Source organism: Balaenoptera borealis (assembly GCF_965194805.1).
Source record: "Balaenoptera borealis genome assembly, chromosome: X".
Lineage (NCBI taxonomy): Eukaryota > Metazoa > Chordata > Mammalia > Artiodactyla > Balaenopteridae > Balaenoptera > Balaenoptera borealis.
In genome coordinates, this window is record NC_138881.1 from 1,090,225 (window position 1) to 1,153,172 (window position 62,948).

The 62,948-nt window shown below is 48.6% G+C and overlaps 1 protein-coding gene and 1 long non-coding RNA gene across 2 annotated transcripts; one reads left to right on the forward strand and one right to left on the reverse strand.

The window, feature by feature from the left end:
* Nucleotides 1-21,635: 21,635 nt before the first annotated feature.
* Nucleotides 21,636-46,256, reverse strand: CRLF2 (cytokine receptor like factor 2). The gene is made up of 8 exons (XM_082375819.1): nucleotides 44,205-46,256; nucleotides 37,405-37,507; nucleotides 34,798-34,961; nucleotides 33,733-33,866; nucleotides 31,663-31,825; nucleotides 30,789-30,894; nucleotides 28,379-28,463; nucleotides 21,636-26,256 (listed from the first exon to the last, which is right to left on the reverse strand). The coding sequence occupies exons 1-8, from the start codon at nucleotides 44,284-44,286 to the stop codon at nucleotides 25,990-25,992; spliced, it is 1,104 nt and encodes a 367-aa protein (XP_082231945.1). The 5' UTR covers nucleotides 44,287-46,256; the 3' UTR covers nucleotides 21,636-25,989.
* LOC309620014 lies at nucleotides 34,886-37,156 on the forward strand. Its single transcript, XR_014239373.1, has 2 exons — nucleotides 34,886-36,962; nucleotides 37,094-37,156. It is a non-coding gene; the product is annotated as an uncharacterized lncRNA (long non-coding RNA).
* Nucleotides 46,257-62,948: the final 16,692 nt, after the last annotated feature.

The window sequence follows — 62,948 nt, forward strand, 5'->3', positions numbered from 1 at the left end:
CACAACTACTGAGCCCGCGAGCCACAACTACTGAGCCCGTGCGCCACAACTACTGAGCCCGCGTGCCACAACTACTGAAGCCCGTGAGCCTAGAGCCCGTGCTCTGCAACAAGAGAAGCCACCGCAATGAGAAGCCCGAGCACCGCAACGAAGAACAGCCCCCGCTCGCCGCAACTAGAGAAAGCCCGTGAGCAGCAACAAAGACCCAACGCAGCCAAAAATAAATAAATAAATAAACAAATTTTTTTTTTTTAAAAAACTCATTTGATTCTTTTATTTTTCATTGACTTTCATTGTATATCCTTGGCTATAAAATGAACAAACACTTAAATACGTGTTGCCCTCAGGATGTAATAAAATCCCACTTAAGAATAATATAAACCATCCTTTTTCCTGTGAGAATTTGGCCTTGTGAAGAATTTAGGCTGGAGTCGTCAACTCAAGCATTGTTTAGATTGAAAACCTTGACGTCTGTAGCTAACCTTTAGGAATTCAGCTTGTTCTGTTTTGAGTTTTCACAAAGCCCTATTATCTAGAGGAAAAAAAAGTCCTGACTCCAACCCTGGCATCACCCCGACCCGAGCACTCACCCAGATCCTGCCACGGCATCTCACCTGCTCCTCACATCCCCTCTGTATGTCCTGGCAATGTCTGGGCTGGCTCAGATGCTGCTTCTTCCTATGCTAAGAAAACAGGACATTTTCAGAAACAAACAGGCTAAAAGGGAGACTTGTAGATATTAGAAATGTAATCACATCATTTTCACCAGACCCATCAACTCAAAAATACCAGGAGAAAATCTGCAGCATTTTAACTGGAAATAGTTTGGGCATTAAGAAGTTATATAATCATAAATCCCACCTATAGAGTTTGACCATTAATGAGTTTCACCTGCATTGGGTAAATCACACCAGACCCTGAATTTCAGAACTTGGGCAATGAAATCTAAAACTCACCCTTGACGGTTGGGTTACATGACACGTAATTGTGCATTGCGTTTTTTGAAACAGAAAAAAAAAAAAAAATCGAGAAGACTTTGAATTATTTAAGTATACAGAAAAATGACATTTCATTTTACGTGGTTTTTAATAATATTTTTTATGAGGCTTAATCCAATTGCAAATGTTCTCCTTCTTGGAAAATTCTTCACAAGGACCATTTTGCTTGGATTATCGAAAGCCCAAAAGTGCAGAGCCAGCATAGGGACAGACGCTGCTTGAGTGACTCACATGTGGCCTCCTACAGGCTCCGGATCCAGTGTGTAAGGACAACCGTCAATTCTGGGTTTTGCTTCAGCCTGGAAGAAAAACATCGGGGATGGCCCCTGAGGGTCAGGGATCTGGACAAACACCCTGGTGAAGGTTCTGGAATCTTGGTGGCTTTTTTCGCCCCTGAGCTGACTGTGGTCCCAAACAAAGGTGCCCAGTTTGAATCAAGCTAACAAAACCATTTACACCCTAATGCATGCCTGGGGCCAGCTGGACACACTGACCTGTAAAATCAAACCTCTCCTAATCGCAGCGCCCACCTGCCCATCAGAGGTGGTGGTGCCTTTGCCCCAGAAGCTCTCCTGGCCAAGGGCACTTGGAGGGGAGGGGGGAGAGGTCACCAGGGCACAGGTCAGAATTAGACAGTGTCCATCTGCCCAGGTGCACATGGCTGTCCTCCACGCTCTGGAGCTCTCTGCAGATTTGGGATCCTTCCACACGCTGGGGCTGTCTGCTGGATAGGGGCCCCTCCATGCCCTGGGTCTGTCTGTAAGATTGGGGGACCCTCCATGCCCTGGGTCTGTCTGCAGGATTGGGGACCCTCCAGACCCTGGGTCTGTCTACAGGACTGGGGACCCTACATGTCCTAGGGCTGTCTGCAGGATTGGGGGCCCTACATGTCCTGGGGCTGTCTACAGGATTGGGGACCCTACATGTCCTGGGGCTGTCTGTAGGATTGGGGACCCTGCATGCTCTGGGGCTGTCGGCAAGATGGGTGGACCCTCCAGGCCCTCGGTCTGTCTGCAGGATGGGGGACCCTCCATGCTCCGGGGCTGCCTGGGGCTCGGGGGACAAAATAACACGCCTCCACCTCTTAAAACTCCATCTTCCTGAAAACAGGCTGACCCCAGTGCTGTGCCCGTTGAGACCTGGATAATCCATCACCCGAGCAAACCCGGGGGGGTGAACAGCAAACGCTCTCCCAACTGTGAAGGGTCCCCAACCCCCGTCCCTTTTTCTTCTCCAGGTGCAGCCCCTCCTTAACCCCACATTGATTTCTGAACTACTTATTTAAACAGAAACAGGAAGGTCCCTGGCTCTCTGCTTCTCTTCAATCCCACTTTTAACCTGACGCTGCGGTGTTCCAAGTGCGCCAGGACATCTTTTGAGCCGATTGCCAAATGCCAGCTACCTGAGAGCCACGGACAAACCACCATTTTCCCTTCGATGACATTGAGCTGAACCAGGAACGCCCAATTTGGACATCTTTGCCCCGGTCCGCTGTCCCTGGGCTGTCGACTGCTACAATGGTCCCATCCTAACGGGGTCGATTTTGAGAAAGAGATTGGGTTCGTTTGGGATGACTTGATTACCCATGGTGGGGGGGAGGGTCCATCTTTCACACCCGCCTTGGAGTTTGGGGGCGTGAGATGTGTACAGTGGGCTCTCAGCAGACCTTGCCCTTTTCTTAGATCTTTTTACCCACATAAGGCTGGTTTGAGAAGCCGCGGACATCTGCTGCCCCCCAGTGGCACTTGGGGAGTGTGGTCCAAGGATTCGGTCTGAGAAGAAACACCTCCCACCTCCATCTTGCCTGTGGAGTCGACCCTGAAACTCAAGGAAAAACGGGAGGTATTTCTAGAGGGGTCCAGGTGGGTATTCCAGACAAATGCAAGGAAACTCCCAGAGTTTCTGCATTTTTGCATATTCTCCCCGTGTCTTGGCCTCTGGCAGAGGGCTGAGCATCTTTTGTAGACCCTTAGTTTGGAGCTTTCTCTGTCAGAGACGAAAAGGAAATGATTCATTCATCTCCCCAGCCCAGCTTTCGGGGATAAAGAGGCTCAGCAATAGGAAGTTGAATTTCCCTGACATCCTGAGGAAGAGTTGCTCGTCTGCAGGGACAGACCTGTGTTGATGGTCACCCATGAGTGTCCCTCTTCGTGAGAAGGCCAAAGGGGGCTTCGTGCCCCTCAGAGGGGATGCTTATAAATACTGGTCCCCAGTGACCCGTCCCCCGTGGGCTCATCACCACCTTCGGAGACGCAGCCGACTCAACCCTCATCCTCATAACTTGGATCAAATCTGTAAGCAGCCCTCACCTGCCCAGACAGTGGAGTGGTAAATGCACCAGGACGCATTCATGTCTGTGATAAGGACATGTGGGAAACTGAGGCCACAAGCGCTGGATTTCTTTTTTCTTTTCTTTTTTTTTTTTTTTTTACATATACATGTATCTAAGTGTTTTCCATGTATTAACTTACTTTTTTAAATTTTTATTTTATATTGGAGTATAGTTGATTTACAATGTTGTGTTACTTTCAGGTGTACAGCAAAGTGATTCAGTTATACATATACATGTATCTATTCTTTTTCAAATTCTTTTCCCATTTAGGTTGTTACAGAATATTGAGTAGAGTTCCCTGTGCTCCACAGTAGGTCCTTGTTGGTTATCCATTTTAAATATAACAGTGTGTACCTGTCAATCCCAAACTCCTAATTTATCCCTCCCACCCACCTCCCCCCCCCACCCCATAACCATAAGTTCAAGTTCTCTAAGTCTGTGAGTCTGTTTCTGTTTTGTAAATAAGTTCATTTGTATCAGTTTTTTTTTTAGATTCCACATATAAGTGATATCACACGATGTTTGTCTTTCTCTGTCTGATTTACTTCACTCAGTATGATCATCTCTAGGTCCATCCATGTTGCTGCAAATGGCATTATTTCCTTCTTTTTCATGGCTGAGTAATATTCCATTGTATATATGGACCACATCCCCTTTATCCATTCATCTGTCCTTGGACACTTAGGTGGCTTCCATGTCTTGGCTGTTGTGAATACTGCTGCCATGAACATAGGGATATATGTGTCCCTCTCATTCTTTAGATTCCACGTAGAAGTGATATCATACGCTGTGTGTCTCTCTCTGTCTGACTCGCTTCACTTAGTATGATCATCTCCAGGTCCTGGAAAAAACCAGACTCTCTCTTAGCATCCCTCCCTTTCCAGGAAGGAGGTGGGGAAATGCATTATCCTGTAAAGGTAGCCAGCACCTAGCTCTGCCTCCGCCACGAGCAGGGACTCCTTCCAAGGCTGCCGGCGAGGGTGGGAAATGATGGGTACCGAGCGCGTGGAAGCAACTCAGGAACGGTTTCCGTTTTTCACCGGATCTTGAGTTTGACACCACCACCTGAGTACTCTGCATTTCACCCATCGCTGGGTCACCACACCCCAGTTTAAAGGATCCTTCAAACTAAGCCTCTGAAGCTGTATCCACGGTTCCACGGACGTGACCCATGGTTAAAACCTCATACAAATGATTGTCCTGAGTTTATGAATCTTGGCAGGGGTGTTTTGTAAGACCTGCAATGGCCGGGCAGGGGCATGAGAAGGCACACAGTTCTTTTCATTTTTTTTTTCGTGCAGTTCTTCTTAGGACGCTTCGTTAATCCCGCACCAGCATATGTATGCGTGCTGCCCTGTGGCGAATGGTCCCAGGGAACCAGAAAACGGTCCCCTCTAGTAGAAGACTTGCTTTTGTTCTGCAACCAGACCCAGGGTGATTTAGGGCCAGATGCGGCCATTGGCCCCCTGTCGCTTCCCAAAGAGCAGGCAGGTGGCGGCAGGAATGTCTCACACGCCCCCAGACTTAAAAGACCCTCACAAATGCCACTGTAGTCCTTCAGGGTTGCCCTGGAATAGGCATCATTTCTCCAAGCCTGGGGGGGATGCCAAGTCCCAATGCATTCAACCTGTTTACTGTTTAGATGAATTTAATTACCAGTCGGGACCCTGCGCGCGCAGGTCTGGAAACACCACCTGATGGCGCCGAATCTTGAGTCCTTATGAGACCTCTTCCAGGCTTCCTTGTCATTTCCTTTGTCCCTGTTTCTCCAGAAACGAGGGAATCCTGCCATCTGGCTCTGTTCTTGGAGCTGCACGTTCCTTAAGGCCGGTGAGAGTTCAGCTTGCTTACGCAGGGCTGGGCACAGAATTATGGGTCACGCTGCCGTGATCAGTGGAACTTCCCACACCTGCCGTTTCCCAGAAGCAGAAAAGTGCTTTTTTTTTTTAAGAAAAATTTATTTTAAAGACAGAGGGGACAGCTGGAATCATATCCATAAAACACTAGCAAAAAAAAATATTAGCCATAAAAAAGAATGAAATAATGCCATTTGCAGCAACATGAATGGACCTAGAGATGGTCATACTAAGTGAAATAAGTCAGACAGAGAAAGACAAATACCGTATGATATCACTTATATGTGGAATCTAAAAAAAATGATACAAATGAACTTATTTACAAAATAGAAACAGACTCACAGACTTAGAGAACGAACTTATGGTTACCAAAGGGGAAAAGTTGGTGGGGGGGATACACTGGGAGTTTGGGATTAGCAGATACACACTGCCATATATATAATAGATAAGGACCTACTGTAGAGCACAAGGAACCCTACTCAATATTCTGTGATAACCTATATGGGAAAGGAATCTGAAAAAGAATAGATCTATGTGTATATAGAACTGAATCACTTTGCTGTACACCTGAAACAAACACAACATTGTAAATCAACTGTACTTCAATTAAAAAAAAAAAAATCAGTGCATGTCTGTTCTAGGAAGGGCCATAATATTTGTGAATGGGTTGGGTTTGTTTTGATTTTGCATGGGGTGAAGCAGCAAATATGGTATTATTCTCGGTAGCAAAGACTGTGTCATCGGAAGGTAATGTTTTTCTATTTCGGGGGCCAGTTTACCTGCTGGAAGCTGCTTTAGGAGAGCACATGCATTTCTTTGGAAGGCGGGTCTCATTAGACATAGAATTAAGTGCGTGGGTGAACTCAGGACCTAGTGTAGGATCACAGAGCGGGGTTCTGCAGAGAAAGGGCTCACACTCTCCCAAGTGTGGGTCTGCAGACAGAGGGGAAGGCGGGGACCAGTGCCCCCTTCACTATGTGATCGGAGCTCAGCCGCCCAAACTGAGCTTGTGAGCGTCTGTGCCTCAGGCATCGCTCTGCCACCTCAAGGCCCACGACATCAGCAAGACACATTGGTACCAACAAGGCCTACTTCCGGGGGCTGTGCTAGCCGGGTAGAAGTGACCTGATGACAATTTTGCATCAGACACTTCACAGCAGCCTTTTGCAGGATTATGGACATAACTGTAGAAATAGAAAGTAGAATAGGCTGTATGGAACCTTATGCATTTAGGCAGAAATAAATAGCAGAATAAACAACATCAAATTGTATGCATTTAGGCAGAAATAGATGGTAGAATAAACTATATCTAATCTTATGCATTTGGGCAGAAATAAATAGAATAAACTGTATGGAAATGTATGCATTTAGGCAGAAATAAATAGCAGAATAAATAATATCTAATTTTATGCATTTAGGCAGAAATGGATAGTAGAATAAACTAACTTATGCATTTAGGTAGAAACAGATAGTAGAATAAACTCTATGTAACCTTATGCATCTAGACAGAAATAGTGTAATAAACTATATCTAATCTTGTGTATTTAGGCAAAAAATGAATTGTAGAATTAAAACTATCTAATTCTATGAATTCAGGTAGCAATGAAGCGTGGACAAAATATATCTAATCTTATGGGTTTTGGGGGGGTTTTTTTGCCTAAATAAGTACCGGGTGAATGGCCCAGCTCCCAAGAGGAGGCTTTTTGTGTAAACGAATGATAATCAGAAAAACGAAGCTTTTGCGTCACATGTGACACCTTCCTTCTCACCCCCAGAAGCAGGTTCCCTAACAAATGAGGCTATTGGCTCTTTATAAACAGGCATCTCAAACCTCGGCTGCCGTCTTTGGGTGTCCTGTCCACATTTCCCACCTCGGGCATGCTGGGAAATTCAGCATTTGAGATGCTGTGCATGGCACCAGGGTCTGCAGGGGGCGGTGGGGGGGCGTGTGTGTTCAGATCACAAAACACCGGTTTGCAAATTCCCCTTCATCATTTTTGAAAACGGACAGAAAAATAAAAGGGGGGCGGGGTGGCAACTGCTGCCATCAACAGCATATTTTCCATCACGAAGACACGTGATTCTCATCAAGCAGCTCAGAGGAAGCAACACGTCAGGGTGGAACTTGGGGAGGTGCTGACCTTCTTGGGAGATGAGGAGGAAGTGAAGGCAGGTACCTGCCAGGGCGTGAAGAGCCAGGTGCATTCCTTTCAGAAAAGGAATTTATTCACACTATTTACCATGCCCAGGGAACACAAAGCAGGAGCACAGAAGTCAGGGATATTCGCCCCCGGCCCTGGAAGGAACTTTGAAAGCAAAGCAGTACCCAGATGCTGCAAGGAGGGGCTGGATTTGCAGCTACATCCAAAAGCCAGCTTCCGGCGAGGAATCTGGCAGAATGGAGAAAATGAGCATTGGCAACGGTTGGGGACAGAAAAAAAAAAAATGCTTTGCACATGTGGCGACCCGCCCCCGGGGACAGAGGGCTAAGGAAACAAGGGCTGTGCTCCCAGATGCCCACAGGATCAGGGGTCACCGTGGAAGGCTGGTACCCAGAGCCACATCTGGAACCAGGATGGAGAAACGGTCCCTCCCCTCCAAGGGGAGAGGGCTGCAGGTGGGGAGCGGGGCGGGCTCCGGGTCAGGAAGCAAGGAAATGTGACCCCCAGGAGAATAAATTAGAAGAGGTTAGGATGCACTCGGCATGGCTTCACCCAATGGACCATCACCTGTCCAGCTGGGTCACCGGACCTTGGAATCTAACACAGGTGTGATCTCATCTGCAAATTCTGCACAGATTCGGTGCGCATTTGTGGTAACACGAAACGTTCCCTTTTCCCCTTCATCCACAGGGAAGGAGGACGTCTCTCTAACGTGGAGCTGGCTGGTGACCGTACACGCTAGTTCAGTTCTGTGCAGACGCATCTCTTCCTGGAGAGGGCAACCGTGTAGATGAGGGTGAGAATGTCCAAGGTGAGCTGTTAGAACCATCTTTTGAAAGCTGTGGGTTGCAGGTAAAATCGAACAATTGATGTGAATATTCATGCAATGAAAATGTATTGATTACTGCATAGTAGGGATTACTGTGTTGATAGAGAAGGGGTCCAGGATTAGCCACTGTGGCATAAAATTATTTTGAGCTCTGGAAATTCTTTATCTGTCTGAAAGCAGAGCCTCTGCCAAAACCCAATTGTCATAAGCCCACTCTGTGGAAGCAACTGTAATCTTGTTTCCTCGGCAATGAGGTTGGTACCATACCCAGACAGACATTATTACACAAATATTGTATCTCCCGTCTGTTCTCCTAAGGGCACATTTATCTTCCCAAAGAGTCATTTGTTTTTCCATAAGTGCCCTTTCTCTCCCCATTTCCAAGAAGCCATTTGTTCTCCCAGAAACACTCTCTTTTTCTCTTCATTCCCTATTAATATGGTATAGAAAGCCTGAAATTCTAACCACCTCCATGAGTCAGATTTCTCTGTGAACTCCTGTGCATATATGCATCATGTAATGTTTTATTCTCTTGCTAATCTGTCTTTTGTCGGTTTAATTTGCACACCCCAAGGACAGAACGTAAGAGGGTAGAGGAAAAGTTTTTCCTCCCTAACAGTAGTAATAGAGGGAAAGATGATACAGAGTGGCTGGATCCAACATTCCCTCACTTTCTCTCCTCCCCCAAATTCATCTTTGCTCTTTTTTTCTTCATTTTCCCCTCTTCAAATTTCTGCCTCCCCAAATACAAAGGAAAGCTAAGCTTTGAGCTTCCTTGAACTCACTACTCTTGTGACCCTGAAGTTGGCCCACAGTGAAGGGCTCCCCTTTGCATGTGTCTAGGAAAGGATCCCAGGGATGTTGGTGATGGGCAGCCCTACAGGAAGGGACTCCAGGGGTGAGAATCCAGGTGGCCCTAACAGGTAAGTTGAGAAGCCATATCCAGACCCTTGAACAAGGACCTCTCAGATCCTTAAATCTTAGTGCCAAACTTCTCAGATGACTTTGGTTATTGTTCGGGCTTCTCTGTTGCCCAGCGTCTGGAGAGTGAAGACTCTTCCATGCCAGAGGCTGAGCTACTGTCTCTGTAAACCAGTAGATGACCACAAGGGCATCTGCTTCAAGTCTGTGTGAGTTGAGCTAATGTGAGTCGGGCCTTAAGACAACAGGCTGGCTTTGGGAATTCTGGTGAAATCAGATTTCTGAGTCTGTAAGGTTTGAGGGGGCAGTTCCACTACTGGGGTAAATCCAGCTAAGGAAACCCACCCTTTAGGTCCTGGGCTGCCATCCAGAGGACTTTTTTTTTTTTTTTTTTTGGCTGCACCACATGGCATACAGGATCTTAGTTCCCTGAGCAGGGATGGAACCTGTGCCCCCTGCAGTGGAAGCACAGAGTCCTAACCACTGCACCACCAGGGAAGTCCCCTAGAGGACTTTAGTTATAAAGACCTGGCCACCCTGCACAAGGACCTTCCACCCTTTCTGGTCTCCTGAGAAGCCCCATCCAGCCGTTGAGACGTACCCACACTGCAATCAATCAGAACCACCTTTGCCATCTTGAGATCAATGAGAAACCCCGGTGTCCTGTCCTGACCTGCCGTTAAAGCAGGTTTGCCCAGGTCTGCAGCCCTGAGATTGATTTGCAGACCAGGAACTGAGGCTGTTGCCTTCATCTCTATTAAGTTCTCGCTTGTTCTCTGCCACTGGCTTCAGGCTGGCCAGGGGCTGTCCCTGAAGCCTTTAGCTGACGCTCCCTGACCTGGCCACCTACATTCATGACCCACTGCGGCATCCAGGTCATGACCTCCCAGGGCTGAAAACGGGGGACCTTTTGTGCTGGCCATTGTCTTAAGAACTCCCAACACCTTTAGAATGTACATTCTCTTCCAGGACACGGAAGAATGTATGATGATTGACCATGAAGGAGGTTAGGACACATGACCCAAAACTGTGTCGCTTTGGTATATTGATTATTTTGAGTGGACGTCACTAGAAAACCGGCAGATGCCGGGAGGGTCTTTCTCTGAACGTAGCTACTTAATGTTCTTCCAAAAGGAACCCGGTTGTCATCCATCCCCTCCAGGGAGTGTCATCAATCAGGAATATTGACTCTTGTCCCGGGAAAGGAGGTTCAACTTCAGCTCCACATCCAGAGGGACATTGTCACAAATGGTCATACCTGCCATCTGTTCTTTTTTTTAAATTAATTTTTATTAGAGTATAGTTGATTTACAATGTTGTCTTATTTTCTGCTGTACAGCAAAGTGAACCAGTTATATATATATACATATATCCACTCTTTTTTAGATTCTTTCCCCATTTAGGTCACTACAGAGTACTGAGTAGAGTTCCCCGTGCTCTACAGCAGGTTCTTATTAGTTATCTATTTTACATGCAGTAGTGTATATATGTCAATCCCAATCTCCCAATTTATCCCTTCCCCCCCTTATCCCCTGGTAACCATAAGTCTGTTTTCTACATCTGTGAGTCTATCTCTGTTTTGTAAATAGGTTCATTTGCACCCTTTTTTTAGGTTCCACATATAAGCAATATCATATGATATTTGTCTTTCTCTGTCTGACTTACTTCACTCAGTATGATCATCTCTAGGTCCATCCATGTTGCTGCAAATGGCATTATTTCATTCTTTTTTATGGCTGAGTAATATTCCATTGTATATATGTACCACATCTTCTTTATCCATTCATCTGTTGATGGACACTTAGGTTGCTTCCATGTCCTGGCTATTGTAAATAGTGCTGCAATGAACATTGTGGTACATGACTCTTTTTGAATTATGGTTTTCTCAGGGTATATGCCCAGTAGTGGGATTGCTGGGTCGTGTGGTAGTTTTATTTTTAGTTTTTTAAGGAAACTCCATACTGTTCTCCATAGTGGCTGTATCAGTTTACATTCCCACCAACAGTGCAAGAGGGTTCCCTTTTCTCCACACCCTCTCCAGCATTTATTGTTTGTAGATTTTTCGATGATAGCCATTCAGACCGGCTGTTCTTCTAAGGGCTGAGCCATCTTTCCTAAGAACGTTTTAGTCTGCCTGAGAGGCCCACACCCCCTCCCTTCCCCTATTAAGATGGTCTGTAACCTCTCAAATCTCACCACTTTTTTGGGTGTTCACCTCTTCTCCTGTGAGGCCCTCGTGCGTGTAATGTAATGTTAAACTTTAATGGGTTTGTGTACCTTTTCTGCCGCTAGTCTGCCTGTTGTCAGCTTATTTCGTAGGCCCAGCTATCGCACTTAGGAGGGCAGAGGGAAAGGCTTTTTTCTCTGACAATCCATACACCAAGTCATAAAGTGAATCTCAAGAAGGCTTAAAAAAGCTAAAACCAAATAAAGTGTATTCTCTGAAAACAATAAAATTGTACTAGAGACCAATGACAAAAAGATAACACAGGAGTTAGAAGGAAAAAACGCAGTAAAATAAATTCAAAGAAAGTATTAGAAAGGAAATTATAAAGATTTTTAAAATGGGGGGCGAGGGCTTCCCTGGTGGCGCAGTGATTGAGAATCCGCCTGCCAATGCAGAGGCCACGGGTTCGATCCCTGGTTCAGGAAGATCCCAAATGCCGCGGAGCAACTAAGCCCGTGCGCCACAACTACTGAGCCTGCGCTCTAGAGCCCGCGAGCCACAACTACTGAGCTCATGTGCCACAGCTACTGAAGCCCACGCACCTAGAGCCCATGCTCCACAACAAGAGTAGCCCCTGCTCGCCGCAACTAGAGGAAGCCCGTGCGCAGCAACGAAGACCCAACGCAGACAAAAAATAAATAAATAAATAATAAAATAGGGGGGGAATACCACCAAAGCGAAAACATGGTTTTACAACAAAACTGACAAAGTTGATAAACCCCCGGTGAGGCCAACAGAGAGAAAGAATGAACAAACAGCAGATAGCAGAAACATAACCAGGAGAAGAAATAGAAATCGTGGTGTCAGCATTAGAACAGAAGAAATAGGGAATTCCCTGGCTGTCCAGTTGTTAGGACTCTGCGCTTCTACTGCACGGGGCAAGGGTTCAATCCCTGGTTAGGGAAAAAAGATCCCACAAGCTGCAGGAGTGGCCCCCCCCAAAAAAAAAAAAGAAAGAAAGAAAGAACAGAAGAAATAAAATAATTATCTGCAGATAAATAATTATGTACCTAGAAAATTCAAAATAATCTAAAGATGAATGAATGCCTACAAGAGTTTATCTGGCAAGAGCCGAACACAAAATCAATATACAAAAATCACTTGTTGGGGCTTCCCTGGTGGTGCAGTGGTTGAGAATCCGCCTGCCAATGCAGGGGACACGGGTTCGAGCCCTGGTCTGGGAAGATCCCACATGCCGCGGAGCAACTGGGCCCGTGAGCCACAACTACTGAGCCTGCGCGTCTGGAGCCTGTGCTCCGCAACAAGAGAGGCCGCGATAGTGAGAGGCCCACGCACCGCGATGAAGAGTGGTCCCCACTTGTCACAACTAGAGAAAGCCCTTCCACCGAAGCGAAGACCCAACACAGCCAAAAATAAATAAATAAAATTTAAAAAAAAATCACTTGTTTCTACCTAGTAGCAAAAAAAAAAAAAAACATTAAAGAAAAGATGCCATTTAGGAGAGCATAAAATCTAGGAGCTTAGAAAAAAATTCAACCAAAGATGTAAAACACTTTTTTTTTTTTTGTAAAACACTTCTGATCGGAAAAATTTCCAAAACGTTACTGAAATTGGAATCGGGTGATAACACATCGTACTTAGGTTACCAACCGGGGTTCTTGGCCCTCTCAATCAACAGAAATTGATCAGAGGGCAGACAAAAAATTCAGGCCAGGCTTTATTTGGGCCCCTGACGCAGCAGGGTGAGCGCGAGGGCGGCGAGCTGGCTCCTTATACGGGGGGAGGGTAGGGGTGGGTCCAGGGGTCGGGCTGGAGGGGAGGCTTAGGGGGTCTGCCCACCCCTTAGGTGGTGTTGAGTGCAGGGGGCATGCGCAGTGCCCTGCTTTCGCTCCACGGTCTTCAAAAGTGGCAACTGGGTTTTTTGGTCTCTTTGTATCTTTTAGGGCCAGAATTTGTCCCGACTGCGCATGCACGCAGTTATTTTTGGTCCCATAGAGTTTCTTTGTATTTTGTTGTGTCCAGGTGCAAGCATCGCCGCCCCGCAGCAAAGAGTCCCAGGTCCCAGCAGAGGGTCCCAGGTCCCAGCCTGTCTCCCTTACAGGTTAAGATGCTCTGTATTTTCAAGAGACTGATTGTCTGTCCAGCATCATCTGGAGATCCCACCCAAGTCCAATTAGAATTTCAACAAGTTTTTTTTCCGTTGTTATTGACAAGCTGTTTCCAAAGGGTGTGTGGGAATTCAAAAGGGCTCAGATTCGCCAAACAGAGGGGATGGGGCGGGGAGACGGAGAGAAAACCAAGAAACACACAGTGTATCAGCCAGCCAGATGCCACGTTTATTAATAAAGCTGCAAAATTAAGTCAACCGGCCACGGGGCAGGGTCTGGAATGAACCCCGCAGACCCCAAGAGAGTCCAGGACGGGGTCCTGGGTTACAGACCTTATGTGACAGCAGGGGGCGCTGTAGACACGTCAGGACCGGCTGCCTCGGAATAGCTAAAAATGCGTCCTTCACTCCCACCTGACTCAGAACCTCCATCCAAGTGGATTGTAAACCTCGGTGTGAATATTAAACCGTAGAGCGCTCAGAAACTCAGATAGGAGGGCTGATGCACCACCTCGGGGAAGGGGGATTTGTTTATACGAAAGTGTGAAAAGGACAAAATAAGCAGGAAAAGACTCATCAATCGAGTTCTGCGAGCCAGAGGGCTGCAGGCACCCCAGGGAGGTGGGGTGAAAACTCACTTCCTGCTGGGATTTTCCCCAAGGCCCTTCCAGACGTCTCCATTGTGTTTCTAACGTATTTCTTGCTTATGCTGTGAATTGCACCCTCCTAGAATTCTCCAGGTGTGGGCATGTTTATTTTTATTTTCTTGGAGCATCGTTTTATTTTTTTAAATGCTATCCTGTCATTGTAGTATTGGCAGAATTATTTTCACTGTATTTGGGGGATTATTTGGCATGGTGTCAGGACACATGCCCCTTGTGCCTGTCACAGAAATGTGCTGATTTAGAGCTTGATCCTGGCCCACACCCCCACCCCTTGCCCCAGGCGCCATCGGTTAGGCGACCCTGCCTTGCTGCGCAGGAAAAAACAGGGTTCCACAGAAAGGTCCGTTGATTTTCACATCTGTGTGGCCAGACCCATTAAGCATAAAGATAACTAAACACATATTTTGCTTAATCGTTGGCTTGAGTTTCTCGCCTCTTTTTTGTGTCCTTTCACTCCGTGGAGACTCAGAGTTCGCCTGAAAATTAGTTTAAGCCGAAGACATTTGAGATTCAACAGATGCCGGGAAGAAAAAACAACAACTTTCTAGAGCTTCCCTTCTCTGACCCAGAGGGGCAACTGCTAGGAAATAAGACTCCATAAATTCCTCTTCAAGGTGGATCTACTCCCAGAATTCAGAACACCAGAAAACCTCCCCTCCCCCCCAAAAAAACTAAAACTTAAAAACCTCCCCCCAAATCCCTTCTCCAGGGGAGTTTTTGTCCCCAGAAGGAGATGGAAAAATCACTCATACCCATACAAACATCATCACAAACTTTCTTATCTCCTGTTTGTGCTCGGAAAACCCACTTCTCTTTCCAAAAAGTTACTTGTTTTCCCCTCAGTGCTTTTCTGGCCAGCCTCCCTTTCACCTTGAAGCCCCAAAATTCTAACAATCCTTTCCGGTTACTCAGAACACGCCACCCCCAAGTATGCCGCTTTAGCCTGTGGATGATTTGGACCTAAAAGCCACACAGAACCAGTAGACTCCAGATAAGTAAGGAGATTTCCACGTATAAAGGAAATGCTCATTTGTAAAGATGTATGTCTCTCCCATACCTGGAAAAAGAGGCCGCTTAAGAACTCTTATCAATAAAGAAGGCTCCACTTAATCTACATAACAAGCCCTGATAAATACCCTCTTTCACCATAGTTTCCTAGTCAGCTCCCCATAATTTGCCTTCTCCCCCCAGAACCCTCAAATCTGTTTTCCTTTGTTTAGCTTAAAAAAGGTATATATAACCACCCCTTGGAATTACTTGCCTCTGGGTACCCCCAAGTGTAACCGAGATGCTGTGCTAATAAACTTCAATTTTTCTCCTGATAATCTGTCTGTGGCCAATCTCAGTTATAAGGCCCCACCCAGAGAACCTAAAATGAGTACAGGAAAAATTTTTTTTTTCCTCTGTACACTCACCGCTGAATTCTCCTCTAAGTATGCACATTGCATGTATAAATCACCTCTGGTGTTTTGTCCCTTCTTGTTAATATGTCTTTTGTTGGTTTAATTCACAGGCCCCAGGCAATGAACCTAAAAGGGTAGGGGAAAAATGTTTTTCCCCTACAGTTCAAACCTCACTGTGGAACGATCATTATATAAAGATTCCTCTTAAGAACCATTTGGAAGCAGAGAATTCTGCAGTCGTCCAGTCCTTAGACCAGATTCTGGGGTCTTGTTCCCAACACTTCATCTGTTCTATGTGCCCAGTTGACTTGGGGTGTGATTGACATGCTAAGAATGTACCCAGGGCAGCAGGAGGGTCCATAATGGGGACCTTGTTGGAATCAGGACAGGTTATCAAAGCCTATAAATATTCGGAGAGGGGAGCCTGGATTCCAGGGGCCCTGATGTGGCCATATTTTTGTCCCTTTATCACTCACCAGGAGCCAGTGGCTGATGTGGCTGGGTGGGCCTCGTCCAATCAGTTGAAAGCCTGAATAGAATAAAAGCATGAACTCCCCTGAGCCAGAAGGAGGTGCCCAGGAAGAAATTTAACAAACGGCATACAAATCCCTTATTGAGAAAATTACCTGTTTCTACAGAAGATCTACGCAAATGGAAAGATATACCATATCCAAGGATGAGGAAGTTTATAGATTCACTGAATGAGTTTCTAGTTAAGTCCAGGTGGAGTTTCTCAGTGACTTGGAAAGATGACCCTGAAACTCATACAAAAAAAAAAGGATTTTTTTTTTTAATTATTATTTATTTTTGGCTGTTTTGGGTCTTCGTTGCTGTGCACAGGCTTTCTCTAGTTGCAGAGAGCAGGCGCTACTCTTTGTTGTGGTGCGTGGGTTTCTCATTGCAGTGGCTTCTCTTGTTGCAGAGCACGGGCTCGCGGCGCGCGGGCTTCAGTAGTTGTGGCACACGGGCTCTAGAGCACAGGCTCAGTAGTTGTGGCGCACGGGCTTAGTTGCTCCGCGGCATGTGGGATCTTCCCAGACCAGGGCTCGAACCCGTGTCCCCTGCATTGGCAGGCGGATTCTTAACCACTGTGCCACCAGGGAAGCCCAGAAAAAAGGATTAAGACATTTTTAAGAAGAAAAAAATGGGGAGAGATTGAGGAGTACCCTCCTGAATATCAAGATTAGGGTTATGAATAGGGAAATAACTATATTCTTATGTTCTTTACATAAGAACAGAAACACGTTCTTATGTAAACGGAAACTCTGTTTATGGCAGAGACAGCCACATAGTGGGAAAAGGATGGGTGCATCAGTAGAAGGTGGTAGACAATGGGCCATCCATAAAGAAAAATAAAATTAAATCTCTGTGATAGGCGTAATTTTGGCCCCTAGATTCTTCTCGCCCTGATGCCACACCCATGAATATGTTCCATTGCATGTCAGAAATCTTTGCAGAGGTAAATGAGATTCCTACTCAGTTGTGTTTAAGATAAATGACCCTGTGCTATATAATCACAAAAGCCCTTCACAGAAGAAGAGGCAGGTAGAGCGATTCCAAGCATGAGAAGGAATAAATTCTGCCAGGATGCTGAATGACCTTGGAAGTGGATTCTTACCTAGTTGCTTCCAGAGAGAAACGCAGTCCTGCCAACATCTTGATTTCAGCTGTGGAAACAGATCCTAAGCAGAAAACCCAGCTCAGAAATGTGCTTGTGCACACCCAGAAATGTGAGATACGACGTCTATGTTTTGGTGTCCCCATGTTCGTCATAATGTGTCATAATGTGTTATGCAACATAGCTACCTAAAACAATCCCTAACTCAGAATTTACATGCAAACCTATCCAGATGGAATAAACACAGACTTACAAATAGGAAATTATTACAACTTCTGGGGGGAAATAGGAAGCTCTCTTTATGGCATCAGGATAGGAAATGACTGTTTAAACAAGACAGCAATGTGGAGTCTACAAAAATGATGCAGATGAATTTATTTGCAAAGCAGAAATAGAGACACAGATGTAGAGAATGGACGTATGGATACCAGGGGGGGAAATGGGGCTGGGATGAAGTGGGAGATTGGGATTCACACATATAGACTATTATACTACGTATAAAGTAGATAACTAATGAGAACAAACTGTATAGCACGGGGAACTCTACTCAGTGCTCTGGGGTGACCTAAATGGGAAGGAAATCCAAAAAAGAGGGGATATCTATATATATATATGTATAGCTGATTCACTTTGTGGTACAGCAGAAACCAACACAGCATGGTAAAGCAACTATACTACAATAAAAATTAATAAAAAATAAATAGATAAAAATGAACAAGACAGCAGACGTTCACCCTAGAAACCAAAAGTGTTGTAAGCATCCAGGTGAGTGAGTCAGTAAAAATATTCTGTTACACGTGAACCAGCAAAGGGATTTCCACGTAGGTCATCAGTCATCAGCCTTCGGATTTTTATGTTTGAAGGAATCCAGAGAAGTCTGTAACCGGCCAAAATTCCTAAGACCTGGGTGAGCCCGAGATATCTAATGACCGTAGTTGTATGAGAAACACCATCTTCCGAGGGGACGCTTATGACCCTTTTTCTCCAAGGGGTTTCAGATGCAAACTCACGGACGCCAATGATGCACACGTTAAAACATCCCTCACTTCTGCTGAAATGAGCTTCCTGAATCCCACATTTCCAGCAGGATAGGTGGGGACCACCCAGATGTGAGAATCGGGAGTGGGGGAGTGGGAGTGGAAGAAAATCGAAACGTTCACTCTTTACCAAGTTCTGGGGCTTGTTATAAAATTTAACTATTTGCAAGAATGCCTGCGCTATGATCTGGGGGTTTTAGAACGTGAATATGTGAGCATGTGTGTCTTAAATTGATTTTGCATCGACGAACTCGGTAAAAAATGTGATTTTGACTTAACACTGGGAGCCTCTGAATTCATGAAGCTCAACACCTCTTAAATTCATGGGTTTTCTTGGCAGGCGTGCAGAGCCTGCCTGTGGAGCCTTCAAATATGCCTCTTAGGGGATTTTTTTTAATTGAAGAAAATGTGAAAATGTAGTAAGCGGTGATGTTAACAAAACATAGACATTTTTACGATGTATTTTTCCAAAATAACCAGAGGCCCCTTGCTAGTCCTGGCAGATGTCTGGAATTTTTTTTGTTGTTTTTCTATTAAAAACCAAATTGTTTGCCCTGTATCACAGAAGCACCCACAGAGAGCATCTGACACTCCTCGCTTCATGGGTGATAGGATACAAGAGATTCTGCTTCCAAATGCAGACAGAACGTTTCATTAAAATGAGGACTGATTTGTCCTGTGGGATTTCTGAGCGTGTGTTTTCACGGCTAAATTCTGAACACACATAAAACAACGATAATTCAAGCATGGGGTGTGTACTTCGTGAAACTGCTTTCTGTGGATTCTGGGCTTAAGCTAATGAATGGATTTAATGAGGGTGATGGGAATCTTGTTTCTTGCTGTCGGAGAATGGATTTCGCACATGGAGAGATGGGACTCGGAATGAATGCAGGCGTGTTCTCGGTGGGTGAGTCTCCTGGGGCCGCTGTAACCAAGTACCCCAAATGGGGGGCTTCAACCAGGAAGTCCATCCTCCCCCATCCTGGGGACCAGACGTCTGAGGTCAAGGTGTCCCAGGGCCATGCTCCCTCCAGAGGCTCCAGGGAGGGTCCTTCCCGCCTCTTCCAGCTTCTGGGGGCTCCAGGCGTCCCTGGGCTTGTGGCGCATCCCTCCCGTCTCTGCCTCTGTCTTCACGGGGCTTCTCCTCTGTGTCCTCATGTGGTCTTCTGTCCGTGTGTATCTATGTCCTAGTGGAAGATATGGGCCTTCTGCATGGAAAGATGCAGGTAACCATTGTGGACAAAGAATGTCACCTGCCATTTCAGTAAACAAATGACGTTTCGGCCACCAAGCCCTCAGCTACTGCAGCTGCCCCGACGGTGCCCCCTGAGGGGACTCAGGATGGAGGAAAACAGGATCCTGGCCCTAGAGAGTTAAGATACCTATCAGAGGAATGATTTCAATGAGCCCAGACTCCTCCATCTTCCCATACATAGAAAAGCGCTACACTCATTTACTTGAGATGTCTGGTTTCTTTAATTAGGAGTAATCTTTTGATGTTCAGCCACCTGGGGGGTTTTTTGGTTTGCTTTTTTGTAAAACTCCTATATATCCAGGCTCCTCCCTGACCTCTTTGAAACAGTCCCTCAGAGCCATCTGGAAAGCCGTATCCCAGGCTTGAGTCCTCAGGAATAACCCCGACTAAAACATAACTCTCAACTTTTAGGTTGTGTTTTTTTCCCTTGGACAGAATCATTCACAACTTCTTCCCATGAGTTTAGGGATTTGTGTCCCTGAGGCTCGTCATGACCACTGGTGGGCTGGCATCAGCTGGCACCTTTGGGGGAGCTGAGAGGAGGGACGTTTGCCAGGGTTCTTGGCTGTGACCTCAGGGAGCCCACAGTCCTGAGATGCCCGACCCCTCTGTGGGGTGCAGGTGGCCAGTGGGCAGACGGAGGCCAGAGCAGCCTCCACGGTGGCCCAGAAGCACCGGGGAAAGTAGACACGGTCCCTTCATCCCACAGGGGGGCGCAGACCCCAGCCGGGGGATATGGATGCCCAGCGCGTGGTGCAGGGTGGGGCCGCAGCAGCAGTGCCACGCGGCCACGGCCACAGACAGGACTGCCACGCGGCCACAGACAGGTCTGCCCCACGGCCACGGCCACAGACAGGACTGCCCACGGCCACAGACAGGTCTGCACCACGGCCACGGCCACAGACAGGACTGCCCACGGCCACGGCCACAGACAGGACTGCCGCGCGGCCACGGCCACAGACAGGACAGCCACAGGTGTCCCGTGGAAGGGCAGCCACAGCCAGGACCAGGTGCAACTGTGGACAGGCCCACGGATGCCAGTGTGGAAACCCACAGGAGACCACACTCCTCTCTGCCGGACCAGGAGGCCCCGAAACCCCAGCCAGGGAGCTTTGGCACCTGCCCTGTGCAAAGGAGCAAGAAAGGAACACCCGTGGGATCTTCCCCAGTGAACCCCCAAAACTATACTTACTCAGAACTCAATAGGACACACTGTTTTTTTAAATTGAACTATAGTTGATTTACAATGTGTTAGGTTCAGGGGTACAGCATAGTGATTCAGTGACATTGTTTCCACATTCTTTTCCATTATACGTTGTTACAAGATACTGAGTGTATTTCGCTGTGCTATACAGTAGGACCTTGTTGTGTGTCTATTTTATATATAGTAGTATCTATCTGTTATTCCCAAACTCCTAATTTATCCCTTCCCGCCTTCCCCCTTTGGTAAGCCTAAATTTGTTTGCTATGTCTGTGGGTGGGTCTATTTCTGTTCTTTAAAAAAATGATACAAAATGACGCACTATTGTATTTCTGCCCTCCTGGGAAAGGCAATGCATGAGATACATTTGTGCTGCGGAGAAGCAAAGGTCTCACACTTCGCTCAGAGTGTGGGCGGAGGTTTCCCCATCCCCTGGAAGTGGAGGATGGAGGTGTCATTCTCTGAGCCTCCCCCCCCAAGAAAACACTTGTTTCTGTGCTCACAACGCTTCTCACACCAGGGGGGTGTGGCTTCCACACGGCGAGTTTCTCCGATTCATTGTGGACAGCGGGCGGTGTCCCAGCATCCTTGGTGACCCTGAGTTCCCCGGGGTTAGCGCAGACCCCTCAGGGTCAGGGATCAGCCCCGCAAGACCGGCCACACTTCAGCCAAATGTTAGGGACGCACAGGGTAAGTTATGGGGTGAAAGGGCTCCTCTGTCCTCTCCAGGGGCACATCTCCCTCCCAGCACCTCCGTGAGTTCACCAACCGGAAGCTCTCCAAACCCCATCCTTGAGGGTTTTACGGAGGGTCCCCGGTGGATTAAATCACTGAGCAGGGCTGATTAATTCAATCTCCGGCCCCTGTCCCCTCCCCGGAGGTCAGAGGGTGGGGCTGAAATTCCAACCCTCTAACCGCAGGGTTGGTTCCCCTGGCAACCAGCCCCCATCCTGAAGGCATCCAGGGGCCCCTGTTGAGTTGAAAAGGACTTATTATGAATAACAAAAAAGTGCTTCTCCCCCCCCCATCCCCCCCCCGCCCCTCCCCGTCCCTCAGGACATCCCGAGGGTTTTAGGAGCTCTGTGACAGGAACCAGGGCAGAGAACATATATTTCTTTTCTTTTCTTTTTCTTCCAGGCATTTCACACACCTCTCACCCCCTGCCTCTGGCAATCATCAATCTGTTCTCTGTATCTGTGAATTTGTTGGGGTTTTTCTGTTTGTTTTAGGTTACACATGTAAGTGATAACGTGCAGTATTTGTCTTTCTCTGTCTGACTTAATTCACTGAGCCTCATGCTTCCCAAGTCCGTCCATGTTGCTGCAAATGGCATTATTTCATTCTTTTTGTGGTTGAGTAATATTCCATTATATATATAGAGAGAGAGAGATGATAGAGATAGATACAGATGATAAATGATAGGTAGACAGATGTTAGATAGGTAGGTAGATAGATGATAGATATAGATGATAAATGATAGATGATAGGTAGGTAGGTAGATAGATGATAGACGATAGATGATAGGTAGACGATAGTATAGATAGATATAGATGATAAATGATGGATAGGTAGATAGATAAATGATATAGATAGATATAGATAAATAAGTGATAGGTAGACAGATGATAGATAGATAGATAGATAGATAGATATCGCTTTCTCTTTACCCCTTCCTCTGTCGATGGACACTTAGGCTGTTTATGTATCTCGGCTAATGTAAACAGAGCTGCTGTAAACATGGAGATGCAGATGTCTCTTCGAGATCCTGACTATTTATTCTTTACATAAAAGCCCAGAAGAGTGGGATTGCTGGACCGTCCAGTATATTTCATATTTTATCACCACGTAACATCATTTTCTAGATTCTTTCCATCATGACTGCCGAAGCCCCGCTTATCCCGCCTCGACTGTTAAAGCCACACTGTCATCCAGTGGAAACTGGCGTTCTTTCATCCAAATCCAAGGCTGTTTTCCGATCACCAAAATGAAGAGGGGAAAATGTCATTAAGACACGTCGACAGGGATAGCAGGACATTCGAAGGCAAGAGAAAAGAAGTTTTTTCAAAAATACCCACCACCTCGAGTGCACGTATAATACGTTGATTTTGGTACAAGCCATTGCAGCTCCCAAGCCTGTGCTGGAGAATCCCAGGGCCTTTCTGTAAAAGGGATTCCTGACACTTCTGTGCATTTTTTCCTTTGGGTGACTGCACAGATAAGACTTCTTGAAGCTGGAGACAAGAGAAGTGGGGTTTTCTTCTGGTTTTCCAGTGGTTGCAATGAAATCCCACCCAGACCTTGGTGCTGAGCCTATGGTCCCCTCTTAGGAGACCAGGCAGTGTCTAGCCCGGGGGGCCTGGCAGTCTGTCTCTCTCAAGGCTCCACTGCTCGCCCAGAGGGAGGAGTGAAGGACACTGGCCTGAATTCTTGCCGTATCAGGTAGACAGAGAGGGTTTCCTGGGCCAGTGGGGTCAGGCCAAGGATGAGGAGGGGGAGGTGGACCCACAGGCTGACCTTGTTAGATAGTTGCAGCCTGAATTGTGTCTCCCCCCAGATTCCTATGTTGAAGCCCTGACTCCCAGGACCTCAGAATGGGGCTGTATTCAGAGATAAGGTCTTTAAAGAAGTGATGAAGGTACAATGAGGTCACATGGGTGGGTCTTGATCCCATAGGACTGCTGTCCTTATAAGAAGAGGAGATCAGGACCCAGACACACACAGAGGGACGACCCTGTGAGGACACAGGGAGGAGAGGGCCGTCTACACGCCCAGGAGAGAGGCCTCAGGAGGAACCAGCCCTGCTGACCCTTGGATCTCAAGACTCCAGCCTCCGGGACAGGGAGACATAAATGTCTGTTGTTTAAGCCCGACCCCCCTGCCCCCGTCTGGGTTACTTGTTACAGCAGCCCTAGCTGACGAATACAACATCTGTCCACCTCAGTGATGATTCTGGAGCCAACTTGTTTCCTGAATCACAACTAAAATCCACATGCAGGCAACTCTCAGGAAAATCTAATGCTTACCCCATTGATGGGACTAGATTCTGGAAATCTGCACGCACTTCCCCCAGAAAAGCCTGGTCTGAAGCAGAGGGCATTGTGCCCACCTGGGACATACAGGCAAGGGATTCCAGATGACCACACATCTCGGCTCTGTGACCCCAGGGGAGGATCGTCTGCAGCCTCAGGTCCCCGGGAGACGGAGGGCTGCTTCCCTGGTCAGTGCCGGCCCCTTGCTCCCGAGGAGGGGGCTTAAGCGTCCAAGCAGCACAGACTAGCCCTCCTCTGTCTTCCAGGATTCAGTGGGCATTTTGCTGTACGCCCCCCTTCTGAGTGCGGTGCACACACCGGCCATGTCAGCTCCCGTCCAACCACCCCTGGGGGGGCTTGTAGAAACGCAGTTGCTCTGACCCCAGAGGCACCTGCTGAATCAGAACCTCTGGGCAGGGGGACACAAGCCTTCCAGGGGGCTCCAGTGTGTGAGACCCCCTCTTTTCACCCCAATGAGTGAGGAGAAGAGAAACACTGCATGATTCCCAACTCGAGGGAAGAAACATGGACCAGGACACGAGGGGTTCAACAGTGGAGACACAATTAAAACCTCCAGGGTGGGGTTCCCCTGGTGGCTCAATGGTTAAGAATCCGCCTGCCAATGCAGGGGACACGGGTTCGAGCCCTGGTCTGGGAAGATCCCACAGGCCGCGGAGCAACTAAGCCTGTGCGCCGCAACTACTGAGCCTGCGCTCTAGAGCCCGCGAGCTGCAACGACTGAGCCCATGTGCCACAACTACTGAAGCCCGTGCGCCTAGAGCCCGTGCTCCGCAACAAGAGAAGCCACCGCGATGAGAAGCCCACGCACCGCAATGAAGAGTAGCCCCCGCTCGCCGCAACTAGAGAAAGCCTGCACACAGCAGCAAAGACCCAACACAGCCAAACATAAATAAATAAATTACTTAAAATAAATAAATAAATAAATAAAAGCCTCTCGCAGCCCAGAAACAAGGTCCCAGGTCCAGGCGTGCAGCCCACCCTGAAATCTTCCTCGGGGAAAGGTGACTTCTGGGGTTCCTGCTCTCCCACTTCCGACCCTGCACCACAGCTCTGACCCAGGAATGACCTTCCCAGGCGGGAACAGTCACATAACGCCCACCTCCTGGCTTCCAGGGAAGAGAGTGGCCTTACCGCAGCTGGAAACCTGGCCCCAAATTGGAACACCTACATCCTACAGAGAGGAGACAATTAGCAATGTTGTCTTGAGAATGATGGGGGAACGGGTTGCTGAGCTCAAAAATAGGGTGAGTCCTTCTGTGTTTGCAAACCCTTAGCGGGCTGCCTGCGATGTGTGTTGTATTCTGGCTTGGTGTTTGTTCACTAATAAAAGTGTTTTCTTTCCATTTCTATCTTTGTGGAGGAATTTTCTGGGGGTGGGGAGAGATTTTGTTAAATTATAAATCCCCAACACCACACACACACACATACACACACACACACACACACACACACACACACACACATACGGACTCCAGGTATATCTGATCAAGTTTATTTACTGCACCCTGCAGAGAGAGACAAGATAAACTCAGTGCCAGCCTGAAAAAAAAAAAAGAAAAAAACAACTAGATCTCAATAATCTAGAAATCTAGATACATCCTGTACGTGAAGCTTGAGGGCATCAAACTAACATTGTCCACTATCTCCACAAATATCAGCAAGCTGTTTACATCTCACCGTACTTCTCATGCCAACACTTTTTTTTCTTTTTATTTCAATATAAAAAATAATAATAATGCACACTCAGCGGGGAATGTTTCAAATGTTCATGCAGGGTTTTTACATTCAAATATCTCTTAGGAGTGATGTCCTGAGTGTGGACTCAGGAATTAAAACAGAGTCTGCTTAATAAAATGCCTCAATGGTTGCAAAGAGGGTTTTTCCCTTTTGGAGCAAGAGCCGGGTGGCTGGTTGGTGTTGGTAACGCAGAATTCCTTTTGTAACTGGAGGTGCCGTGCCTCACCTGCTGGGTACGTGTGCCACGTAGCAAAAGATCTGAGGAACCACTCAGGTGCGAGTAGTAATGGCGAAAGGGCAGGACTGGGTGGGCACATGCGAAGGAAGGCGGTCTCAGGCCGCTGGCTGTCCTTCCTTACGATTTAAGAGAACCGTGACAACGTGCCAGGTGAGAGCAAGAACAAGCCCAACCAACGATCTGCCACCTATAGGGAATCCGCCTTCAAGCCCTTGCATATCGACATAGATGGGATGCATTGGTTGGATGGTTGGGGTGTTGGGTGACCCCAGACACCAGCATCCTCGGTTCTGGGGAGTTCCCTTCACGGTGGTTTTTAGTCCCTGAGATGCTGTCCTGGGTCCTACAATGTCAATGTAGATTTTGATGTTGGCTTTTGAGTTTGCACCCCCTCAGAACCGCACGTATGAGTTGTCACTCGTCACAAACGTAAAATCCCCGAGAGAGACCACCTCGCCGTCCTGGGGGGGCTGGCGAGGGAGCTGGCCGGGCTTCCTGGTGGCCTCTTCCTCCTCCGTCTGCCGGTACACAGGGCTCGTCACTGCTGTCACGGGCACCTCTGCCAGCTGGACCACCGTGGCCTCTTCCGGGATGGACTCCTGCTCCCCGTCTTCCATCTTATTCAAGTGAGCCACGTTCTGCGTGTCCTTGATCCACTCCTGCCAGGATGAAACATCGTGACTCAGGCTCCGTGCAGCAAAGCCCTCCCCTCGGGGCCCGTGCATCCTCCGGAGGGGATGCCACCCCCAGCAGAACAGAAGAGCTCTCATGTTTAGCATCTTGGCATAGAGCTTGTGGTTTCAGATCTGCCTTTTGTCATCAGCCTCAAAGCGCTGGCCTGTGGTCACTCCTCACACATGAGGACGGCCTGAAGGGCTTTTCTGGAACCCAAAACAAGAAACACAGATTCCTCTCCCCCCACCACCACCCCGCAGGTATGTTCTCTGAGATGGGGGTGACTTTTCAGAAGGAGGATTATCACTCAGCAGGTCCAGGAGGCCCAGATGCTGAATTCTAACAAGTGCCCTGGGGTTTCCTGATGCTGGCCGGAAGCACATCTGGAATAGGCTGTTCCACGGGACTGTCTTCCACGGGTGACTCCTCTGTCCCCTATGACATCTCCCTTCCCCGGCCCAGCCTCCCCCATCTCCTTCTTCCAGCCCCAAGTATTGAAAAACTTCCGATTTCCTGTCCTAAACTCTGCTGTAACCCCCTCTCCTCTCCCTTGAAAGGAACTGGGACACCCCCAAATACGCCGCTGTGGCACAAGGATTATTTTCAGCTGAAGGCAACGGAGAATGAACCGCTGCAGAGAGGATTCTCTGCTCTCCGTTTATCCTCCCTAGAAGCAGGGCATAAATGTCCCTTTTGGAAAGGAAATGTACATTTGTAAACGGTCACCCTGACCCTTCCAACTCCAGAGACGACACTTATCACCTAGGAGAACTTGAGTCTGCATAAAATCTTACTAAAGAACCCTTATTTCTCATGCATTTCCTAGTCACCTTCTCATATCTTGCCTGCCACCCACAAGTCCCCAACCCCTTTTCTTTTACGTGGTCTCTCCTCCACACTCTATCACCCTTTGTTAAAATGGCACATCACCCCCCAGGTCTGTAACTACTTCTTGGGGGTTTTCACTTGTTTTCATGTGCATACAAAATAAACCTTTTCTCTTCTTAATCTTTTTCTTTTTTTTTTTTTTTTTTTTGTCCATTTAATTTGCAGGCATCAGGGACAAAACTTAACAGGATAGAGGAATGTTTTTGTGGGTTTTCTTTCCATTTTTTCCCCCTCTCCTCCACCTAAGTGGTTTCAAAATTCACCTTGCTCCTGTGGAAGGTTAAATAGTGCATCCCTTCCAAAATAAAGATATGCCCAAGTGCTAACCCTCAGAACCTGGGAATGGGACTTGATTTGGAAATAGGGTCGTTGCAGATGTGATGAAGTGAAGGGTCTGAGACGAGGTCCTCCTGGAGGAGGGTGGCCCTACATCCAATGACAGGGTCCTTCTAAGACACAGAAGAGGAGAGACACAGACACAGAGGAGAAGCCCCGTGAAGACGGAGGCAGAGACGGGAGGGATGCGGCCACAAACCCAGGGACGCTTGGAGCCCCCAGAAGCTGGAAGAGGCAGGAGGGACCCTCCCCTGGAACCTCTGGAGGGAGCGTGGCCCTGGGACCCCTTGATCTCAGATGTCTGGTCCCCAGGACTGGGCGAGGATTAATGTGTGGTGTGTTGAACCCCGCAGTTTGTGGCAGCCGCAGGGAACTGGCATAACTCTGATCCCAGGGTCCTATAAAATCTACGCCTGGGGGTCCTACTGCCTGGCAATCTCCTGGGGACGGGGGTGCTGATCCCCTCTCTCTCATTCCTCCCAACTCCTCCTCAGCCCCCCTTTAAGCATTTATCACATGAATGAAATAACAACCATAAAGTTTGAAAAAGGAAGTGTAGGTTTTGTTGTCAGCCCTGCAGAGGGAACAGATTAAGAACACAACTTCCTGATGAGATCAGAAAGCGATTAGGCTGGAAAATCCCGTAGGGGGGGCCACTGATCTCTGGGGCTGATTTCAAGCGAAGCCACCCTCGGAGGCCCTTGGATCTACTCTCTCTGACCAAAAGAGAAAAGAACTTGCTGCTGTTTTCAAATGCAAAAAGGCTCACAGGCATTTAAAGAGGCCGCTGGAATAAAGGCGGGTTTTTAAATGGTGCACAGGGGAGATATTAGGACAGCACAAAGCAAGCCTGTTTTTCATGCCCAAGGAGATGGCGCTTACCTGGAAGTTACCTTGGTGAGACTCAAAGAGCCCAGAGAAGGTGAATCTCGGATCCGGCACACTGGGCATGAGAACCTTCTTAACCCTGAAATGGACATGGAGAGTCTGGTCAGACAGGCTGGCGCCCCTGAGCAGGGCTGTGGACGTCCAGGCGGACAGACCACCCCCCCCCCGCCCCGCCATGAGGGGCCCAGGATGGCTGCAGATTTTGACCCCAGAGGCTGCACACCTTGGCGGAACTGCGTCCCCAATTTCAAAACATGTGCCCCACTCCTATCCCCCCAGGTACCCTGCTCCCAGCATCCACGTGAAGCCCTCACCAGGAATGTGATGTTAGGGGCATGGAGCCCATCTCTGCAAAAGAGCAATTCTTATTACCTATGAATCACTATTTCTGTTGACATTATGGACTGAATTGTGTCCCCACCTCCCCAAATTCATAGCTTGAAACCCTAACCCCTCAATCTGACCGTATCTGGAGGTTGTACTTCTTAGGGGGTAATTAAGGTGAAATGAGGTCATAGACATGGGGTATGAAGGTGATCAGGATACACCACCCCAAAATATGCCACTTGGGGATATTGTGTATTTGGAGGTGAAGGCACTTGAGAAACAGCAGAGACAGGAGAAGCCCTCTGCCCTCCCCCGTCCACCTAAAAGCAGAGCACAAATTTCCCTCTTTACAAAAAAAAAAAAAAAAAAAAAAAATTCCATTTGTAAAGGTGCCCCCCCGCTCCTTTACCAGGAAATGGGCAATGAGTCACATCACTGAGATGGCACCAAGATGCTTCCACATAGACAACCTTTATCTGCCTGTAGTTTCCCCCACACATTTCTTAGTCACCTTCCCACAGTTTACCCACATCCAAACTCCCTTTTCCTTTGTCTTCCTTTTCCACAAATTATTACCTTTTGTTAAAATGGTATAGAAGCCCCCAAATTAACTGCCTTGTTAGGTGTTCACTTCCTTTCTACGAATCTCCATGTGCTTAAAAATATTACATCAGTAAAGAAACATGCATTTTCTTATGTTACTCTGTCTTTGGTCAGTTTAATTTGCAGGCCCCCAGGAACAGAACCTAAGGGGTTCTCATCTAATAAGCTGCTAACCCTATGTGACTGGTGTCCTTAAAAGAAGAGGAGATTAGTACACAGATGCACACAGAGGGACGACCGTGTGAGGACACAGGGAGGAGAGGGCCGTCTGCACACCCAGGAGAGAAGCCTCAGGAGGAACCAGCCCTGCCCACACCTGGACCTCAGATTCAAGCCTTCAGTACTGGGAGAAATAAATGTCTGTTGTTTGAGCACCCCCAGTCTGGGGTGCTTTGTTATGGCAGCCCCAGGAAAATAATACAGTTGATTTCACCACTCGTCGTGAACAGGGACTTCCTTGAAGACAGGACAAGTGTTAGTTTTTTCCAAGAAGTGTACTCCTCAGATTCCCTCAGGGGTGATTTCAGTTTTGTATTAAAAACATCAGACATGTCACCTGTCAACACACTTATCTGATTGCTTCATCTACTCCCTTGCAGAGAACCATACTGCAGGCATCTGTTTGAGCTGGTCAAAGAGAGAGCAGACTGAAGAAAAAATGGGGCGATTTGCAAGAATTAAGGGAAGCTGCTCCATGCTGTATCCAACCACGATGGGACGTCCTTGAAACTGTCTAACTCAGCCTAGCTCAGAGCCAGCCCGAGTGGTCCAGAATGGCGGTCCATGATTCTCTATGCATCACTCCAGTTGTTGCTATGGAAACCTCATCCTAAGAAACAAAGATGGCACCCATGGCCCTGGGCATCAGTGCCTTCAAACATCATCAAGAAGTAAAAGGCCCGGGCGCAGGTACGTTTAAAGAAAGATGGACATAGCGGTTGTTAAATTATTGCATGGAAGGTTAATGGGGAGAAATACTTAATATCATATTTTTGAAATGCTTTCTATGGTCTCAAAGAATATTGTTTTGCTGTATTGGTAAATGGATTTACAAACCAGACAAGCTTTCTTCTTGTCCAGTTCTTCTCACGTCACTCACCAAATTGTCTCATTTAATAAATCTCAATAAAAATTAAAAGGTGTTTTAAGTACCTGTCATTGTAACGTGACAGGAGGACACAGCTCAATGGGGCATGTGCTTGAAGCAAGGTAACGCTCTGATAGGAATGAGCATTCTTGTATCCTACTGTCTCCACGAGAATATTTGTCAATGAATTCTGCAGATATCTCTGCACCTTTGGCATTATTTCCCTCTCAATTTTCTTGTCATATACCACTGGCAAAGTGTGTATTATAGAGAAAGTGATATTCAGCTAAATAATCATATCAGACAATTCTTTTTTTCCCCCCCAATTCATGGACATATTGGAACCAAAGCCCGTGTGTCTGAGGATTCTGGCAGGGTCATCCTTACCTCCGTAGTTTCCATAAAGGCAGAAGGAGAAGGGAGGCTATCAGGAAGGTGACCATGCCAGCAACTAAAATAAAATTTGGGAAAAGGCTGTTTTCCCGGCACAAATCTAAAGCAAAACAGAATGAGGGCTGTAAGTTACCAAGATAATTTCAACATAATACTAGATCACACTCCAAACCCTGCCACCCCCATTTTTTTTTTTTTCCTTTATAAATGTCAGGGTCAGCAAATCTTGATTTTGGTGTGAAATATCCTGGAAAGAGAGACGGTGACACTGGACAGGCAAACATTAGGAAGGAGGGAGTGTAGATTTAACTCACTGCCAGGGGTATTTGAGGATATCAGGGCTTGCTTTGGTCTATCCATATCTATCATCTATCTATCATCTATCTATCTATCATCTATCTATCTATTTACCTACCTACCTATCTACTTATCTATCTATGATATATATCTGTCCACTTACCTATCCATCTATCTAGCTAACTATCTATCTATCACCTATTATCCATCTATGTCTATCCATCTGTCTATATCTGTCATCTATCTATCATCTATGTATATCTGTCATCTATCATCATCTATCATCTATCAATCTAGCTATCCATTATCACCTATTTATCTATAGATCTCTCTATGCATCTATACCTATATCCATGGAACCACATTCATAAATGACATATTATTCTTGCTATGTTCATCGAAATAAAAATGAAAATTAGTCCAATAATGATGGAAACCAGAAGAAGAATTGCTTCCACCGTGACCTCTGGAGCAGGACTTGGGGTCATCGTGCTTTCAGGTGCCCCATTCCACCCTCCCCCCCAACGTAGGGTGCTGGACCATGTTGTACAGCAATGCTGCGTGACATTACCTGTTAGCTTGCCCCTCTGCTGGTGTATCACCTCTGACCAGTCACTTGGGTATGTGTCAGAGCCGTAGCTGGACTCCAGCGTTTTCACTCTGGCCCGAAAGAAATAACACTTCTCAGCATCCAAACTGTCGAGCGTGACATTGCAGGTTTTTGCCTCCTTGGACTAGAGGGAAAAAGAGACACGATGACCCATGATTGACCCAGACTTTTTCATCTTCTACCAGGGATTCACACAAGATTCCTCCTTGCAGGATTTCCCTCTCTTGTTTCACTTCCTCTCTCTGTCCAGATCTTTATCCTCCAAACAACAGAAAAAACAAATGTGGCAGCACCTCTACACCTGCCTCCAGAAAGGAAAAAAAATTCGTTATGACAAACATGATGACAGACGCTTTTGAAGAATTACTAAGTTCTTTCTTTTAAAAAAAAGTAATTTTTTAAAATAGAAGTATAGTTGCTGTACAGTATTATATGTTACGGGTGTACAGTATAGTGGTTTACAATTTTTAAGGGTTATACTTCATTTACAGTTATTATAAAATATTGGCTATATTCCCCAAGTAACTTTTTTTATGAATATAAAAGTAATGCGTGCTGCGACTTCCCTGGTGGCACAGTGGTTAAGAAGCCGCCTGCCAATGCAGGGGACATGGGTTCGATCCCTGGTCTGGGAAGATCCCACATGCCACGGAGCAACTAAGCCCGTGCTCCACAGCTACTGAGCCTGTGCTCTAGAGCCCGCGAGCCACAACTACTGAGCCCGTGGGCCACAACTACTGAAGCCCGCGTGCCTAGAGCCCGTGCTCCACAACAAGAGAAGCCACCGCAGTGAGAAGCCCGCGCACCGCAATGAAGAGTAGCCCCCGCTCGCCGCAACTAGAGAAAGCCCACGCGCAGCAACAAAGACCCAACGCAGCCAAAAAATTAATTAATTAATTAAAAAAGAAAAAAAAGTAATGCATGCTTACATTCGAGACTTCAGAAAACACACACAAAACCACACACACGCACACACACACACACACACAAAGGCAAAATAAGACACTTAAAACCCGTCTTTTTTCTAGCTCCAAAATACAATCACCATTAACAAATTGATATCATTTCTCTCCTTCCGGGGGTATGGTATTCATTGAACACGATATTTAATGTACGCATTGCTTCTTATCACTAAATATTCTTTAAAATACCTTTTGATGGCTCTTACATCTTTTATTATAAATGTACCATAGTTTGTTTGACTATTCTCCCGCTGTATGCCACACAGGTGGCCCCTGAGTCCATGTACTTATTTTAGATAATGCTTCGATAGACGTCTTTGTGCATACAGCCTCATCCACATTTTGAATTATTCCCCGAGGATTCATTTCTGCAAAGGGAATCAATTGATGAGAATAAGGACCATGACGGAGGTCTTAAAGTTTCCTGATGTTCAACGTCATCAAAAATGACCACGTTTTATGATCAGCTATTTAGGAGAACTCCAGTATCCCTCTATTTTTTTTAAACTTTAATTTATTTAAATTATTTATTTTTGGCTGCGTTGGGTCTTCGTTGCTGCACACGGGCTTTCTCTAGTTGCGGTGAGCGGGGGCTACTCTTTGTTGCGGTGTGTGGGCTTCTCATTGTTGCAGAGCACGGGCTCTAGGCACGCGGGCTTCAGTAGTTGTAGTTGCGGCACGTGGGCTCAGTAGTTGTGGCTCCCGGGCTTAGTTGCTCTGTGGCATGTGGGATCTTCCCTGACCAGGGCTTGATCCCGTGTCCCCTGCATTGGCAGGCAGATTCTTAACTGCTGCGCCACCAGGGAAGCCCAGTATCCCTCTATTTTAATGTGTATTTCTTTGATGAGCAGTGATTCTATTCTACTAATTCCAGCCATTTGTCCGTCTTGTCCCTTTTTGGATGAGTCCCCCCCGCTTCTGTCACATACACCAGGCTCCACAATCACATGACCAAGTCCTTAAAATAAATCTCAATATCTTTGTCTCTGTGTCTCTCCATCTTTCTCCATCGTTCGCATCTCGGGGATACTTACGCACACCTGGCCTGAGAAGACGTCCCTGCCCTCACCTGCCACTCGGTGTCAAAGGTGCTCTTGTGCTGGATTTCATACACGAGACCTTTGTACCACAGGTCAGAGCAAGTCACTGTCACTGCTCCCTGATGCCACTGGAAACTCAGGTCACTCAGGGATCTGGGTTTCACTAAGAAGGAGAAATAGCACATCTATTGTGAATAACACCTCTACAAAGATAAACATTGCACATCTCTAACATTACAGTGGTAACTGGGCTTGGGTTCACTGTCCTCTGACTGTTCCAATCCCTCCTCTAATACCTTATGAGATTTGGGGTTTCCGTGTCTTTAGTACATTGACAATAGAACTTTTAGCCAGCTCTCCAAGGACCCGTAGGTGTCTCATGGAAAGAGCTCTCTGAAACTGCTTGAAAAACTTTTCTGTATCTGTTATGGGATGAATTGTGTCCCACCAGAAAAAGACACTTTGAAGTCCTGGACCCTAGCACCTCAGAATCTTTGGAAAGAGGATCATTACAGGTGTAATTAATTGTTTAAGATAAGATGAGGTCGTCCTGGAGTAGTGTGAGCCCTAATCCAATATGGGATGTCCTTATAAGAAGAGAAGAGACACAGACACACAGAGGAGAAGCCACATGAAGACGGATGCAGAGACGGGAGGGATGTGGCCAGAAGCCCAGGGACGCCCAGGATTACCAGCAGCTCCCAGGGATTGAGGGAGAGGCTTGGAGCAGATTCTCCCTCAGAACTTCCAGAAGGAACCAACCCTACCCACATCTTGACTTTGGAACTTCTGGTGTCCAGAACTGGGACACAATGTTTACTTTAAGCTACCCAATTTCTGATAATTTTTTATGACACGAGGAGACTTATACAATGTCTATGAGGGATTTTTTCAGTAGGGGGTCCATAGCTCTCACGGGATTCTGAGATGCACCTGTGACATCCCATCCCTCAGAAAAGGGGGGGAAAAAAAGAAACACTGCCTCACAGAAGTCCCGACCAAAACATGAATCTTTGGAGAGAGGGTTTCACCACCTTTGTAAGATGTACTGATCCAAAACGGACAGTCACCCCTCAAGGTACCAAAGCACGTACGGTAGTTACTGATCCACAAACTCTTGCTGAGAAGAGGCTGAGTTCCATTCCTGATGGAAAAATGTAGAACTGCATCTTTTTCTACTTCCAGGAGGCACCCGGCAGTGTAACCTTGTTGAAGGGTATACTTGGAGCATGGTCTGTACGCCTCATTGCCGCTTAACCTGTGATTTAAAAAGAGAAAAATTCAGCTATGTAGCATCTTTTTTTTTTAATATATATATAATTTTATTTATTTATTTATTTTTGGCTGTGTTGGGTCTTCATTGTTGTGCAAGGGCTTCCTTTAGTTGCGGTGAGCGGGGGCTACTCTTCGTTGCGGTGCGCGGGCTTCTCATTGTCGTGGCTTCTCTTGTTGCGGAGCTCGGGCTGTAGGCGCACAGACAGGCTTCCGTAGTTGTGGCACGTGGGCTCAGTAGTTGTGGCTCGCGAGCTCTAGAGCTCAGGCTCAGTAGCTGTGGTGCACGGGCTTAGCTGCTCTGAGGCGTGTGGGATCTTCCCAGGCCAGGGCTTGAACCCGTGTCCCTTGCATTGGCAGGCAGACTCTTAACCACTGCGCCACCAGGGAAGCCCTGTAGCATCTTAAAAATAACATCTTAAGGGCCGTTCCTTTGCTCCATGACTCTGTCACTGACTCAGATTAGGTACCATGTCACTCGCTTCAATGACCCCCTTCCCCTTACAACTACAGCAAGACCTGTCGAAACAGAGAAGTACCCCTCTCTCAAATGTTTACACGCCTTGAATGGATCTTGTAGGGCTTGAATTGTGGCCCTCCAACTGGCATGCCTACGTATCAATACTAACCCCAGAACCTGGGAACAGGACCTCATTAGGAAATAGGATCTTTGCAGATGTGATGCAGTGAAGGGTCTGAGATGAGGTCCTCCTGGATGAGGGTGGCCCTACATCCAATGACAGGGTCCTTCTAAGACACAGAAGAGGAGAGACACAGACACAGAGGAGAAGCCCCGTGAAGACAGAGGCAGAGACGGGAGGGAGGCGGCCACAAGCCCAGGGACGCCTGGAGCCCCCAGAAGCTGGAAGAGGCGGGAAGGACCCCCCCCTGGAGCCTCTGGAGGGAGCGCGGCCCTGGGACACCTTGACCTCAGACATCTGGTCTCCAGGATGGGGGAGGTTGAATTTTCCTTGTTTTAAGCTGCCCTGTTTTTGGTACTTTGTTGCGGCCGCCCTAGGAAAGTAAGTGACCTGCAGAGTAACCCAGCCCTTGACTCAAGGAGGCACTTTTATTTTATATCGGAGTAGAGCTGATTAACAATGTTGTGCTAGTTTCAGGTGCACAGCAAAGTGAGTCAGCCATACATATACATTTATCCAGTCTCCCTTCCCATCCAGGCTGCCACATAACATTAAGCAGAGTTCCCTGTACTATACAGTAGGTCTTTGTTGGTTATCCTTTTTTTTTTTTTTTTAAATAAAATTTATTTATTTAGTTTTGGCTGCATTGGGTTTTTGTTGCTGTGCGCGGGCTTTCTCTAGTCGCGGCGAGCGGGGGCTACTCTTCATTGCGGTGCGCGGGCTTCTCATTGCAGGGGCTTCTCTTGTTGTGGAGCACGGGCTCTAGGCGTGTGGGCTTCAGTAGCTGCGGCTTACGAGCTCAGTAATTGTGGCTCGCGGGCTCTAGAGCACAGGCTCAGTAGTTGTGGTGCAAGGGCTTAGCTGTTCTGCGGCATGTGGGATCTTCCCGGACCAGGGCTCGAACCCGTGTCCCCTGCATTGGCAGGCGGATTCTTAACCACTGCACCACCAGGGAAGTCCCTGGTTATCCTTTTTAAATGTACCAGTGTGTACATGTCAATCCCAAACTCCCTAACTATCCCTTCCAGGAGACACTTTTAATAGGGATGTCCCAAGATTGGGTATATCTTTGAGGCTTCCCTGCCATATTAAGAAGAAGCCTATAGGACCCAGCGTGAGACCAGCTTATACTCCATCCTTAAGATCTCAAACCCAAGCAGTGACGAGACCAAGAATTATCTCCTTTATGACTAAAGAAACGGATGCGGGACTTGCCTTGTGGTTAAGAATCTGCCTGCCAATGCTAGGGACATGGGTTTGAGCCCTGGTCCAGGAAGATCCCACATGCCCCGGAGCAACTAAGCCCGTGCGCCACAACTACTGAGCCTGTGTTCTAGATCCCGCGAGTCACAACTACTGAAGCCCACACGCCTAGAGCCCGTGCTCCGCAACAAGAGAAGCCACCGCAATGAGAAGCCTGCGCACCGCAACAAAGAGTAGCCCCCACTCGCCACAACTAGAGAAAGCCCGTGCACAGCAAGGAAGACCCAACGCAGCCAAAAATAAATAAATTAAATAATTAACTAAAAAAAAGAAAAAAGATATAATCAAATATCTATTTAAAAAAAAAAAAGAATCTAGGTGGTTTCGAGCGTGAGTCAGTCATCACTCCGTTAGAAGGTCTGGGAGCTGCGGCTGCAGCTGTGGTGAGGCCTGAGGGCACACACATTCACACTTGCACTTTCTGATTCTTCACACGTTCACTTCCTGGGCCTCCCAGTTGCTGACATCTTAGAAGAGGAAATACTTTAGCCATAGGCGTGGTTTTCCCCTCCTCAGGGCACTTACTTGAGGAGGAATGTCAAATTAGTCCCAGAATATTCACTTGCATTCCACGTAACCTTCACAGTTTCGAAATTAAAGTTGATGATTTGAAGCTGCAGTGCTTCTCCTGGGTAAAAAGAGACAAATAAAGTAGACTTTGAGGCAATGCTGGAAAGAGTGAAATCTGTCAAATGATGTCAGCACTCATGTTATAAGAATGATATAGTGCTTTTTAAAAAAAATTTGATGATATATTTTATTTAACCCTATATATCCAGAATATTATCATTTCAACATATCTATCTATATCTATCTATCTCTATTATCTATGTATCTATCATCTTCATCATCATCATCATCTATTACCTATGTACTATCTATGTATCTATCAATCATCTATCATCTATATCATCTATCTACCTATCATCTAACTTATCATCATCTATCTGTTATCTATGTCATCTATCTGTAATTATCAACAAGATAGTTTATATTCTTACTATGTGTCCGGAGTCTGTTATGTGTTTCATACTTATAATACAAGAATGAGGGCTTCCCTGGTGGCGCAGTGGTTGAGAATCTGCCTGCCAATGCAGGGGACACGGCTTCGAGCCCTGGTCTGGGAGGATCCCACATGCCGCGGAACAACTGGGCCCGTGAGCCACAACTACTGAGCCTGCGTGCCTGGAGCCTGTGCTCCGCAACAAGAGAGGCCGCGATAGTGAGAGGCCCGCGCACCGCGATGAAGAGTGGCCCCCGCTTGCCGCAACTGGAGAAAGCCCTCACACAGAAACGAAGACCAAACATTGCCATAAATAAATAAATAAATAAAAATTAAAAAAAAAAAAGAAAAATATCCCCCAGGAATCTGAAAACAAAGACTAGATTCCAAAATAATTACTGTGAATGTACAGGGAGCATATCTCCTTAAAAAAAAAAAATACAAGAATGATAGAGTGCTTTAAAGGGACAGAGAAAACCAAGATTCTCACAAACAAACCGGTCATGACTTATGCCAGTAAGAACTGCAGGATCTATGAAGGTCGGTGAGAAAACTCAGTCACTTTGAGAGACAACAGTCAGTGCAAGATTACAGCTGACTTTCTTCTCACGTTGGCAAGAGGTAATGATCATCGGTTAGTGTGAAGAGTAAACAGTGAGTGCCGACTGTGTGTCCAGTGGCACCACGTTTTGTGGGCACACAGAGAGGAAGTGGACACTGTCCCCTGTCCACCAAAGTCACTGTCTTACTCAGAACACCACACATGACGAGTCGAGGAAAAGCTCAAGGTCAAGTGAGTCCTTCAGTGTTTGCTTTAGATGTTACTTAGGCTCCACACCTGTCAGAATGGCCATCATCAAAAAGACCACAAATAATAAATGTTGGCGAGGGTGTGGAGAAAAGGGAACCCTTGTGCGCTGTTGGTGGGGATGTAAATTGGTGCAGCCGCTGTGGAAAACACTATGGCAGTTTCTCTAAAAGATAAAAATAGAGCTCCATGGACTCCAGCAATTCCACTCCTGGGCATTTATCGTGAAAAAACGAAAACTCTAATTTGAAAAGATACATGCACCCCAATGTTCATAGCAGTACTACTTGCAATAGCCAAGACATGGAAGCAACCTAATCGTCCATCAACAAAGGAATGGATAAAGAAGACTTGGTACATATATACACTGGAATATTACTCAGCCATAAAAAAGAATGAAATAATGCCATTTGCAGCAACATGGATGGACCTAGAGATGATCACACTAAGTGAAGTAAGTCAGAGAAAGACAAATATCACATGATATCACTTACATGTGGAATCTAAAATATGACACAAACTAGTGAATGTAACAAAACAGAAGCAGACTCACAGAGGACAAACTAGTGGTTACAAGTGGGGAGAGGGAAGGGGGGAGGGGCAAGATAGAGGTAGAGGATTAAGAGGTACAAACGATTACGTATAAAATAAATAAGCTACAAGGATATATTGTATAACACAGGGGATATAGCCAATATTTCATAATAACTATAAATGGAGTGTAATCTTTAAAAAATTGTGAATCCCTATGTTGTATACCTGAAACATATATAATATTATAAATCAACTATATCTCAATTTTAAAACTCATATATTTTTTATAAATTTATTTATTTATTTGTTTATTTATTTATTGGCTGTGTTGGGTCTTTGTTGCTGCGCGTGGGCTTTCTCTAGTTGCGGCGAGTGGGGGCTACTCTTCGTTGCATTGCGTGGGCTTCTCATTGCGGTGGCTTCTCTTGTTGCAGAGCACGGGCTCTAGGCACACGGGCTTCAGTAGTTGTGGCACGCGGGCTCAGTAGTTGTAGCTCACGGGCTTAGTTGCTCTGCGGCATGTGGGATCTTCCCGGACCAGGGCTCGAACCTGTGTCCCCTGCACTGGCAGGTGGGTTCCTAACCACTGCGCCACCAGGGACGTCCCAAAACTCATAATATATTTAAACAAAAAGAAAATGTGTAAGTTTTTTCTTCATCCCTTTGAAATATATGTAGAGACTTTTAGAAGTTAGTGAGCTTTTGCCAGATTTGGGACCTAGGCGTATCTCTCTCAAAGGAGCCAACTCTTTGAAAAGCAAACATAAACGGTGTGGTGCCCCATTTCTGTGAGGGGCTAAGAGTCTGGCTCCAAGTCGTAAAAGCACCTTCAGTCATAAAGACAGAAGTTAATTTTTCCTTTGGATAAAGCCAATGATCTGACCCAGGTGGTCCCTCCCACTGGAAGGTGAGTTTAGGAAGAATTACGGTTACAGATGGTGCTGGGACGTCCTCCCGTTTGAGAACGTGGGTGCAGTGGCTGGTGTCCACCTTGCTCTAGAAAAGGGTTTGTGCCTTGCCAATCTCCTTCTCAAAAGGCATGTGCATTAGAGCTCAGTCTTGTTCAACGCTTACTCAGTCATGAAATCGTGTCTCTCTTATCTCTACCTTTGTGGAGAAGAATTCTGGGTTGGCGAGAGATGCCAGTTTTGATTCTATTTCTGCAGTACCATCAGAAACACCTCCATCTCTCCAGAAATTACCCGCCAACCTGGGCCATCGGTGGTTAACAATCCTGGTGGCACCATTGCCACTGAGAGATACCGTCTCATTCCTGTGATTTCACTGTTCCCACCTGAATGTCGGCTCCTGAACGGAAAGAACTCAGGGCCACCAGGACCCGTTGTTGCTTAGAAAGTATGTGCTGATTTTATGGAATATTATGAACTTATTCGGAAATTTTAAGAGATGAAGGTGTAAATGGCAAAGTGTACCAGGACAACCCTGGTGACAAAGGTTGTCTGTACCAAGGCAAGGGCGGTGGTGGGGGGAGCTGTCTTTGGGTGTCGATTTCCAACCTCCCTCAAACCCTCCCTGAAAACCCTCTGAAGATCATCGTGGGACCACACAGGACACAGCAAAGCCAGAGCAGATTCCATAAAGAGGTGCTCAAGTGTCCTGGGGCGTCTGCAAGAAATGACCACAGACTGAGGGGTAAAACAGCAGGAATTTATCCTCTCTCAATCCTGGAGACCAGACGTCTGAGGTCAAGGTGTCCCAGGGCCGCGCTCCCTCCAGAGGCTCCAGGGAAGGGTCCTTCCCGCCTCTTCCAGCTTCTGGGGGCTCCAGGCGTCCCTGGGCTTGTGGCCGCATCCCTCCCGTCTCTGCCTCTGTCTTCACGGGGCTTCTCCTCTGTGTCTGGGTCTCTCCTCTTCTGTCTCTTAGAAGGACCCTGTCATTGGATGTAGGGCCACCCTCCTCCAGGAGGACCTCACCTCAGACCCTTCACTTCATCACACCTGCAAAGACCTTATTTCCAAATAAGGTCCCATTCTGAGGTTCCAGGGGTCAGGGCTTGAAAATATCTTTTGGGGGGACACAATTCAATCTTCAACAGGAAGACACCCGACACACAAAGGTATTTGGACAAGCATCCTAGGCATGTCTGCGCCTGGGACCGTCCTAACTACTCTCTGCTGTGAAAAGGCGGCTGATGTCAGCAGCATTTCTGGGTGTGCTCTGAGCCCCTCCGTGTGCACGGGGATACACTTGCCCCTGCGGGTCCCCGTAAGGTGCATCTGATACCAGCGACATGGCAGAAAAGGTGAAATCAGCATGGCCACGTCTCCTTGGAGCAGTGACAGCCCAAAGGAAGCAGACACACACAGGGGGCTCGCCCAGCACCTGCAGGGAGCACGCCGGTGTCTGACCACTGCCTCACATGCAAGTGGCCGCCTCACTGTTCCCCACCCACAGGCTGGTCCCACGTCCCCGAAAAGAGCACCGTCCCGACTACCCCGTCGCCCAGACCACGCACAAGGCGTGAGAAATAAAATTCATGCTTTATGGCAAGACAAGAAAAACTTAAACATAAAAAATGTTCTCTGCCCTTTGGCCTCCTGTCTCCCCTCGCTGTGCATCGTGTGTCTGCGTTAGGCATAGGCCAGACCTCCCCCATCGGCGGAAATACCTGCTCGGCCATGAAGAGTAACATTTCGCCTGGCGCCACCCAGACACTTCCTTAAAGGCAACGCTCCCTGTTGACCTCGTAAGGGGCCAGGACGACGCTTAGATCTGGAGTGCGTAACGGTCACTAATACGTCACTGGAGACACAGCCCTGTGCCTCAGAAACCTTTGGGTGGAGCCATTCTCAGAGCTTCCTGAGATGCTCTTCCCATTACCATCCTCAAATTTGGCTTGAATAAAATTTTCCATTTCTTTCTCAGATCGCCTGACTAATTTTTCATCGACAGCGTCTTCCCCCTTAAGAACACTTTTTAGGGCCACCAGGAGCTGTCAGGTCACTTTCGTCCACCGCCTCCCTCCACGCTTCCCGCCCAGACCCAAGCCTGAATCCCTGCTGCGTTTGGGGTCAGCAAGTGGGCTCGGGCGGCAAACGTCTCCCGAGTTATTCCGGGGCGTCAGGACGTGTATAGTGTGCCCGCCTTTATCCTTCTTCCATTCCAAGCTCTCCCTTCCCCTTCCACTGCCTCCATCCCCGACTTTCCTGGTCTCCCCGATTCTGCCCGACGCCCCCTCCCTCCTTATCTGCCCCCGATGCGATAAACACGATTCCAGCCCACACGGCTGCTGGTCAGTGAAACAGCCTGGGGATTGTCTGAAGACTGAGGGTGTCTCCTTCTGTATGGCTGGTGGGGACAGGCCCCCCCCTCACGCCTGAGCCTTTAATGAGCCCCCCCCCGTCCGATCACTCCCACTCACCGCCCCTCGTGCTTCTTTTGACACCGGTTCACAAGGGTTCACAAGGGTTAGGCATGTTCGGGACAAACGCGCATTCTCACTAGCCCCATCAGAAACACACAATAGCCTCAGATGGAAATATGATCTGAAAGCCCAATGGAGTCGTGAAGTCTGAATCTGTCGGTTCAAAATGGATCGACGGGTGGAAACAGCCCCAGAGGGACCTCCCTGCACAGCTCCGGGACCTCGGGTGGGATGGGGGAGGCTTTCCTAAGACTGTGCCCAGTGGGACCGCAGGTGTTCACACACCTGTCATGACCTCGGGTAAAAGAAAAGCAGGCAAACCACAAAGGCCTTTCGTAAAGCAAGTTCTGCATTTTCCAGGAAGTTCCTACAAAGGTTCTGAGCGAGCCCGGCTTCACAGAGGGAGGAGAACCGCCTCGGGTGGGACCCTCTGTCCATCCACGACCTGAACCCCTACTTCTGCCCACGGATGTGCATCAAGTGGGTCAGAATCCAGAACTGGTCTAAAGGGCTCTTTCTTCACTCAAACTCCACGTGCGCAGTGGTGGCGGGTATGGGGGGGCTGTCAGGAGGAAGTTGTGGATGTCAAGGATTGTCTATGGCCGTGGGGAGCTCCGGTCACAGCCAGACCTCTCCTCCCTCTGCCTTCTGTCGCTGGCAGATGGAGTCCTGGATTCGGCCACGTGAAAACGGAGCAGCGGGCATTGCACAGAGCTAGGGAATTATGTGGGTGCCAGCCTTGGGGACACCCCACATCCAGGCTCTCTCACCCTCCTCACCGTGTCCACTTGATACGCAGTTTGCAACCCCAGGGCTGCAGCAAAGAAGGCCCCTAGGGACCCTTCCAAACCAGGTAGGCGAGAGGCCAGCTCGGACGTGGACGGTCAAGCATGGGGTGATGGCTGGGGACAGTTCAGAAGCTAAATGTCACGAACGTGCCATCACCAGCTCCCATCCGGGCCTCCCCTGAGCTGGAAAGCAAATCAAAGCTGTCTAGTGCAAGACGGGACCAGACCCCTCCCGTCCGCCCCCTCCTGTTGCTACCTTTTGACAAAGCTTGTAAGGTGATCATGCAGCCTGGAAACAGTTCTCTGGAAAAGCCCCGGGAACCAGGCTCTGAGGACAGAGAGCAAGGTGACACTGATAATCATTCTCAGAAGGCACGGCCAGCCGTGGGATTCACGGATGACCCCGCGGACCGACGGGTGACTGGGGAAGCCCTTGTCTTTCTCGGGGGCACTGCGGCCGCATGATCTCACCGCGGGAAGGTAAGTATTAATTTAAACAAAAGTCTTTCACCTCTTTGGAGGCAGACAGAACAACAAAGCAGCCCAGATTCTCAGTTCTGCAGACAAGGGCTCTTCTATTGATTTTTTTTCCATTCAGACCTAATCCTGAACTCAGTCAAGAGTGGGTCCTTTGCAACAGGCAAACGGGGCTTTGCCGGAGACTCAGAAACCTGCGTAAGCCCTTGTCACTTTCACAAAGAAAACAGTGCATTTGCAAAAGACACCATAAAAAGAAAAAAGCAGAGATGTTCAAAGAAAGGGCATTTCACGCAGACAAATGGCTACATTTGCCAGCTGTTGACTTACCGAGCTCCTTTTCTTCTGAAGCCATCACACGTCCCAGCAGGAAGAGAGCTGAGGCTGCCAGGGGCAGAAAGATACGCCTCATGCTTGAAGGAGAAGTCAGTGAACAGAAGGTCAGCGCCTCAGTTCATCGTACAGAGTCACCCCGTCTTTAAAATGTGGAAAAGAAACTAGGGAAATGACTACAGGAAACAGTCATGCTTTATTTTAAAAGATGACTTTTGTCAAAAAAAAAAAAAGTGCAGGATCATTTTTTCAGCCCCGCCGAGCACTTTTGCAGCCCCGCCGGATACATCTCGCCTGAAACATTATCAGATATGATCTACACCCAGGATTCTCACCGTCTGGTGGGTCGTGAGAATCCTGTGTTTGGAGGTCGAGGTCCAAGCGCGGTCCTGCAGCCCTCATCTTGCTGAGATCTCCTGGCCGCTCACCCAGAAGCAGGGAGACTTGGTCCCCCTCCCAATGGCCTCAAGCCAAGCAGGGGACAACATGGTAGCCATAAAGGACAAAGTTTGGGGACTTGTAGAACCCCAAGGAGAATCGTTTCCCAGATGTTACCACGGAGATTTGTAGGTGGGCTTTTTCCCACAGAAGGGAGCCTGGATTGACCCTCAGCGGCCACTTTATGGCCCCCATGTCTGCCTCCAAATGTGCCCCCGGGAGTGGGGGACTCTAACGAAACACAACACCCACCGTGGTAACTGCGCTTGTAAAATCATGCCAAAACTACAAAGCCCTTTCACAGGCAGCCACTGACAGAAGCTGTGAGCGGCGCGAGATGGGCAGAGTAAACACGAATTGCTCCATTGCGGAGTTAACAACGCAGTTTCCCAGAAGCAGACGGCGGCCGAGGGACTTCCAGTTGCGTCTTGCAGCGCAGGCTGAGAGTCGGGTCTTCCCGGCCCCAGATCAGGGGTGCTTCCACCGTGGGCATCCTTCTGGAGGTCAGAGGTCCAGCACTGCTGTCCCGGGGCTGAAATCCAGGTGTGAGCAGGGCTGGCTCCTTCCGGAGGCTCCAGGGGAGAATCTGTCTTCTTGCCTTTGCAGCTTCTAGAGGCGCCCACGTTCCTCAGTTCATGTCCCCACGTGACACCAACCTCTGCTTCTCTGACTCTGAACCTCCAGCTTCCTTCTTACACGTAAGGGCCCTTGTGCCCACCTGGAGAACTCAGGACACTCTCTCCATTTCCAGATTCTTTTTTTATGGCCATGCCGTGGCGGCTTGCGGGATCTTAGTTCCCTGACCGGGGATTGAACCCAGGCCCCCTGCAGTGAAAGTGCGGAGCCTTAACTACCGGACCGCCAGGGAAGTCCCCATCTCCAGATTCTTAATCACATCTGCAAAAGGTCTTTTGTCCTGTAAGGTAACATATTTGCAGTTGCCAGGGATTAGGACGTGGGCATCTTTGGGGACATTAGTCTGTCTACTACCCAGGGATTACGACGTGGACACCTTAGTGTGATAGATGATAGACTGAGAAACACAGACATGCATATGTATATATGTACCTATATGTACATATATACTCACGTACATTGATGACAGATTGATGATAGATAAGTAGATAGATGATAGTGAGATAGATCGATGGTAGGTAGGTAGGTAGATAGATGATAGATACTTGATAGGAAGTCTCTCATGCTAGGTCAGGGCTTCTCAGCCTCAGCACTACTGACCTCTGGGGCTGGAGGACTCTGTGATGAGGGGCGTCCCGGGCCCTGTGGGGTGCGGAACAGCTTCCCTGGTCTCCACCTGCCACGTGCCAGGAGTTCCCCTCTCCCCATCCCCCCGCCCCCAGCCAGGACAGCCAAAGGGCTGCAGGCATCCCCAGGCTTCCCTTTGGAGGGGGGACCCTTATCCCTTCATCTCCCCCCACTGCTCCCTCCTTCCCGCCATCCAGGGCAGCTAGAGCTTCTAGCTCTTTTCCAGAGCAGACCTTGCCCAGCAGGAACTGTTCGTTTCAGAAATTTTACCTAAAAAAGGAAATACTCAGGCAGACCACACGGGGAGAAAAGGCCTGGGAGGCCACTCTGAGGTCGGAGAAGAAAGCCAAGCCTCACCGTGGCGCTTCTGCAGCAGGGACGGGGCTCCTGTGAGATTAGGATTTTATGGGAACAGAGACGGGTGGTCCCCGAAGATGGGTTCCCACAGCTCCCCGGGTCAATGACGTGAAAGAGCGTTTGCCCTTTGGGAGGACCGAAGAGGCACAGAGAGAGGGTAGGAGTCCGCGGTGCTCTCCCACACTTCCTGGAAAACTGTGACAGGCTGTGCCCCCATGTTTTGACGGCTCCGAGACGCTGGACCGCTCTGAGAAGGGTGACCCGGTGGGAAAGGCATGATGGCCGGGGTCGTGCTACCTCGGTGAACTGCGCGGGAAGGTTTTACCTTCTCTGGCCTTGCCCTTCACGGGGGCATAAACCTGGGCGGGGGGAGAAGATGGGCAGGCGAGATCTCCCCTCCCTTCTGGATTCCAGATTGGAAACAAACTGTACGTGAATCCCGGGGGCCACGGTCATCTCCCGTGGAGATGACACATCACCTCGCGTGCACCTCCTTCCCACTGTCCGCCCTCTGTGCTCAAAGCCACAAACGGATACTGTGCTGTGCGTTTTTCTCCGTATCGGACGTGCAGGGTGAGTCAGCAGGCGAGAGAAGCAAAGAGGAGGGAGGTTATAAAACGTGGGTGTGAATGGAGCTTCTGTTATTTCTTCTCTTCTGCCCACTCGCCCTGCACGTGGGAATGATTGTGGTGATCTGTGGACGTGGCACAAATCACCCCGAAGCTTACAGGCACCCATGAACAGCAGCTTGTCGTGTCTCCTGATTCAGAGGCTGGATGGGGCAGGTGTTGGCTGGGTCCATTGCCAACGGGAGGATGGATTGAGTGGGAATGTTCTAGAAGCTTCCCTCACACACATGGCCTCTGGACTGAGTAGTAGCTGACAGCTTGACTGGTCCCTTCCCTGACCGGAAGACTTGACAGCGTGGAATGTTCCACAAGGTCCGGTCACCTCCGCTATCTTTGATTGGCCAAAGCAAGCCACGGGCCAGCCCAGACTCAAGCGACAATGAGCCCCCTTGGGAGCAGCTGTAAAGAATTCACACCCATCCAGATTTCTCCACAATAGCGATCTCTGTTTGCTCAGGTTCCACGTGATTTCCAAAAAAGACAGTTCATTGTTACATGAAGTCAAGATAAGATGGGTTCGCAGCAATGATAATGACCCACAGTGTCGGTTCCACCGGCCTTAAATGTCAAGCTTCTGCCATACCGAATTGTGTCAGAACGCGCAGCGTGACACGACCTCTCACCTCTACTCCGGCACGGGTCTGTTTCTGAATCTGCCCAGCGCTGCTGGATGTAATCTCAAAAAGGCACAGGGGGGGCAGCCGAACGCCATGAGCCGCGAGCTTTGCTATCAGATTCATCTCAGCGAAAGCGTGTCAGGGTTTACTGTGTACCGAGAACTATTACATAACAGGAGGATTTCCTCGCCCCAGCAGAGAGCAGAGGCCTAGGAGCGATGGGCATAGCACAGCGGCATTTTTACAGCACAGAACCATGTGGGAGGCTCTTGGCTATTTCATTTGTTTGAGGAGAGATTTGAAGATGGGCAGCTGTGCTGATCTAGAACCTTGGAAACGGAGGGATTGGCTTCAGAGGCAGCGTGGGTGGAACTCGGGGGGCCTGCGTATCCGGATCTGGGGGAAGGATGCGTTGCCCACAGGTGGTTACGTTAACAGCCCGAGGACGGGCCAGCAGACACCATCGGTGTAGACCATGGGCCAGTGCACAGTGCTTACTTATATCACAGGCCAAAGAAAACTCACTTCTTAGTTGCATGGTGTGTCCTTGGCCAGAGAGTTACAACGTTGAACGAAAGGGCCTGCCTCTGCTGAGTAATGTTGCCTTCGTAAACAACTGAGTCTTGGAAGAGCTGCCATTTCTGTAGCCCATCCCAGCCTCCTGTCTTCCCCTGCTCCATTCCACCTACCCCCAAACCCAGCCTGGCTTCGCACAGAAATGCCAGGAAGGGGTGGAGGAGGTGACCAATGACACGGGCAAAAATGGGAGAACCAGAGCAGTTCTCCTGGACTTTTCCTAGAACGAGGAAATACAATTTGGCTGAGGAAAACATCTTTATTTGTGATGTGATAAAGTCTCATAAGTGAAATTACAAGTTCAACACTAGCTAAGTGGAGGCCTAAATAAATGTAACGTGTTGACGTAGTCGTGCAATGATGATGGGCTTAGTAGGGCTCCGTTGGTCTGTGTCTACACGTCCCGGGAGCATGGCGTCCACCCTGTTTCTGACACACAGAAAGTGTATAATCCTGAAAGCTGACAGAGGGACGAATGGAGGAACATATGGGTGGATGGATGGATGGATGGATGGGTGAATGATGAATGGACGGATGGGTGGGTAGAATCATGGAAGAATCATCCAGTCTGGGTTCTGGAAGATCCCTGAAAGATGTTATTGTGGGTTGAATTTCCCCCTAAATACATATTGAAGCTCTAACCCCCAGAACCTATGACTATGACCTTATTTGGAAATAGGGTCTTTGCAGATGATCTAGTTAAGATGAAATCTTTTGAGTAGGCCCTAATCCAATATGATTTGTGTCCTGCAGAAACGGGACCTTGGACATGCCAACAAACACACAAAGGAAGGAGCACGTAAAGACACAGGGAGAAGATGGCCATCTACAAGCCAAGAAACCCCTGAGGCTCCTAGAATTCGCAGAGAGGACGTTGAAGAGATTCACCCTCACGGCCCTCAAAAGGAACCCACCCTGCTGACACTTTGATTGTGCACTTCTGGCGTCCAGAACTGTCAAACAGTAAGCCCCCCTGCCAACCACCCCCCCACCCGCTTGCCGTCTGTGGTGCTTTGTTACGGTTGTACCAGGAAACTCATACAGATGTCACCCTAAGTCTGGGAGGGGCCACAAGCTTGTTATGGACAGAACATTCCATCTCGTATCCGAATGGCTGCAATGCACAGAAAGTCCACCTGTTCCCCCCACCCAGCGTGTCCTCTGACCACACAGAAAACCCATCTCTGTGTGAGCCCCGTTCAGATAACTGAGGATGGCCAACGCTACCTTGATTTCCAGGTTAAACGAGCCTCATTCTTTCATGAGCTCCTAGGCTTTTCGGTAGCCTGATCTCCTGGCAATGAGCCCTCAGATTCAAGATGGTGGGTGACCCTCCACAGAGCTCATTCACGTGGCTGAACAGTAATACGGGAAAGGGAATAAATCCATCACAGGGAGGGGGACAGAACAGGCAGGCACTAGCGGAGCACAGGGTTCTATAGGGTTCTGGACTAAGAAAGAGGATTGACTCTTACAGGGATGGAAACATCCAAGTGGGGGAAGGTGAAACTGTAGGGGAAGGAAGGAAAAAAAAAAAAATCTTTTTCCTCTATCCTCTTAGGTTCCGTTCCTAGGCCCCTGCAAATTAAACTGACAGAAGCTAGGCTAAGAGGAAAGAAGAAAGCAGAAGTTACACATGCAGCATGCATACATGGGGAAACTCAATGATCAGTAACTCAAAGGGACGGTTAGAATCTGGGGTTTATATGCCTAACTTAGCAGGTGATGGGGAGGTGGAGAAAGGACACTTAGGCGAAAACAAACGTCTTTTGAAAAGATAAGTGGGTTTTCAGGTGAACTAACAGGAGATCAGAAAATGTGGGATAATGTTTGTTTACACAGATATGAGTGATCTTTCCACCTCCTTCATGGCCATAAAATCCCCTGGAGAAGGGGCCGGGGGGTGGATTTTATTACCTTTTCCCTTCTGGGAGTAGATCCACCCTGAAGAGGAATTTATGGAGCCCTGTTTCTCAGAAACTGCTGCTTTTGTTCAGATAGGGAAGCTCCAAGACATTTTTTTTTTTTTTCCCCCTGCATTGGTTGAATTTCAAAAGTCTTCAGGTTAAAATAATCTTGATACCAAAGTGGCCTATTTGGGGTGTGGCATATTCAAATCCCCTTCACAGGCCTGAGTCGAGGAGTCTCCAGGAAATTTGGGAGCCCCTTTGCCTGGAGGAGCCTGGGTAAGGCATAAGGCAGAAGCAGATGTTAGGAGAAGGATGGAGACCCAGCAAGACAGAAGAATCCACACCAGCTCCTGGACCCACCAAGCCAGTGTCTTGGCCTGAAGTGGGGTTGACCAGCCAGCACAACTCACCTGGAACACCTGAAAAAGGGAATCAGCTGTTATTCTTCCCCAAAAAACCTGTATAAGCATAATCTTTTTTTTTAAAGTAAATTTATTTATTTTTTCTTTTTATCTTTGGCTGTGTTGAGTCTTTGTTGCTGCGCATGGGCTTTCTCTAGTTGCAGCGAGCGGGGGCTACTCTTCGTTGCGGTGTGCAGGTTCCCCATTGCGGTGGCTTCTCTTGTTGCGGAGCACAGGCTCTAGGCGTGTGGGATTCAGTAGTTGTGGCACGCGGGCTCAGTAGTTGTGGCGCACGGGCTTAGTTGCTCCGCGGCATGTGGGATCTTCCCGGACCAGGGCTCGAACCCGTGTCCCCTGCATTGGCAGGCGGATTCCCAACCACTGCGCCACCAGGGAAGCCCCTGTATAGGCATAACCTTTAGAGTTCTGGGTTAGCCAGGAGAAGAACTGGCAAAGAGAAAGAGGGGCTGCAGGTGTGGAGGGGTGACTGACAAAGTCCAGGACCTTTTCTCTGGGACGCTGTCTAGATTTGGGGTTCTAAGCCTTGCCTAGGATGCGGAGTAATTCTCCAGGGATGGTAACGCATCACCCCCAGTTTGCCAGAGACTGAAGGGTTAACGTCCAGGGCTCTGCAATCTGGGGTCACAATTTCCTTCTTAGTCCTTTCACCCCTCAGCCACAAGCTCAGAGACCACACTACATCTCTGACCTGTGGGCCCAAAAGGGTGTCCTGAGCACAGGGGTGTCATTGGGGCTGTGCCTGGCCTCGGGAGCCCTGAAGGCTCTTCCTAGGGCTCCAAATACCCCTGTGCTGACGCAGTTGTTCCAAGGAGGGGGCAAGGCCAGCACCTAATGTCCTGGGCATCACTGGCCCCATGGTCCATCTCTGTAGGACCTTTCCTGTGTTCCTAAAGGAATGGATCCTTTATAGGGCGATATTGGATGAACTAAAGAGTCTGAGAGGACCAGATCCCAGCCTGGGTCCTTGGAAAGGGATCTCTACCTTCTCAGGTGCAGATGCCTCCGAACAGGATTACGTTGTCCGTGAAAAGGAGTGAAGCCCTGACACAGGCTGCCACGTGGATGGACCTCGAACACAGGATGCTCAGTGAGAGAAGCGGACCCAGAAGGACACAGTGTGTGATTCCGTTGATAGGAAACGTCCAGAACAGGCCAATCCATAGAGACAAGAAAGGAGATTCATGGTTGTCAGGGGCTGGAGGAGGCGGAGGGGGAGTGACTTTTCATGGGGACGGGGTCTCCTTGGGGGGATGGGAATGTTTGACAGAGGTGATGTTTGCACAACACTGTGAAAGTCCTAAATGCTTCTGAGCTGTTTACTTTAAATGGTTAAAATGGTCAGTTTTATGTTATGTGCATTTTACACGAATAAAAACCTAAGAATATGGTGTTTTGGCTTTTTCTTTGATTTCTCCTTTCCCAGGTTCTTGGTCTAACTCTGTAACGGAACCAAACTCGGGTCCGCTCACCTGTGCGCAGTAAAGCCAATCTCCTTCACCCCTGTGGCGAAGGAAAGTGCAGCTTTATTGCAGGGCCCAGCAAGGAGAACAGGGCTGGTGCTCAAAAAACCCAAACTCCCCGAAGGGTTTCGGCAAAGCATTTTTAAAGGCAAAGTGCGGTAGGCGTGTCCCAGGATGTGTGATCAGCTCCTGCACGATTCTCTGATTGACTGACGGTGAGGTACCAGGACGGGGTCACAGGGGTTAACGTCATCAGTCCTTAGGTGCCAGTAGGTCTGGGGGCTGCGTGCTCACGATCACAGAGATTTAATTTTATTTATTTTTTCTTTATGGATGGCTCACTGTACCACCTTCTACTGATGCACCCACCCTTTCCCCACCGTGTGGCCCTCTCTGCCATAAACAGAGTTTCCGTTTACATAAGAACGTGTTTCCGTTCTGTTGGTGTGTTTGCCTATTCATAACCCTAATCTTGATATTCAGGAGGGTACTCCTCTATCTCTCCCCATTTTTTTCTTCTTCAAAATGTCTTAATCCTTTTTTCTGGGCTTCCCTTGTGGCGCAGTGGTTAAGAATCCGCCTGCCAATGCAGGGGACAGAGGTTTGAGCCCTGATCCGGGAAGATCGCAGCAACTAAGCCCGCGCGCCACAACTACTGAAGCCCGCGCGCCACAACTACTGAAGCCCGCGCGCCTAGACCCTGTGCTCCGCAACAAGAAAGAGAAGCCACCGCAAGGAGAAGCCCGCGTGCAGCAACAAAGACCCAACGCAGCCAAACAGAAATAAATAAATTTATAAAAAAGAAAGTAGATGGTGGGTCCAGGAGCTGGGGGAGGTGGATGGGGAGTGAGTATTTAATGGGGACAGAGTCTCAGTTTGGGAAGATGAACAAGTTCTGGAGACAGACGGTGGGGATGGCTACACAAGGTGAATGTCCTTAGTGCCCCTGAACTGTGCACCTAAAAATGGTTAAGATGGGAAATTTTATGTTGTGTGTTTTTGTGGTGGCCCCCAAGCTGTAAGCTTATTCAGCTTTCTGCTTTGCGGAGAACTGCTTGTCTCTTTCTTGGTATGCACCCCTGACGCTGCGGTATTGAGCGTAAAAAAGGAAAATGGCTTGCGGCCAGTTTCGTTCCAGGTGCCTGCTCTGGATCTAAGAGCCCCTGGTTGTTCCCCAAAAAAAGGACGTGCTGCCCTGAGGGGGAAGTCTGTATCTCCAAAGAACGGCCCATAAGGCATGCTGACGCATAGATAGTGGTGCATAGATAGTGGTGCATAGATAGTGGTGCATAGATAATGGCGCATAGATAGTGGCGCATAGATAGTGGCGACAGAATTATGTGGAAATACAAGGTTTACTGATTTGTTGCCTAGTGTTCGTTCCGTGCTGAACCTATATATACATTCATGCTCTTTGAATAAATTTGCCTTGCAACCATCAGTTGTCTTGGCCCTTCTGACCCCATACTGGTGCTTTTCAGTTCCTTACCCCTCACCGCCAGGAACTTCTAGCTTTCTGCAGCCGGTCTGCGGCATGTTTTTATCACAATTAAAAATAAATTTTTACAAGTATATTTTCTCCCTCTGAAATATGAAAAGAGTTCTCTTTTAGAGGAAGGACCCAACGTTGGAAGGAAGGGCCAACAGTAGGAAAAGCCGGCAACCCTAAAGAATCCAACATTTGTAAAACAGCAGAAAAGTGACTTTATATGTCATGCCTTAGGTACAGTTGGCCCTTATTTGGCACTGAGCTTTGTGTGACATTAAGCCACATTCAGCCATGGTGTCTTTCCACTCCCACTTTTCGTGGCTCCTGCTTCCCTTTTGCGGCAAACGTCTTTCGGGACTGGCTGCTGAGAGCTGGGCGGGGATGCCTTTGTGGGTGTTTGTGGGATGTGTCGACTACTTTCCAGTCACAGCCGTGTCTAACTCTGTGGTCGCTAGCCAGCCCAGTGGTGTGTCGTCTATGACTATCCCTACCACCCGCGGTCCTGACTCACCAGCCCATGATGCGAGTGGCCAGGGGTCAGTGGTCGCCACGCATCTCTCTCTGTGTCAGGGCGCACGCATCTCTGTGTCAGGGCACATGCACCAGGAGCACGTGTGAAGATGCGGAGCACCGAGCCCACAGCCGGTCCGTGGAAAGATGCACCAGAGCCATAACCAGCAGCCTGACCCTCAGAGCTTCAGACCTCGTTCCCGGATGCTGGGGATATTTGGGAATCTGTCAGTGTTTCGAAATGTGTCCCCGCTTGTGCTCCCTTGCTCTGTTCCAAATGCACGTTTGCTTTCCTGTCCCATGTTCACTGCTTGGACCTGCCCCCCCCCCCCCCCCCCCGCAAGTGAGCAGTTTGATGCTCTAAAATGCATGAAAATTAACATTCCTTTCCCCAGGAAATCACATCTTTTCTTCGCTGTTGTTTTCATCATTATGTGGGTCTTTCCTTCTCCCTGACGTGGCAGCCAACGCCCATAATATTCCTCTATCAGCATTAAGCAGGTTCCCGGCGGCTACAGAGACGTACTTGGCCCTTTGCCTTCTCGCCTACTTTATTAGCATTATAAGTGGGCATGAAAAAAAAATAAAACCTATACGCCGGTCCTCCAAAAGATCAGGAGACACACTTCAGAATACATTTCAACTTTCGTGTATAGAAGTGATTGAAATTACAGCCCAAGATGCAAGAACTGTAAAATAAGCGTCGGCCTCCTGACACCGAAATTCTTTACCCTGAAAATGGATATTTTACCCCAAGAAACAGCCCTCCAGGGAATTGCCCCCCCACCCCGAGGCTGACTTAGTGAAACCAGCTTTTGTAACCTTTGGAAGCACACGGAGAACTTAATCGAGGGTCTCAGAGAGGGCTTTCTGGAATCCCCAGGCGGCCCTGCAAACTTTTGCTCTCCTGGTTTGGAAAAGTTGGGAGGCTGTGTCCCTACTCCCCGCCCTCCCCACAACACACACACGCACACACACACACACACACACCACACACGCATGCGCACACACACGCACACCACACACGCGCGCACACGCACACACGCACGCGCACGCACGCGCACACGCACACACGCACACGCACACGCACACACGCAGCCCTCCCCAGCTTGGTCCTGGGACTGTTTGCAAGGCCCGGTAGCTGCAAGCTCCTTCGAGCTCCTTGGAGCCGACGACCCAGGTGCACGTAAGCAGGTATGAAAACCATGAAACGCCGCGGTTATTAACCAGAGCTAAGCACCTAAAAAGGCTGCAGAAATTACCTTGGGATCAAGTGATCCCTTGATTCCTTAACGCGGGATTTGTAAAACCTCCCGGGGCCGTGCAATGATGCCCCGAGACTGGGGGAGAAAACTTGACCTTTGCAGTTCCAGATTGTGCCTTAGATAGGATGGCAGGTGGAAAATGGGGGCAATTACACTGAACTTGCTGCTGATGTATTTCTGCCCCCTCACCCAAAACGCCCGCAGCCCTGGTACCCACATCCCTGTGGCTTCGGGTACTTGGGCTGCCAGCTGTCTTGTCCATTTCGTTTACATGGAAGCACCCCGGGTGGAAAACGCAATTAAGATTGTGTACACTGCTTAGCTGGGTTCATCCAAAGAACCCAATGTGTGTGTCTGGCAAAGGGAGACACGGATTTTTCTGGTTTTGCCTCCTCCGATTATTATGTTTCTTTTTTAGTGGGCAAACAAAGCAGTCCCTGACATTCTCTGTCAATGCTCTGTGCGCATCTCGCAAGCGTTTCACTGTTCCCCAGGAAGGACCTTGAAATCCCACAGAGCAGCCCTCTCGGGGAACACAGTACGTGGCTAGTAACCCACCACCGGGGACCACGAAACAACAGAGCGCATCTCTGCAGCCACATCTAGGACACAGGAATCTCTCCTCCACTTTGGTTTCACAGAAAGAGAAACTCTGCAAAGAAGCTGGGCAGGAAATAGAGAATTCAGGAGAGGGGAAAGCTAATTTGGGATAAGCAGACATTCTCAAACAGTGAGGTGCGTCTGAATCACGCGGAGGGGAGGTCTGGGGAAAGCGCAGGTTCCGGGCGGCGCACCTGGCTGGGACCTGAGGCTCTGCGTCTTGAACCTGCCCCGTGGGATTGTGGTGCTCCTGGTCCCGGGGGCCCCCCCATCCCCGCCCTGGTCGTCCCCTGGAAGAGGGAGGTCATCAAAGGTTTACGGGATGGAGGGAAAGAAGGACTGAGGGCAGAGGGAGTGGTGGTCTCTGAATTCCGCTTAGACCTACGCACCTTGTGGAGAATACAGTTTTGTTTCCCACCCACGGCGGGTGTCGACAGCACCCCTACCCCAGGGCCCCCGAGGCTCTAGACCGAGGAGATTTTTCAAGCAGAGACTAACGCTGAGTTGCTGACACACAGCCCTCTCCCCGTGGAAAAGCTCCATCCCTCCCATCCTGGAAGTTGTCAGCAAGCCTCAGGGACTGTGGACAAGGGATGGAAATTTGGGGTGATTCTGGGGTCTCTGGGGTGATTGATAGAAATTTGGGATGATCCTGGGGGCGGTCTCTGAGCTGAGTGATAAAAATGTGGGGTGATTTTCAGGGTCTTGAGGGATGAGGAATGGAAATGTAGGGTGAATGGGGGTCTCCGGGGTGAGGGATAGGCATTTGGGGTGAATGGGAGAACCCCTGGCGTGACTGATAGAAATGTGGGGTGAGCCTGAGGGTCTCTGGGGTGAGAGATGGACATTTGGGGTGAATGGGGGAACCCCTGGGGTGACTGATAGAATGTGGGGTGGCCTGAGGGTCTCTGGGGTGAGGGATGGCTATTTGAGGTGATGGGGGAACCCCTGGGGTGACTGATAGAATGTGGGGTGGGCCTGAGGGTCTCTGGGGTGAGGGATGGCTATTTGAGGTGATGGGGGAACCCCTGGGGTGACTGATAGAATGTGGGGTGAGCCTGAGGGTCTCTGGGGTGAGGGATGGACATTTGGGGTGAATGGCGAACCCCTGGGGTGACTGATAGAATGTGGGGTGAGCCTGAGGGTCTCTGGGGTGAGGGATGGATATTTGAGGTGATGGGGGAACCCCTGGGGTGACTGATAGAATGTGGGGTGGGCCTGAGGGTCTCTGGGGTGAGGGATGGCTATTTGAGGTGATGGGGCGGGGTCTCTGGAGTGAGCCCGGGCACCGTCAGAAATCAGGTAACCCTAAAGCTGCCTGTGTCCAGCAGACGCAGGTGCGAAAGTGCAAGAAGGCTGAAAATTTATCTTTGCTCCTTCTCCCGAGACAAGATTCAAAAACAAGAGGAAGACAACCACTAACACGCATCGCAGCCCAGTGATAAAACCGAGGCCGCGGGGACGCGAGCTGGGGGCGGGGCGCAGCCGGAGGGCACCGAGCGAAGGGCCACGCGGACCCCCAAACATAGCCGCGCGCCTCTCAGAGCTTCGCACTCTTGAGGGGTGCGGGGTGCTCTCTCCACTGTGAACCCCTCCCCCGTCACCCCGCAATCTCTCGTGCATCTGACCTCTGCCCACGGGTTACCTGCTTTTCCAGGAACACAAGCTCCGCTCAGACAACAGCCCTGGGGGCTGGGAGGGAGTTTCCGAAACTGCAGCAACAATGGAGATAAGCCCGGGCGATAAGCAGGCTATGCTCCTATTTAAATTAAAAGAAACAAAAAACCCAAAACTGCTACTGAGCCGGTTCTGCAGCCCCCCTGCAGGTGAGTAGTGCCTGGTGCGGAAGGAAAAATGCAAATGGAAGAAGGAGGCCTCCTCGGTCGGGCCCGGTGGTCTCTCCCGGGCTCCAGATGTGGGCGAGAGCGTCCCTCTGCGCCCTCAGGTTGTCACGTAGCAGTCCCTTGCGGCGTGGTGTGTGGCCGAGGCTGGAAACCCGAAAACGGAACGGCCGACGATTTCTCGCCTGGGCTGCATCACAAGGCAGTCCCGGGAAGGGTAGTTTCTGCGATCGAGAGAGCACCTGGGGGCCTCTGCGAGACCCAGCGGTCCGCCAGGAGCCCGCGCCCAGTGGTACCTCTCCCACGGGGGCGGGGCACATCCCTACCCCGCCCTGCTTACCCCGAGCCGTCCACGACGCGGCTCCACCCCTGCGTCGCCGAAGATGGGTTTCTGAGCCCTGTGAGGAGGGAGGCCGCCTTCACTGCGCGCAGCCCGCCCGGACCGGGTCTGCAGAGAGCGCTACTGACCAAAACTTCCCAATCAGGGCACAAACCCCAGAACGGGGTGCCACCCTGCTCCCGGGCGGGCAGCTTAACAACATTTACCGTTTACTGGGGCCAAGACTACCCCAAATATGGTGCCCCTCCTGAAGGTGTGGCCCACAGCGCCTGCCCCCCATCTTCACCCTGAACCCCTGAGCCCTCCGTCCACAGGCACCGGGGTCTACCCACGGCGGGGAGAGTATCGTCGGAAACAGACCGATTCCCAACAGAAACCCACTTCTCAGCGCCCCCGTGAAGACTTCGGGGTTGAATAATTAAGGGGTGACATGTAAGTATTTCAAAAGATACAACCCCCCCAAAAAAAAACCCCTATATTTTCACTGATCCCCAAACGAGAGAGACCTTTCCAATGAGGGGAGGGCAGCAACGAGACAGTTGGGCAAGAAGGATTCAGGGGGGTCGCCCTGGGGTCTGAGCTGTACACCCTTGCATGGAGGGGTGCAGAGGGAACACCGGGCGTAAAGGTCAGCAGCGTCCTTCCACTGGAACTCTGAGACGCATCCGTGCCTGAATTTGTCTCTTCTTTTAAGGACGCTGGTCCAGTCGGATGAAGGACCCACCCTAGGGACCTCATCGCAACTCATTACATCTGCAAAAACCCTATTTCCCAGTGCTGTCAAGGTCACAGGTACCAGGAGTCAGATTTCAGTACATCTTTGGGGGGACAGTTAAACCCACACCAGGGGACATTGGCCAGAGCAGCCCTGACCACCCACCCAGCCACCAAAGCACCCAGGTGCTTCCTGCACGTCTGACTCAGCAAATCCTGAGCTACAAGGAAGGCCTTTGCACTCAGGTCCTGCTGGGCGGAACTTGGGAGGGCCGATCTGTGCTGAAAGCTCTCTACCTTGCTGGGCTAGGAGCCGGGCTGGCTGGCTTCGTGTCCTGAGGCTTGTGTTTTCATTGGGAAGTTTCGGTCACTAGGGGTCAGTAGCGCTCTCCGCAAACCCGGTGCAGGGGCGCTGGCTCAAAAGTGAAACTGAAGCTTGAATTGGGCACCGCGGTCGGGGGTGGGAGTGGTGAGGGAGGCCGAGCTGTGAGCCTGGTGGGGGGGCACTGCGCCCTGTCCGAGCCGTCCCCCAGGGGACCCGGAGTGATGGGCCAGCACCAGACTAAGTCCTGCCTCTCGGGACGCTGGAGAGAAATGTAGCTCAAAGGCAGGACCTGAAAGTAAGGAGGTCACGTTTTCCATCAGGCATCCTGGAGGGTGTGGGTCCCAGTTGGTTTTGTTTCGGGATTTCTGACTGTGTGTCCAGCGCGTTCTCCTAACGGGCTGGGCAGCGGATGCTGTCCTCTGGGTCCTGCCCTGTCTTCGGTCCAAACTATGCGCTACGTGATTTTGACTCTGTCTTGCCGTGTTGGTCGATGTATTTTCTTGTCCTTTTAATCTCTGCTGAGGCTTTTCAGTTCTTTCTGTAAACTAGGGCAGAAGGCTGGGAAGAAGAGTCTTAGGTTTTTAAGAACGGGTCTTGCTCACGTCTACCGACCTTGAACTTTATATATATATATATTTTTTTCAGATTATTTTCCATTATAGGTTATTGCAAGATATGAATAGTTCTCTGTGCTATACGGTAATTCCTTGTTTTTATATATTTTATATAAGATATTGAGTAGAGTTCCCCGTGCGATACAGTAGGTCCTGTTGTTTATCTATTTTATGTACAGTGGTGTGTACCTGTTAATCCCAAACTGCTAATTAATCCCTCCCCTCCCTTTCCCCTTTGGTACCCATAAGTTTGTTTTCTATGTCTGGGCGTGTGTTTCTGTTTTGTAAATAAGTTCCTTTGTATCATTTTTTTTTAGATTCCGCGCATAAGTGATATCATATGATATTTGTCTGTGTCTGACTTACTTCACTTAGTATGGTCATCTCTAGGTCCATCCATGTCACTGCCAATGGCATAGTTGCATTCTTTTTTATGGCTGAGTAATATTCCCTTGTATATACGTACCGCATCTTCTTTATCCATTTGTCTGTCGATGGACGTTGAGGTTGCTTCTGAGGGTGGGTCTTTAATCCAGTATAAGCGGTGTCATTATAAGAAGAGAAGACACAGAGACACTGAGAGGAGAAGCCATGTGACGACAGAGGAGCGACGTGCTCCCAGGACGCTCGTCAGCTGATCTTCAAGGTGCAGGAGGTGCTCTGGGGGCTTGCTGGCCGCTGGGCTGAGGAGCAAGTGTAGCAGCAAAGGCCCACCATGCTCCGTGGAGTGAGGGCAGCAGGAAGGGATTCTGTGTGCTCTGTGGAATCTGACATGTTGTGTGTCTCGGGTGCATCTTCCAGGGGGAGGGAGAAGCTTCTCCTTGCTTCAGCACACCTGGGAAGAGGCCAAGGCACGGAAGAATCTTGGTTGAGAGGTAAACAGGGGCCGGAGATGCAAGTGAGGCCCCGGGGATCTGAGGCACCAGGGTTCTTCCAGTGCATTGGTCCTGGCAGAATCCTCCTTTGCCTTGCTGGTCAGGGCAGGGTGGAAGTTTCCAGAACACCTTAATCAGTGTCACCTTTGCATCCGTCATCTAGAAAGCCAAGGAGATGGTGGACACCATGCTCATTCCTTCAGGGAAAACCTCAGGGGCTCAGCCTACGATTTTATTTCTTCTCCGATCAAGTCTCACCTTCCAGGTAGAACCCAAGTTTACATGAGGAGACACGTAAAGTTGTCTGCCCCTTCCTGAAGCCAGGTTAGTGATGGGTGCGGAGACTTCCTCTCTCTGCTCCTGGGGCGGCCCGATTTACCTCCATAAGGAAAAACAGTTGCAAAAGTTTAAGGTCCACACACACCCCAATGTTCATTGCAGCACTATTTACAATAGCCAAGACATGGAAACAACCCATCGACAGGTGAATGGATAAAGAAGATGTGGTACATATATACAATGGAATATTACTCAGCCATGAAAAAGAATGAAATAATGCCATTTGCAGCAACAAGGATGGACCTAGAGATGATCATACTAAGTGAAGCAAGTCAGACAGAGGAAGATCAATATCATATGATATCACTTACAGGTGGAATCTAAACTATAACATGAACGAATTTATTTACAAAACAGAAATAGATCCACAGACATGGAAAACAAACTCATGGTTAGCAAAGGGGAAAGGGTGGGAGAGGGATAAATTAGGAGTTTGGGATTAACATACACACACTACTATATATAAAATAGATAACCAACAAGGACCTACTGCAGAGCACAGGGAACTCTACTCAATATTCTGTAATAATCTAAATGGGAAAAGAATTTGAAAAAGAATAGCTACGTGTATAACAGAATCACTTTGCTGTACACCTGAAACTAACACAACTTTGTAAATCAACTAGACTCCAATAAATTAAAAACACAAGACAAGGATGTCTGTTCTTGACACTTACACTCAACATTCTGCTGGAGGTGCTAGTCAGGCCAATTAGGCAAGAGTTTTATTAAAATTAAAAAAAATTAAAAATACAAAATGTATTAAAATTGTATTACTTTTAAAATATGTGTAAGTCTGTCCTACAGCCCCCTTCTCCCACATCCTCTGCTGTAGCTCCTCTCTGAAGTACCTAGATGATAGTATTTGATGCATGTTCCCTGAGTTCTTTTGCAGATGTGAAAACGCCCCTGCGAAGTGGTGGATGTTAATTACTTGATGACCATGAGCACAGAGCCCCAGGCCTCCTGGAGCCTAAGGACTGACAACGTTGACCACTGTGACACCGCCCTGCGACCTCACCATCAGCCGGTCAGACAACTGTGCCCAAGCTGATCACAGGCCCTGCGACACCCCTCCCTCGCCTGGCTTTTAAAAGTGCTTTGCCAGAACCCTTCGGGGAGCTCAAGGCTTTTCAAGGCATGAGCCACCTCGTCTCCTTGTGTGACCTTGTTTGGCCTCCGTGTGCGTCAGGCACACGAACTTGCCTTAACATATGCAATAACCAACAAGGACCTACTGTACAGCACAGGGAACTATACTCAAAATTTTGTAGTAACCGGTAAGGGAAAAGAATCTGAAAAAGAATATATATATATACATAATATATATATGCAATAACTGAATCACTTTGCTGTACACCCAAAACTAACACAACATTGTAAACCAACTATACTTCAAGAAAAAAAAAATCTTTTTAAAACATGCAGATCAGAAAAGAGAAGTAAAACTATATGTATCTGCAGACGGCTATTATATATGGAACATCTTAAGGAATCCACTAAAAAATTCTTCGAACTAGTAAACAGATTCAGCTTGGCTGCGGGATATGAGATGTACACATAAACACACCTGTGCAATGGGCCATCCAGAAATGAGATTAAGAAAACAAGCCCATTTACAATAGCATCCAAAAGAACAAAACACATCCGTTTTTACTGATGAGTAATTTTACCCGTAAGTAAATAAATAACATCAGTTTAACCAAAGAGTGCAAGATTTATACACTGAAAGCTACAAAGCTTTGCTGAAAGGGGTGAGAAGAGCCAAATAAACAGAAAGACATCCTGTGTTCGATCAGAAGCCTTAATCTTCTTAAGACACCGACACGTCTGAAATCTTCCGCGTGGTCTTCAGATTCAATGCAATCCCTTCAAAATGCCCAGGTGCCTTTTTTTGCAGAAATTGACAAGCTGATCCTAAAACTCACACAGAAATGCAAGCGATCCAGAAGAGCCAAAATATTCTCGACAAAAAAGAAGAAGGAGTGAGGGCTCACGCTTCCTTGGAGCGAGTGATGGCTGCTGAGTCCCCAGCCTTGGTGGCCTGTCCCTGGGCCCTGGGGTGTTTCCAACCCACCCATCCTGATGCCCTGGACCGGAGGGCTGGAGCTTTTGGGAACAGTTTAACCTTTCCTCCTCCTTTGTGAGTTCCTGGAA

Excerpts from the sequence above, each read along its gene's own strand:
- CRLF2 (XM_082375819.1), bottom strand. The coding sequence starts at position 44,286 with ATGAGGCGTATCTTTCTGCCCCTGGCAGCCTCAGCTCTCTTCCTGCTG. Across the intron at positions 31,826-33,732 it reads CCTTTGACACCGAGTGGCAG|TCCAAGGAGGCAAAAACCTG; the intron begins GTGAGGGCAGGG and ends TTTTCCCTCTAG. Across the intron at positions 26,257-28,378 it reads CTCACCAAGGTAACTTCCAG|GAGTGGATCAAGGACACGCA; the intron begins GTAAGCGCCATC and ends TCATCCTGGCAG.